This window comes from Dendrobium catenatum, unplaced genomic scaffold, assembly GCF_001605985.2.
Source record: "Dendrobium catenatum unplaced genomic scaffold, ASM160598v2 fragScaff_scaffold_475, whole genome shotgun sequence".
NCBI classification, from domain to species: Eukaryota; Viridiplantae; Streptophyta; class Magnoliopsida; order Asparagales; family Orchidaceae; genus Dendrobium; species Dendrobium catenatum.
This window is the reverse complement of record NW_021318937.1, coordinates 49,320-121,408: the sequence shown is the minus strand read 5'-3', so window position 1 is coordinate 121,408 and position 72,089 is coordinate 49,320. Positions and strand designations below refer to the sequence as shown.

The 72,089-nt window shown below is 34.8% G+C and overlaps 2 protein-coding genes across 4 annotated transcripts; both read right to left on the bottom strand.

Annotated features, from left to right (window-relative positions):
• Positions 1-40,384: 40,384 nt before the first annotated feature.
• On the bottom strand, positions 40,385-41,203 carry LOC110112807. The gene has a single exon (XM_020845143.1). The coding sequence runs from the start codon at positions 41,201-41,203 to the stop codon at positions 40,385-40,387; it is 819 nt and encodes a 272-aa protein (XP_020700802.1).
• Positions 41,204-48,149: 6,946 nt separating this feature from the next.
• LOC110112805 (bZIP transcription factor TGA10) lies at positions 48,150-55,161 on the bottom strand. Of its 3 annotated transcripts, XM_020845140.2 has the most exons (12): positions 55,061-55,161; positions 54,835-54,983; positions 54,563-54,663; positions 53,961-54,013; positions 53,690-53,830; positions 53,531-53,599; positions 53,349-53,408; positions 52,937-53,014; positions 52,632-52,701; positions 52,266-52,537; positions 49,329-49,568; positions 48,302-48,451 (listed from the first exon to the last, which is right to left on the bottom strand). In XM_020845140.2, exons 2-12 carry the CDS (start codon positions 54,900-54,902, stop codon positions 48,302-48,304), a joined length of 1,302 nt encoding a protein of 433 aa, XP_020700799.1. In that variant the 5' UTR covers positions 54,903-54,983; positions 55,061-55,161. The 3 variants fall into 3 exon arrangements, with proteins under 3 accessions (XP_020700798.1, XP_020700799.1, XP_020700800.1); XM_020845139.2 differs by having other exon boundaries at positions 48,150-48,451; positions 54,835-55,159; XM_020845141.2 differs by having other exon boundaries at positions 53,961-54,029; positions 54,835-55,159.
• Positions 55,162-72,089: the final 16,928 nt, after the last annotated feature.

Here is a 72,089-nt window from a genome sequence, read left to right as displayed (position 1 = left end):
TCCTAAAGCTTATTAGGAGCAACCCCATATCGAAACTATTCTCTCTATAACCCTTCATGAGCATTCTTAATTATAGTTGTCAAAGAAACTTTAACTTGTTATATCAAATGTGCCCTCCATAAGATGCTCCTTATTTCGAACATTCTCCTCAAAGATCACTCTCAGCGTTTTTCAAAACTCCCTTCAAAGTTGAGATATTATATGTCATGCATAGGATAAACATTTAAATTTATGGTCCATATGATCATTCAAGTCAATTAAAGATGATTATTAATAATAAAAAAAATATTGTATACAAATCATACATTGAAGTACAAATTATCAATAGGTTTGAGGTATGCAAGTAGTAAATAGTGTTGAGATAGTTGCAATTTAGTTTTTCGATTGTTAATATTCTTGCAACATGTATGTTTTTTATGATTCCAAATATTATTATTTTAATTACAATTTCTCCCAAATATTTTGGATGTATTGTTTTCTTATTTTTTTGTACTAACATTTCAGAGAAATCATACTCCAGATTGTTGAAGACTTCAAATCAGTTAACATTATGGTTCATTGTAAATGAAGTTTGTATTTATTATTTTATTGAGTCTGAGAGAGTGTGATTGTAATTGAGTAACTGTGCATACACACACTGGGGGAGTGGTTAAAATTGTAAATTTTAAAACTAATTTTACTATACAAAGTCATTTCGTACGGGATAATTTGTTTAGTTATTTTCCCCTTCGAGCAGTCAAACGAACTGCAGGTAAAAAAATTTATAAGTATGGATTGTACTGTAGGATATCATGTTCGTACGTAATCCATCTAGAGTATGAATTGGACGGGTCCCTTTTCGTCCCGACGAACTTAAAAATTTTCTGAATGGATCATACTGTATGATGCGTCTTCGTTTATAGGCTGTCCATAGTACGAATTGGACGGGTCCCTTTTATCCCGATGAATTCAAAGTTTTTCTGAATAGATCATATTGTACGATGTCATCTTTATATATACGCCGTCCAAAGTACGAATTGGACGGGTCCCTTTTTGTCCCGATGAACTTGAAAATTTTCTGAACTGATCGTACTGTACGATATCCCATTCATATAGATGTCATCCAGAGTATGAAATGGAGAGGTCCCTTTTCATCCCGACGAATTCAAAGTTTTTTTTTAACGGATCATACTGTACGATGTCATCTTCGTACATACACCGTCCAGAGTACGAATTGGACGGGTCCCTTTTTGTCCTGACGAACTTGAAATTTTTTTGAACTAATCGTACTGTATGATATCCCATTCGTACAGACGTCGTCTAGAGTACAAAAATGTGAGGTCCCTTTTCATCCTGACGAAGATGAAAAAATTTCTAACTATTTATATATTACGAACTGGATTCGTACTGGACAATAATAGTATACGAAATCATTTCGTACAGATTCACAAATGGTTCGTACGCAATAGTTTTTGAACTGTTCGTATGCACGAACATACGATCGTACTGTACGATCGTTCACGCTCAAAATGGAAAATTTCTATTTTCTAGATAATTTTTCGTATCTTCATATAAAATGTCCTTTAAAACTGACAAAATAAGTGCTATTCTTTGTTATTTTTCAAGGGAAAGTGAAAAAATGATTATGAGAGAGTGTTTGAGAGAGATTTCTTGTAAGTGGAGTATGAAGGATTTACAAGGTTACTCAAAGGTAAGGATCTCTTTGTGTATTTGGTTACAACTCTTCTTTTCTTCTTTCTAGTTGCTCGTGAGAAGATCTTTGAAGAAGATCGGACACTCTGCCGACACTTGGAGAGTGTGAACATACGACGGTTCTCTGGCGACACTTATAGAGTGTGAACAGATGACGTTCTTTGCCGACATTTGGAGGTTGTAAAATGTCGATGGTTCTTTGCCGACACATGGAGAGTGTGAACAGATGACAATTCTCTACCAACAATTGCAGGGTGTTAAAGGATGATGGTTCTCTACCGCACAGGGGATTGGTGGAAGAGAGAAATTTAAAGGATTCTCTGCCTTGTTGTGGGGATAAAAGGATAGTCACTTTGGTAATTGTGCAATACCTGAAGAGGTAGTTTTCAAGGAATGGATGTAGGTCGTGTTTGACCGAATCACTATAAACCTTTGTGTCTTTTTTATTTTTCGCATTTTTTTTTTGCAATTTTATTATTGTGGTTGAAAATCTCATTTCAAAAGATAATCATTTTTGGAAATTTATTAAAACGATTTTCTATAAAAAAATCTAAGAGAATCTTTTTTACCCCAAGGTAGAAGACAAACCCTAATAAGCAGCCATAATATGGAGTAGAATCCACCTACAAAACTGTGGTTGGTGTTTGGTTGCCTAGGTGGTTTGCTGGGTCTTCCTCTATTGGCCCTTGATTTTTCTGTATTATTATCTCATTTCTTTCCTAGTTATTCTACAGGTTGGGTTGTTCATGGCTTTGTGGGTGATTTTTGTCGGCTAGAGGCATTTTTGGTTCGCTCGTTGCTGTGGCTTTTCTGGCTGCTCTCTTTCGGCCCTCTCGGTGGTTTGTCTTGTTCCTTTTCTTGATGTTTATCTCATATATTAGATTGAATCATTGACTCGTAGGTTTTACTTTAAATGCTGTATTTTTTAGAGCTGGTGTTTCTTTAAAGACTTGTAACACCCCGTTTTTATTAATGCGTAGGCCTTTTTGTAGGTTTAAAAAAAAAATGAATCCAACTACGAAAGAGATAGAAAACCAAAATAACCACTGACCTAAACCAGCAAACCGAAGAGGACCACAAGAATGCCTCGAGCACATACATACAACAAGTATAAAACTATATAAACATTGAGTTATAAACTAAATAAAAAAAATAATCAAACCACCATATTTATCCTGCTTCAACTTCGTATACATGGAATGCAATTATCAGATGAAGCAGAAGCTCATCAATTAGACGTACAAGCGAATACTCAGAAGCAAAAAAATTATATTAAACTGGCTTGCAGTAACAATCTTTAGGGTCCCAATGACACAGAGCTAATTATAGCGTGACATGGATCCTTTTGTCTTTGTCAAAGAAAGCTTGTAATACCTGTATTGAAAATGCTCTCATGTGCGCTTGTTCCATCTTTTTGTTATTCTCTTCTGGCATGAACTGAAGCTTGTCTCTTTGCTCTTGTCCGTGCTGATGAAATCTCTCTGGAGTTCTGGGACGACAACCATTATTGTTGTGCAAATAAAATTTTTGTTTGATGAAGAAGATGTTAGGACCTGGTGATTAATGCTTTAGGCCCATCATGGGTTTCTGAATAAACATGCGAGTGTGTTCTTCAGCACGCAACGTGAAGAAAGACAAACAAAAGTTTGTGGGACCTTCTTTGTGGTGAACAATTTGTTCTACATCATCAAATGGTTTTCTCATCCAATGATGCTTAGTTTGGTTGGTGGGTGAATACGGTTGGGAACCCCCCAACCAGCGTTCGATTTCCCTCAAGCGACTACCCCTCTTAAGTGGGGTCCCAATAAGTGCGGGCCAAGAGGTTATGTAGGAGTGAGTGACTCTTCTAGGTTAGCCAATGAATTAATTACGCTGTCAAACGCCTCACAAGTTGAGGTGGTTGCAGGTAGATACCCCCGTTCCAAAAAAATGATTTTCTTAGTTTTGTTGAATCTAGAATCTTTTTTGTAATTATAACCAACTATACCGAGAATTTTGGGCGATATCGTAGCAGAGAAACATAGAAAAAGAAAAAAAAATCTTGGGTGACTTATGCTTCGTTTGGGGTGGCTTTCTTAATGTTTTCTAAAGCGGCTTTTTAGTAAAAAAATTATTGTTCAAAATTTTTTTTGCTAGAAAGCTACATTAGAAAACAATAAAAAAGAAAAACCAATGATGTTCAGACCAATCACCAGAACCATCATGGCAGCCAAACAAATGACGACTCATTCAACCAATAAAAAGAAAAACCCAATAAAATTTTACAAAGAAAGATCCATAAAAGCGCCCTCTAAGGTGACATTTATAATCCTTGTAATAATAGGAATTACCAACCAATCAATCCTAACGCTCAATAAAGGTGTAGCAACCAAACCAAAAATATGCAGATATAACAATCTAAGTGATCATAATTGATGTTCATACCAATCACCAGAACCATCAGCCAACCAAAGAATACAAAGTAGCAAAACATCTTCCAATAAAGAAAAATACCATAACCAACTAGAAAATGTAAAATAGTTCCAAAGGTAAAGCCATAGCTGTGAGATGGCTCAGTCGATACCATAGGTAATTCAACAAATAAACATAAATAGAGTTCCCCAAGAAGAACCATCCTGATGCACCTTAGTCTGAAGATGTACAAGAGACCCTCAATTCAATAGAAACTTATAGCTAATAAAAAAGATATTCAAGATGAATTGATAAATCATGAATAGGAAACCATTTCTTATGTTGCAATCCAGGATCCATAGTCTGTGATTTTTTATAGTGACAAACAAAATTGTTTGAATTGTATCTTTTCTCAGTGAATATTTTAGATATTTCTTTTCTTTGTGAATAGAGGCGGATTTAGGTTGGGGGCCCTGGGGGCACGGGCCCCCACTGGCCGTAGTTAATATATAATTAAAGCAATTAATGACTCTTTGATTACTGCCTAATGTAAAATATTAATGTTAAAATTTTCTTTTCTTCATCGTCAATCCCGCCCAACTTTTTCACGCACACATAGATACGGACCGAAGGCGGAAGGGTTTTTCTTTGACGAGCTCACGGATTGATGGCAAAATGCCCATCTTCTTTCTTCTTTCAAAGCCCACACAACCACACTTCACCTTCTCATGCCGGTGGTTGGCCACGACAGGTCTCTCTCTCTCTCTCTCTCTCTCTCTCTCTCTCTCTCTATCTCTCTCTCTCTCTCTCTCCAAGACTACAAGCTACAGTAGGTGCTGCATATTTGAAAGTAAGAAAAATGGTTTGTTATGACCTACAATGTTTCTTCTTATTTCCCTAATATGCAAGTACTCTATGCAGTTAAGTGCCTATTAGCATACCGTGTCGTTTTAGTAAATGTGTTATAAAGTTTGAATATGAGGTTAATTTTTAATGGAATCACTATGTTCGATACTTGAAATTTATTCGAATGCACCCAATGTAATTGCCTTAGGATGATTTCCATTTATGCAATAGTTTGTTCATGCATGTTATTGTTAAAATAGTATAAAACAAATTGCTCAATCATTTCTAAAAAATAATCAATTGATTTTTTCTGAATGTCTATTGTTTGATGTATAAATTTTGGTACATTCGAAGATTTTTATAAATTAACAGATTGGATTCCTGAATACTTTCTTAGGGGGAGATGAGTTAAAAGAAATCGGACGCTAGAAAAGTGAATGTGCAACTATGCAATTGTTTGAGAGACTACTTAATGTTTAAAAAGAAAAAGTTATATTTAATATTATTGATAATGAAATGATTATACAATGATTTAAAAAAAAAATGAAAGCTCGATAAGTGAAATAATAGATAAGATGTAATAAGAATATCAAGATTTAATGTTCACAACTATAAATTTTTTATTTATTATATATTTTATCTTTTTATAATGAGTCTAACAATTTAAAAAAAAATTAATTGTCTATACCAGTCCCAAGCCCGGATAAAAGAGGTTGAGAATTTTTTTCTTAAACTTAATAATTTGTGCCCCCACATGAAAATATTTCTGGCTCCGCCTCTGTTTGTGAGAATGAACATTTCAGCTAAGATATATAAAGCTCAAGACTACTTAAGACTTAAGATTGAATAGATGAAGATATAAAGAGGCTGTAATTTAATTTTCTTTATTTTTCACTTCTTAAGTCTAGCCACATAAGAGTGTATCCAAAATGTGTGACCATGCACACACAGACAGGGGGGAGAAAAAGATTTTAAAGTTTACATTTTTTTGATCTAATCGTACTGTATAATTTACTATCGTAATGTACAATTTGATTATCTGAGAAAGGGTTAAAAGACTAATTGAAAGATTAATTCCTATGAATTAATTATATTATACGATTGTGATTGTACTGTATGATTTGTTTAAATCTGAAAACATTTGCCGCCAGATTAATTTAAGTAAGATTTTAAATGTTATTTTTTTAACTAATCATACTGCAAGATCAATTAAAATCTTGCTAAAATGAACCCCCATAATTAGTCATTCAAATAGTGATTTAATTAATACTAGATGATCATATTGTATGATCGTGTTCATACCAAATAATTAGTATATAAGAAATATGGTCATCCTAGAGATCGTACCAAATGAAATCATGATTTTTAAATTAATCTTGATGTATGATATTTATATCGTATTAGACAATCTACTTGAAATAAATTGACTGTATTGTACGAAGAGAACATTATTAGATGATTAACAAAGAGAAATTTCGATCATCCCAGGAATCATCCCATATGAATAGAGGAAACAAAACAAATAGTACAGTATGATATGTTCATAAATTGTGAACTGTTCGTTTGAATAACTATTTATATTCTATTGGACGGGACTAATTTTGAACTAATAGTTTTGTACGAACTAGGTATGTACTGTACGAATTAGGTTCGTACTGTACAAATAAAGATAACTAACTACATTTTTTAGAGTTTCTTGAAGCACAAAACTTAAGCTATGTTTTTAGTTTATGTTAATAACAACAAAAGAGAGGATTGTGTGACTAAAGAAGGAACTCTGTTGGAGAAGAATTTAAGAAGAAAATCATGGTTTGTAAGAGGATGGTGAAAGTGAGCTTGAGCGTGAGGGAGAAGTAGTGGGGATAACATGGTGGCTCTGAGCTAGCTGCACCATTTCTCCTCATCTTGCCTTGGTGAGTCTTGCGGAAGTTCTCTAGGGAAAGAAGCTAATTAGTCTAGTCTTCTAGGTTCTCTGCCTTCTCTATGAGCAAGAAATAAGAGCTGAGGTTCTCTGCCTTCTCTAGAAGGGAGAAAAAAGAACTGAGGTACCTTGCCTTCTCCACTAGGGAGAAAAAGAGCTTTAGGTTCTCTTCCTTGTCCAAGAGGGAGCAAAATGAGTCAAGTTCTGTTGCTGTCATCGGGAAGGTGTCATAACATCCGACACTTTGCAACATCAAAGGTTTGGTGAAAGTGAGTCTATAAGGGCTTCTCTGCCATGTTGAAGGAGCAAAAAGAGAGTTACTTAGTGTTAGTACAATACTCGGAGTGGAGAACTCCGGGGAGTGGACGTTAGTTAAGATTAACTAAACCATTATAAAAATCTCTGGTGTTCTTTTTAATTTTCTGCAATTTACTATTTTGCATTTAATTTTTGTAATAACTGCTTAGTGAATTCAAAAATAGTATTCTTGCTTAGGATTTAATTAAAAGTATCATTTTACACCCCTCATGGTGAATCTCAAACTTTCAAGTAGTATCAAAGCAGTGTCTCAAAAATATTATTTTAGAAAACCTTGAGAAAAATGATCAATGACACATTTTGGTAAACGTAACACTATGGATGGTTATTCAATAACCCGTCCACCTTAATTTGGAAACATCCTGTTCAATTTATAGAAAATTTACATGTCTAAATTTTTGCAATCCATTGATTATAGAATTTTGTATATGATTCAAACTAGTTATTCACTTCCATCCCATATAGTTAATAGTTGTGAAATCAAAATTTCCTTTACTAAATGGAGCAAAGAGGATAGAGAACTCACACAATTAAATGCTAAGTGCTTAAATTATTTTTTCTTTGCTTTAAAATACAATCATTATATGTGAGTTTTCGCATGTATTATGGGGAAGGAATTTTGGATAAGTTATGTATCACTTATGAGGGAAGCATCGAAGTTAAATTATCTACGATAAATATTTTACTACATGAAACCTAGTGAGAACATATCTGAAATATACAATAGGTTCACCGAGATAGTGACATCCTTGCATACACTAGGTAAAGAATTATCTAATTCTAAAAAGTTCATTAAGATTCTGTGAAGCTTACCTAATTCTTACAATAAAAAATAAATGTAATTAATGAATAGAAAGATTTAAATATTTACTCTATTGATAATTTGCTTGGATCACTCATTGCCTATGAGCAAGGAGTGAGTCAAAGGCAAAATGATACAATAGAAAGAAGAATGAGAGAACTGTAGCATTAAAAGTAAATGACTCTAACATTGAAATTTCTACAGTGGATGAGGGTGATGACATTGCCATAATGGCATGATAGTTCAAGAACTTTTTGAAAAGAAAATAGAAGTGTCATCAATAGAATTGAAGCAAAGATAAGAATAACAAAAATGTTAAAGTTTCTACTAACATAGTTTGCTTTGAATATAGAAAACAAGGCCACCTCAAAGTTGACTGACCCAATCTGAAGACTCACCTGATCAAGGAGAATGGTGAAGAGAAGTCAAAGATTAGGAGGGTCAAGCAAAAGACATAAAAAATATTTTGGGTTGACTCTGCTTCAGAATCTTTAGAAGAATAAGCAGATGAGGTAACAAGTTTATGTCTTATGGCTAATAATAATCTTCATCAATCAGATCAAGATGAGGGGTGCTCTCATAAAAGGCATAGTGAGAGCATGTGGTACTTGGACATTGACTACTCAAGATATATGGCTGGTCATATGAAGTAGTTTATCACACTAGAGGCCAAGTCAGGAAGCAAGGTGGTATTAAGAGATAATACCACTAGGAAAGTAGCACGCTCATGTACAATTGAAAACTATAAACACCTTATGATAAAAAATATTTTGTTAGCTCATGGTTTAAAGCACAACTTGTCAAGTATTAGTCAATTGAGTAATAAAGGCTTTAATATAAAATTTGTATCTATAAAATCCATTATTATTTAAAATGAAAAACTTATGTTAGAAGAAAAACACATAATAATATTTACCTAATAGACTTAAATTGTATTGAATATTCAGATTCCTTGTGTTTAAAAATATGATTGATGAATCTTGGATATGGCATAGGAGATTATATCATGCGAGCATCAAAACACTTAGGAATATCACTTAAAAAGATCTAGTTAGAAACATATCTACGTTAGACTTCACTAAGGACCATTTATGTGATGCCTACAAACTAGGTAAATAAGTCAAATCTTCATTTCATTTTATTAAGGACATCAACATCTCTAGGCCATTAGAAATCCTTCATATGGACCTATTTTGACTAGTTAATACAGCCAGCCTTTGAGGGAAGACTTATAAATTTGTGATAGTAAATTACTTCTCTAGATTCACTTGGGTATGATTTCTAGGACATATAGTGAGTTATTTAAAGAATTTAGAACTTTCTCCACTTGGATTCAAATAAGACCTCTAAATTTAAACCAGAATTAGAAGAAGAAGTGGAGGATATGCAGGGGCTAGAAATCTTTGTAATAGAAAATCGATTAGAGCCTCATAAGTATTTTCCTAAAGATTGGAGATATTCTTCTAGTCATCCTAAAGAATGATCTTAGGAGACCCATCTAAAGGTGTTAAAACTCGGCATAAACTTAGGAAAGAGGTTAGTCATTCTACATTTATCTCCATGATAAAACCCACAAATATAGATCAAGCCTTAGGTGATGAATTTTGGATTCTAACAGTACAAAAAGAGCTAAACCAATTTGTTATGAATGATGTATGGGAACAAATCAAGAGACCTAAGGACCAGAGTGTGGTAGGAATAAAGTGGGTTTTCAAAAAAAGATGAATGACTATGGGATAGTAGTGATAAATAAGGTCAGACTAGTAGCTAAGGGGTATAACCAAATTGACGGAATAAATTTTGAGGAAACCTTTACCTTTATTACTAGACTAAAAGCTATTAGGGTGTTCTTAGCCTTTACTTGTTTTAAGGGTTTTAAGTTATACCAACTGAAAATTAAAAGTGCTTTCTTAAATGGGGTGATTAAAGAGGATGTTTATGTTGAGCAATCCCCCGAATTTAAAAATTCATAATTCCCAAATCATCTGTTCAAACTAAAGAAGGACTTGTATGGGTTAAAGCAAGCACCTAAAACCTGGTATGAAAGACTGAGCACATTCCTTCTAGATAAAGGCTTTGTTAAGGGTAGCATAGACACCATCATCTTCCTAAAGAAAGAAGGAGATTACCTACTCATAGTTCAAATCTATATCGATGATATATTATTTAGATGCATAAATAAAAATCTTTGTGATATATTCTACAAAACTATGAGTGATGAATTTAATATGAGCATGATGAGAGAGCTAAATTACTTGTTTTGATTTAGTATAAAGCGGATAGATGATGTAACCTTCCTTAGCCAATCAAAGTATATCAAGGATATCCTTAAAAAATATAAAATGGACAATACTAAGGCCATGAACACTCCCATGAGCTCTACAGTTCAATTAGACAAGAACCCAAATGAAAAGTCAGTAGATCAAAAAAAAAGTTTAGGGGAATAGTTGGATAAATAATGATAGTGTAGCATGTGATTATTGATATGTCATATGTGAGTACTCCTTCTTCCTATAATAACTTGAGGTATTCAATTAATGGTTACAAAAATATGTCAATTTTTTCTTTCGGATTATGTGGTCCAGGTATTATAAGAGTTAAGAATATGTTTGGAGTAGTCATACACATCTCTGGTGGAAGGTTGTATGGTGTTAATATAATTGGCCAACAATAGTACGATATAGCTGTTTGACTATATGGGGTAAAAACATAGGCACATAATCCCAATCTTATGTTGCGGGGTTCAGCAGTAAATGAAGCATGCACTCGATCAAAATATTTCATCGCTTCAGCATCTGATAGATGAGAAAGAACACCACTTTTTGCTATTTTATCTTTATGCCATCTCATATGACCTGCTGAACTCATTGATACATAGAGTCACTGAAGTCTTGGAGGGAATGATAAATACAATAAATGGGAATATGAAAAATCTTTCTTTTGACGATGTTATTTTCTCGAGTTTAGCTTAAACCGAGGAGCATTGTAGGTGTGACAATAAACTTCTGCTGCATAATCCTTATAGTATACCATACATTCATTGATAAAACAATTAATTTTTGTATCAATGAGACCTAACTTAGATACTAATTTCTTCGTTCGGTACAAGTTTGAGGGAATTAAATTGTCCGTTGGATTAGTTTCCTTGATAAGACCAATAAAGTCATTGAAACAATCACGGGGAATATTATACTCAACTTTAATACTTAGCATCCTCACTGTAATGGATAATTTTTAATGGGTATTACAACCATCCCAAATTGGTTTTTGAGCTGTATGTAATAACTCAAAGAATTTTTGGGTTTCTGCATTTGGTGGCTCTTCCACACTAGCCCTTAAATTAGGACCTGCTACATCAAAAATAAGTTCTTCATAGGGTCTACTCATTTGATCTTCATCAAATGTTTCATAAGTTGTAGATGAACCGGCATGAACATCTCTGTGTGGCTCGTACTCGCCATGTGATGTCCAAATCTAGTAGTTTGGAAGAAATCCCCTACGCTATAAATCAAGCTTCACATCATTGGCTTGAGGAATGCTAGATTTTTATGCTTCGAACATAGACATCTAAATATTTTATCAAATTGAAAGGAAGGCAGTTAAGATGCAACTTTAATGAAAGTTTCAACTCCCTATATAAATTCATTTGTCAATCCTTTTCGATCAGGAAACAATCTATTATACATCCAATATCTCTCTTCTTGGATAGTCATTTAGACGTTGAAGCAAACGTCCCCCTACATAGTTATGAAAACATTTATTAGAACACATGTGTAAACCTTAACAAGTGTATGTACTATACTTTAAAATAAGTATACTTTACTTGAATAGGAATGCATTGTCGACCTCTACCTTTATTAATATAAGTCAAATCTAATACCTCAACTTTCCTTATCGGGTCATCAGAAGGCCTCCGTTTAATGTGACAAAATCATGTAAAGTGACTCTATCTAATCTTATCTTCCAATGGACCTACTCCAACCTTATCACGTATATGCTTACTTTGTATCCTATCTCTAAGGGTCAAGCCACTCATCCTTCTCTTTAATTTATTGACCATGATTTGGCACCATAAAGCATTGCAGATCTCGCCACCATCTTATAGAATTTTTGCTAAAGTTTGAGGGGGATTATTCTGTCACACAATAACAAGACCAAATCATTCCTCCATTTCAATCATCAAACTTGAAATATGCTAATAATATCCCCTTCTATTTCACCATCACTTTGAACAAAAGATCCAAGATATCTAAAACGTGTATCTTATTAAAGACTTGATCGCCCAAAGTCATAATCCCCTCACTATGTCTATTTCCACTAAAATTATACTCTATATATTCAGTTTTAGATCTACTCAAGCGAAAACCTTTAGACTCTAAAGTTGACCTTCATAATTCAAGTCTAAGGAAAGTACTTGGTACATCCTCTTGCAAATGTCTAGTGAGAACATCCATGACTAAAGCAAAAAATATATGGACTTTAGGTTGATCACTAATGTAATCCAACCGAATAAGGAAAGTACTTGGTCAAACCACCTTCTGTCATGTTAAAAGTTAAATTCTCATCTAAATCTAATAAAGAAAGATCATTTCTGATATTTTCTAACCAAGTCTTTTAAGTTCTACCTCTATCATGCTCTCTCTCTCTCTCTCTTACTTTTTCTCTCTCTCACTCTCTCTATCCCTCTCTCTTTGCCTCTCTCTCTCTCTCTCCCTCTCTCTTGCTCTCTCTTACACTTGCTTGCTCTGTTTCTGTCTCTCTATATCTCTCCCTCTCCCTCTCTGTAGCTCTCTTTCTTGCCCTCTCTCTTCCTCTCTCTCTCTCTATCTATCTATCTCTCTTGCTCTCTCTCTCTCTCTCCCTCTCTCTCTCTCTTTTCTCTCTCTCTCTCTCTCTCTCTCTCTCTCCTCTCTCTCTCTCTCTCTCTCTCTCTCTCTCTCTCTCTCTCTCTCTCTCTCTTGCTATCTTGCTCTCACCCAAAGTCACAATCCACCCATTAGATCTATCATTACTAAAATTACACTTAATATATTCAATTTTAGATCTACTCAAATGAAAGCCTTTAGACTCTAAGGTTGACCTCCATAATTTAAGTTTACCTTCAACTCCCTCTCTAGTCTTTTCAACAAGAAGAATATAATCACCAAAAAGCATACACTAGATTACAACCTGTTGCAAATGTCTAGTGAGAACAAATAATCACTAAAAAGAATTCAAGTTTACCTTCAACTCCCGATTTACGTTCAACTCCCACGAACACTAGGGCAGCCGATGTGAGATCGATGGCAGCAAGGCAGTGAGGGTTTGAGGGTAGCCATTATGGGGTCGGTGGCCGGAGATAGGTGTTGCCGGTTGTCAAGCCGCTCGGTTGCACGAGAGGCGGTGGAGGCGATGGGGGAGCATGGTCGAAGAGAGAGAAAGGAAGAAGAAAATGAAATGGGAGGCTCGAGCTGGTTAATTTTAGGGCTTTTATCGGCGGCGTTCCGACAGCTTACGTCATCGGTAATAAAATTACTTAACACCAATGGTTGTAGCCGCCGGTATACCGCTGGTAATATTTAGGTCCGGCGGTTATAAGACCATCGCTAGTTCCGGTGGCCTATACTTAAATAACCACCGGTTAGGCCGTCGGAATTAACCGGAAGCCAAACCGCCAGCTAAATCGCTGTTATTATCGATGGCTATACAACCGCCGGTCGAGGCCGCCTGTAACAACTGAATTTCATGTAGTGTTTATTGGAGGAGATTTCAAAGGTTTAGGGAGGTCAGTTCACTCAAAATGACTATTTAAACCCTAAAAGGTCTATTTGGTCAACTTAGATTAACTTGATCAATCAAGTAGACCCAGGGTCTAGGATTGGGTCTAGCAGGTTTGATTTCATATTTTAAAGTTACTAGAAGTGGCTCCAAGCAATTTGGAGTTCATTTGATTTAAAATAGGTATTCAAACCCTTAAGGGATATTTTAGTCAAAATATGATGGCCTAGTCAACAAGGCTTGACCAGAGTCTGGGCTTAAGTCCGTTGCAATCCTAATGATGATTAGGATGCATTTGAAGAGGTTTTGAGGTTTTATTTGAAAAGGTCAAGCTAAAGTTTAGAGAAAACTTCAAAATTGCCCTTTAGGGGCATTTTGGTTATTTTGACCACTCGTTAATTGGGGGTAAAAGTGGGTCCACCAAAATGCAGTTTAATGATCAACAAGTCAATATTAATGGTTTGAGGTGATTAGAAGGTTTGGAGAAGGCTCCAATGTTAGGATCCCCTAAGTGGCAGATCCAGCGGCACAGGCTATAAATATTTGAAGGTCTTATAGCTTTTGGATTTCTATTCAATTTAGGGGGTTAGAGACCTCAGAATGAGCTCCAATTTAAAGGGATTTCACTAGAGACATGTCCTATTAATATGCAATTAAGATACTTTGAATCAAAGGCAGTTTGACTAGGGTTTGATGTCTTTAAAAAATCTCTAGAAAAGGGTTTTAGAATAGGGCCCCTTAGCCTTGGATTAGGCCTCAAATTTCTATATTTGATCTAAAATTTTAATTTGATTACTTCAATTTGAATTAACCTCATCATTTATAATAATATAAGTTATTATGAATGATTGGATAGGGTTGAAGTTTGATCATAGGCTAGATTAACTGGAGTTTGAACTAGAGATTGAATTGCCTAAGAGTCTAGATAGGTTTGAAGCTTGAGTGGGTTTGAAGTCTGGGTTTGATTTGAATCTGAATTGATCAAGATTCTAGATTGATATGGTATATAGGTTGATCTAAGATCATACTTGATCTTGGGGTCTGGACTAACCTGGAGTCTGGAATGATAAGATCTAAATTAATCCTAAGGTCTATAGTCTAGAAGAATCCTAGGATCTTGAATCTAGGAGAACTCTATATTCTAAGAAGTCTTAGGGTATGGGGTCTAGAAGATCCTAGGACTTAGACAGACCTAAAGGTCTAAATTGGTATGGAAGAATTATGGGGTCTAGATTCTAAGAGGATCCTAGAGTCTAGATTGGTCTGGAAGTTAAATTGATTTTGGGTCTGGATTGGTTCAAGTGACCTCATACAAAAATGAGGTCAAAAAATAGACCCCCAATATATGTAATAGAATGGAGTCCAAGTGCCAAGGAGGGTGTACTCTTCCACTAACAGGTGTAATCCTAAGGAAAGGAAAAATCTACCACTAGTGGAAAAGAAAGCCTAAGTGATCGTATAGGAGGGAAGAATTCCTAACTATTGAGGATTGAGTCTAGATTTGATTCTAAGGGAAAGGAAAGCCTAACCTTAGAGGATTGAGTTTGAATAAATATCAAGGTAGTGTCAAGAAGGGCGTACTCTACCACTAGCAGGTCTAATCCTAATGGAAGGCAAAGTCTTGTTGCAACTTAGTTTTCATAACTATATTTTTCATATCATGTGTGTTTTTTATGATTCCAAATATTATTATTTTGATTACAGTTCTCCTAACATATATTAGATATATAGCTTTTGTTGTTTGTGTGTACTAACATTTTACGGAAATTATACTCCAGACTGTTGAAGACTTCAAATCAGATTAGAATAGGGTTCATTGTAAATGGAGTCTTAATTTTTCAAATTTATTAAATCTAGGAGAATATGATTGTAATTGGGTAGCCACACACACACTGGGAGTGTTAAAAATTTGTAATTTTTTTAAAAAACTAATCGTGCTGTATGATTTTAATTCATACGGGATGATCTGTTTAGTTATTTCCTCAAACGAGCAGTTGAACTAACCATGGGGAAGAAAATTTCCTAAGTAAGGTACGTACTGTACGAAGAGTCCTTTGTACATACAACATCCATAGTATGAAATAGATACACACAAGTTCATCTTGATGATCATCAAAATCTTTATTAATTGATCGTACTATAGCAAGTGACCTTCATATAGACGACATCAATAATAAAAAAAAGAACGAGTCTATTTTCGTCATGACGATCTTTAAATTTTTCTGAACTGTTTGTACTATATGAAGTGACCTTCGTACATATGACATCTAGAGTATGAAAAGAATGGGACCCTTTTCATCCAGACGATATCTATTTTTTTTTGAACTGATTATAATGTATTAAGTGACCTTCATATAGATGACGTCCAAATTATAAAAAGAACGGATCCCTTTTTTGTCCCGATGAACAAAACACTTTTGTGAATTATTCATACTATAAGATCCCTTGTTTGTACAAATGTTCTCCAGAGTACGAAAAATATGGGGTATCTTTTCATCCCGACTAATAAGAAAATTTTTTAACTGTTTGTACAGTACGAATATGGTTCATACTGGACAATTCTCATGTATGAAAATGGTTATACATGTTTGTAAAATGCAATTTTTGAAATGTTCGTACATATAAATGTCGATCATATTGTACAATCATATACTCTCAAAATTGTAATTTTTAATTTTTTGGATGATTTTGAAATGTTCGTACATATAAACTGATTTGGATGAATATGGTCTTAGTGATTTCTTAGAGAGCAAGTGAAAGGGTGATTTGGGAGAGTGTTTAAGAGAGATTTATTGTAAGTGAAGCATGAAGGATTCACTAGGTTACTCAAAGGTGAGAATATCTTTTATGTTTGTGTCACTTTCTTCCTTTCTTCTTTCTAGTTTCTTGAGAGAAGATCTTTGAATAAGATCTGGTACTCTACCAATACTTGGAGGGTATGAAAGGATGATGGTACTTTGCCAACACTTGGAGGGTGTGAAAGGATGACAGTACTCTGTCGACACTTAGAGAGTGTGAAAGGATGATGGTACTCTGCTGAAACTTGGAGGGTGTGAAAGGATGATGACACTCTATCGAAACTTAAAAGGTGTGAAAGGATGACGGTACTCTGCCAACACTTGGAGGGTGTGAAAGGATGATGGTTCTCTATCACACCGGGGATTGGTGGAAGAGAGGAAAATTATTAATGCCTCTTCGCTTTGCTGTGGGGGAAAAAGGAGAGTCACTTTGGTAATAGTGCAATACCTAAGAGGTAGTCTTCAATTAGTGGACATAGGTCTTGTCGGACCGAACCACTATAAATCTTTGTGTATTTTTTATTTTTAAGCATTTTAATTTTATGGTAGAAAATTTTTCTTCGCAAGAAAATCTAAAATGGTTTTCTTAAAATTTACTAAGAGTTTTTTTTAATAACCATTTCACACCCCCACTTGATTAGTCTTGGGACAATTGCATTGGTTTAACAACCTATTCGGACTTTCAAGTCTATTTCTATAGGAAAAGAATGCCTGAGTGATCATATAGGAAGGAAGAATTCCTTACTACGGAGGATCGAGTCTAGATTTGATTCTAAGGGAAAGGAAAGCCTAAACTTAAAGGATTCAGTTTGAATAAATACCAGGGTAGTGCCACGAAAGGTGTACTCAACCACTACTAGGTCTAATCCTAAGAGAAGGAAAAGTCCATCCTTAGAGGAAAATAAAGCCTGAGTAATCATATAGGAAGGATGCATTCCTAACTGTAGAGGATTGAGTATGTATTTGATTCTAAGGGAAATGAAAGCCTAACCTTAGAGGATTGAGTTTGAAGAATTAACAAAGTAGTGCCATGAAAGGTATACTATACCACATTTAGATTGTGTCCTAAGGGAAGGAGATATCTAACACTAAGGAAAGGAGATTGATTATGGAATTTAAATTGACACTTGGGCAGTGTCACGAGGGTCATACTCTACCACTAGTACCTCTGTTCCTAATGGAATGGAGTACCTAAACCCTAAGGAAGAGAAGAATGGATGATCATAGTGGAAGGAAGAACTCCTAACTTTAGATAATCAAATTTGGAATTTAATGCTATGGTAGTTCCATGAGGGGCGTACTCTACCACTAGTAGATCTAATCCTAAGGGAGGAAAAAACCTAACCAAAAGGAAAAGAATATTAAATAATCGTATATGAAGGAAGAACTCCTAACTATAGAGGATCGAATTTGAATTAATACTAGGGTAGTGCCACTAGGGCGTACTCTATCACTAATAGATCTAATCCTAAGGAAGGAAAGAACCTAACCATAAGGAGAAGAAGGCTTGAATGATTATATAGGATGGAAGAATTCCTAACTATAGAGTATCAAAATTAAATTTGATACTAGGGTAGTTCCATGAGGGGCGTACTCAACCACTAGTAGATCTAATCCTAAGGAAAGGAGAAAACCTATACTTAAGTAAAAGAAGAGTGAATTCAAGAATTTGAAGTTGAAATTGAAACTTGGATGGTTCCATGAGGGCATACACCATCACTAGGGAGTCTAATCCTAAGGGAAAGAGAACACCTAACCTTAAGGAGAAGAAAACTATATGATCTCATGGGGAGGCATTGCTTCCATTAGAATATCAAGATTTAATTTTTAATTTTAAAAATATAATGGTGCCGTATAAGATGTTATCCACCACCAGAAGATCTAATCCTAAGGAGACAAAGCATGATGACTCACATTTGCCCTTAAGGAGAAGGAATTGGAGGACCTAATTAAAAGGAAGATTCGCTTCCCATTGGAGATTTGATATGGATTTTGAAACTAGGATGGTGGAATAGAGGGTGTGCTCCATTACTAATGGATCTAATCCTTAGGAGAAAAAACATGATAACTCATATATATCCTTAAGGAAAATAAAACTGGAATATCTTTTGGGAATGAAGCATTCCTTCCTACAAAAGATCAAATCTGGATTTTGAATTTATGACGGGGCCACAAAGGGCATGCTTCATCATTAAAGGATGATTTTATAGAGAGGAAACTTACTCTATATGAAGGATCAAATCTGGATGATCATGTGGAGAGGAAACTTGCTCCACACAGAGGGTTGGATTTGGATGAACATATGTGGAGGAAACTTGCTCCACATACAGGAATGGGCTAGAATGATTGTATGTGAAGAAAACTTGCACCACATAGAGGATTAAGTTTTGAATAATCATATGTGGAGGAAACTTTCTCCACACATAGGATTAGTTTTGGAATGATCATATATGGAGGAAACTTGCTCCACACAGAGGATCTGGTCTGGAATGATCGTATGTGGAGGAAACTTGCTCCACATAGAGGATGGAGTCTGGAATGATTATATGTGAAGGAAACTTGCTCCACATAGAGGATCAGATCTGGAATGATCATATGTGGAGGAAACTTATTCCACACACAGGATTGGGTCTGAAATGATCGTATATAGAGGAATCTTTCTCCACATAGAGGATCAAGTATGGATGATTATTACAATAGGAAAATTGTGTGTTAGTGGTGGACAAAATTTATCAAAAAATACTGAAAATTCGACGTAAATTAGTATTTATGGCGGATTTTCATCGATTTTTTTACGGTAAAATGCTCGTCGAAAAATTTATACAGTCACAAAATTTTCTGCCATAAACATTTCTAGCAAATTTTCGGTGGAATTATTTCATCGATAAAATTTTCGTCGAACTATTTTGCACCAAAATATAAAAAAGAAAAAAAAAACTATAAAAATAGAGTTAAAATTTGGCCAAGCTACGCAGCAGTAGCAGCCCGCCCACTCAAACCTGCGACCAGCCCACCCCAGCTAAACCTTAATAAGTTATTAAATTATTTAACTTAATTTAATGAAATAATTAATTATAAAAATTTATTATAGTCATTTTTTAAAAACAAATTAGTTTTGGTCGAAAACCGTCTGAAATAAATTTGCCAGAAAATTTCTCTTTATAAAAGATCAAATCTGGATGATCATGTGGAGAGGAAACTTGCTCCACATAAAGGATTGGATTTGGATTATCATATGTGGAGGAAACTTGCTCCACATAAGAGAACGGGCTGGATTCTTAAAGCACTTAAAATTAGAACCCAATTATCATTAAATTATATTAAATTAAATTAAAAATCATGACTCAAGTACCACCTGTAAGGTTATCCAAAGTAATTTGAATTCAAATAATCCCAAGTAATTATATATCAAAAATATAATACTCAAATCATAGCCACACTTGGCCATACTCTTTTAATTTTAAAGGGGGACTTAAGCATTCTAAAGCACCTACATAAAATATTGTTAATTTTAAATCTTAATTTTATTTTTCCCCCTTTTTAATTTTCATGACATGTATGAGCCTGACCACATGCATAAGATTGAATTAGTACAAATCGTTCCTAACCTAAGGATAGATCTAATACACAATCAATTACATTACATAGTGCAGAATTAAATAAACTAGTATATCAATCTGAACTAGCAACCAACATACAGTGAAAACTCGATGGTACATAATAGATAAGTAAACACCAGTCTAGCTTAGATCTAAAAGTGGTGCCCTAGTAAACCATGTAAGGTGTGTGAGAAAGGTTGTAATTTGGATATGGCCTATGTAGCGTAATTGGTTAAAGTTGTTTGAAGTTCTAATTGGTTGATAGGCTTAAAGGAATATTTAATTAAAGCTTAAATCTTAAAAACTTAAGATTAATTTTAAGATGTGTTTTAAAGATTGGTTGATTAGTACCTTTATTAAACCAGGGACATAAAGTTTATTTCACCTTCCTTGGGGCTAAGTTAATAGCCTCATAGGCCCGGGTTACTCAATAGTAATTAGTATGTTTAAATAGTTTAAATTGATAAAGGTTTGAAGGAAGTTGAATTTTAATAAACTTTGATTGGTTGTTGGTTTTAAAGTTAAATTTAGGTTTCCTATATTTTTAAGTGATTTTTGAATTTTAGAAAATTTCTAGATTATTTTAATCATTTAATTAAATGGTCTAATGTTAACTTTTTTACTAAGCCTAAATTCTAAAAAGTTAGTATTTGTATAAAATATCAAACCATAAGATGATCAGTTAGACTGTAAGCTTTCTTGATTTGGTTTTTTAATATTTAATTATGTAGGTTTGAAGTTTTGACTTGAATTTTGACTTATGTTTGACCGGATTGTTGACTTTTTGACTTTGACTGATTTTTGAAGGTTTGAAAATTTTGATAAATACTATATTTTTTTTTAGTTGAATGCATTTAAGTTTGATTAATTTATAAGTTTTTAGAATTAGTTATAATTTTTTTAAAGTTTGGGTATTTATTGGAATTATTTAATTGAATTAATTACATAACTTTCTATGATTTTAATCCAAATGAACTCCAAACTTCTTAAAATCACCTTGAAAGATTAGAAATGATCTAAGAAGGGATTATTAAGTTTTTTGGATTTTTAATTATTTTTATTAATTAAATTAATTAAATATTAATTTTTAATAAATTTAAATTAATTTTAAATTTGATGTCAAATTAAAAGGATTTTTTCTTGAGTTAAGGTTTGATTTCTGGTCAATTTGAGGTATTATCTATATTTTTTTGGATTTAAATATGATTTATTATAATTTTTGAAAGTTTTTAGAGTTAATTAAGTGTTTAATATTAAATTAATTCATTAAGGGGCTTAATGACTTTTAAAGTTGCTGGAATTTTTTCTTTGGGTAGATAATATCACTAAGTTTAAGTGTTCAAATTTTCATGTCAAAAGGATGTGTATCCTAATTTTTAAAATTACTCTAAGTTTTCTAGCCAAATGTCCTTAATTATTGTCATTAATGGTGTCTTTAGGTTATGTAGGGTGAAATCAATATTTTGCTAACCCTCGACATATATACACATCATAGAAATCATGTGTCCTATAGCTAAGTATGTAAAGAATTATGAATTTTTAAATTTATGGGTCAAAAATGAACCCATACATTTGAAATTTCAATTCATAGAAATTAAGGTCTGAACATGACCCAAGAAAATCTGGGTAGGTCAAGGATTCCCTCTAATATAAGCCATCCAAATTTTAGGTCAATTTGACCATTGGATTTTGAGAAATTTGAGAAAAATGGAAAATCATCATCTCTATTTGTATCAATATGCAATGGTTAAAATTATTTGAAATTATTTTTAAAAAAAAGTAGAGGTTAAGAGCTTTCTAACAAGCCCAAGAACACTCAATTTGGATTAAAAATGAATTTCCTATGAAGTTTTGATGTTTTGATCATTTAAAATGAATTTTAAATTCATTTTTAATTAATTGAATAGCCAGCCAATCATTGGAATGATGGCGACAGCGGCTTTCCTCGTACATGACATGTGGCTCAATATGAATGAGCCACTTGCTACGTTAGCAGGAATATCATGCCATCAGATACGTTCCAGCTCGGATGGATGAACCAGACTTTGCCTCATCGACATGCTATTTTGCCAAATGGTGTAGGTTTGAAACCCATCGGCTACAGCAAGTGGTCTAACTTCATCTGCATCATCCGATCACAATACACACCTGATAAAATGGTCCATATCACTACATAAATTTTACTTCATACATGCTCAAACTTTCAATCCAGCTGTTCAAATTTTATAAATTTGAGGCATAGGATCTAGATATCCTAATCTTGCAATTCATGGAGTTTCAAGGCTCTATGCATTGAGATTTCGGAGATATTAATGTTTGATCACAGAAATTAAAACACAAATAACTTTCTAACCTGTGGACAGATTTTGACAATCTTGGGCTTGTTAGAAAGATACAGAGATCATCTTAAACTTTGTAGAAGACTACAAGATATAGTTCTAGCTTGATTGGAAGTTATTTTTGAATCTCCTAATTCTTTCACTATACACTCTCTCTCCACCAATAAGAATTTGGAGGCTAGGATCTGGTGGGGGGAGGCTTGGAAGAGCTAGGAAAGTATCAAGAGAAGCTCGAGGGAGAGTTTTTTGGGGCTGGAGTAGCTCTGGAGAAATGAAAATGAAGTGAGAGAATGAATATGTTAGAATGAGAGAGAATGAATATGTTAGAATGAATGTTCATTTTAAGGTTTTTCCCTATTTAAGTCTCTCCAGCTTGAATGGAGGGCTGAGATCTGTTTGGAAGCTTTCCCTAATTTTTTTTCCACATGCCCTGGAGTTGTTAGGAGCAGCGATAAAGAGTTCCAAAGTACATCCCATGTGTAAAGGGGTTTTGTGTCTTTTCAAGCACATGGGTTCAACTAGAGTCGTTTAATCCTATATAAAAGGCTAGGAAATGTCTTAAGAACATTCTAGAAGTTGATTAGGACTAATGGAGTGGTTTAAGAATGGATGGGATTAGTCTTAGATGGGTTTTAACCACCTTTGACCCATCCCAAACCTTAATTTGACTGTTTGATCAATCCAGTTTCTATTTGTATTGGTGATGTGCCTTGAGATCTAATTGGAGGAGTTAAGGAATGCTCAATTCTTGGAATTTTAATGGATTAAAAAGGATTCAATGTGGTTTGACCAAGTCCTTATGGGTTGAATTGGTCAATTTGGGTTTGGTTTTATTAATCAATGATTAAAGCATGTTTAGGGTATGATTGAAAGGTTATTTAAAACTTGATAAAGGTTGAGTGGCTTAAAATAGGTAAGGCCTTCCTATAGGTATGGGTTTGATTATGATTGTTGGTTTGACCAAGTCAAACCTATATGATTTGGCTTGAAATGAATTTGAGTGTACTTGAACTTTGAGATAGAGTGTGATCAAGGGCTTGATACGCTTTGAATAAGTTGATCCACTATGAGTGATTGATTTGACTCAAATGGTTCAATGGACCCAATAAAATATAAATCACTAGGGGAACTAAAAAGTGGAGTTTGAATGGATTTGAAGTTGATTAAAGCTTAAAAGGGGTTTGATAAGTTAAATGGGTTGGAATAACCCATTTAAAGCCTTAAGGGGTGCTTTGGTCAACATAGGTTGACTTGGCCAACTAGGTTGACCCAAGGGGTGGTACTAAACTTAATAGGTTTGAGATGATATTTTGAGTTTGTTGGAGGTGATTTCAAAGGTCTATGGAGGTCAATTCAGTCAAAATGATTATTTGAACCGTAAAAGGCCTATTTGGTTAACCTAGCTTGACTTAGTCATCCAGGTTGACCCAAGGTCTGGGATTGGATCCAATAAGTTTGGTTTGACATTTTAAAATTAATATAAGTTGTTCCAAGATATTTGGAGGTCATAATATTTGAAATAGGTATTCAAACCCTTAAGGGGTGTTTTGGTAAAAATAGGATGACCTGGTCAATAAGGCTTTACCAGAGTCTGGACTTGAGTCCATTGAAATCCTAATGATGATTAGGATGCATTGTAAGAGGTTTTGAGATTTTATTTGAAATGGCCAAGCTAAAGTTTGGAGAATACTTCAAAATTGCCCTTAAGGGGCATTTTGGTTATTTTGACCCTTGGTCAAATGGTGTCAAAGTGGGTCCACCAAAATACAGTTTATTGCTAAAAATTTTAGGATTAGGGGTTTCGAAGTGATTATATGGTTTTTTTAAGGCTCCAAGGTTAGGATCCACTAGGTGGTAGGTCCAGCGGCATAGGTCGTAAATATTTGAATTTCTTATAGCCTTTGAATTTCAATTTTGTTACTGGGGTTATATACCTCAAAATTAGCTCACATTTTGAGTGTTTCATCAAAAAACATGTCCTATCAATATGTAATTGATAGACTTAGAATCAGAGATCATTTGATTTGGTTTTGATGTGTTTGGAAAATCTCTAAAAAAGGGTTTAAGGATAGGGCCCCTTAGCTTTGGATTTGGCCTGGAATTTCTATATTTGATTTGGAATTTTGATTTCATTGCTTTGATTTGAATTAACCTCATAACTCCTAATCATATAGGTGATTATGAATGATTTGATAGGATTGAAGTTTGATCATAGGCTGGATTAATTAAAGTTGGAGATAGAGATTGAATTGCCTAAGAGCCTAGACAGGTTTGAAGCTTGAATGGGTTTGAAGACTGGGTTTGTTTTAGGTTTGAATAGACTTAAAATCTAGACAAGTTTGAAGACTAGGTTAGATTATAATCTGGATTGATCAGGATTCTAGATTGATCTGGGATGTAGGTTGATCTAAGATCAGATTGTATCCTAGGGTCTTGACTAACTTGGAGTCTGAAATGATCTAAGATCTACATTAATCCTAGGGGTTGGTGGCTAGAAGAATCCTCTGATTTATAATCTAAAAGAACTCTAGAGTATATGAAATCCTAGGGTCTGGGGTTTAGAAGAATTCTAGGAGCAAGATAAATCCTAAGGTCTAGATTGGTCTGGAGAATCCTAGGGTCTAGATAGATCCTATGGTATGGATTCTAAGAGGATCCTAGAGTCTAGATTAGTCTGGAGGTTAAATTAATCTAGGGTCAGGATTAGTCTACGTGACCTCATACAAAAATGAGGTCAACAATACCTTAGTTAGGTAATCTTATAATCCCTAATTAGTTGTAGGTGGCTTTCTTATTTTCTAAAATTGAAGTTCATTAATGTGTTGGAATCAAATTTTAGTTGCTCTCTTCCTCCACAACCAATGAAATTCAAGATCATTCTCTAGATGGTTCCATATTTCTAAAGAGGAAAATGATGGAAAGTCATTAGGTCTCAACTCTAGACTCATTATCTACATTTCCTAGTTTCAATGTTAGTGGTGTAAGTGAGTTAAGCTGGCTTGAACATGACATGTTAATGAGCTCACGAGCAGATCTTATCAAGCCATGTGTTTGAACTCACACTTAGAAAATGATTATATGGAGCCATGAGCTCATGCTCGAGCTCACTTAGAGTTAAACAAGCTTAGCTCGATTAGATAGATACTCGACTCGACTCTACACATTTACACCTCTAATCAATGTCATTAAAACCATTAAGTCCTCAAGTAACTTAAGGAAAGATCTATTAATCAGAGTTATTTGATTTCATATCGAATGTCATTTATTAATCCTTATAATATGAGGGGATCACCACTGAGGCTTCATTTGGGACGGCTTTATTATTGCTTCTTAAAAATACTTTCTAGTTTTGAAATTAAAATTTTTGAACTAAAAAATAGCTTTAAGAAGCAGTAAGAAAGCCGTAAAAAAAATCCTAAATTGAACTACTAGTTCATGCCAACCACTTGGAAAGCATAGCACGGTCACTGATGTTGATTGTGTAAATTTTTTAAACTTATTTAAAATGGAAACATAAAATTTAAAAATTCATATTGATTTCTTGGAAATAATGAAAAACATAAAGTAAATTTCTACATATTCTAGGATTAATTTATAAGTAATTTGAATTATTCAAGTATATGTTTATTAAGTTTAATAATATTTTAATATTTAAGAAATTGTGTTAAACTCCTATAAAAATATCAAAATCTCATAGAATGTTCTATAGGATCTCAAAGGCCTATCGATTAAATTTCATAATTTTTTTATTTCATTAGCTCTTTTTATTAAATTTCCAAATCCTAGGATTAATTAAATGTATTAATTAATTTCCTAAGAATTCAAAAATACATATAAAATTCATCTAAAATGCATTGCAGAACAAAGTTACAAAATAGCTATTGTTTGCTAATTTTTGAAATCTTTTAAGAATAAGGTTAATTTCTAAAAAAATATTCCAAAATTGCTAAGTATTATTTTTTTTAGTCCACCCTTGACTTCGTCCAAAATTTCTAAGCATTTGGTAGATCTAGTTCAATTCTATATGGGTCTATAAACCATAGGCTATATATATATATATATATATTGGTTAAAACTCACTGACGGGCTTACGAGTTAATATAAGAAATAGGTACAAGGTCCTTAAAGGGACCTCCAACTCACTACTGCTCTAAAGAGCTACAAGCAAATTCAAAAAGAAAATTGAGAGCCGGAGTTCCCTTCTAATCCACAAAACATAATACCCTAATAAAATTCTACGAACAAAAAAAGAAAGGGGAATATAAAGCACCTTCAGCACAGCCCTTCCAATCGCTATCGTACACTGCACAAAATGAGCGCGAAGCTCCAAAAACCTGTAAAAAAGGCCTGCAAGAATACTAAACAAAAAATTAAAGAACCCAAAGTAGATTAAAGTAGAATTGAGAAAGTTTGGAATATTGATATTAAACTCCCTGGATGAATAAACTTCGGCTTGTTACTATGCAAGTTGTTAAGTTAGCCTTTGTTAATCCCATAAATACCAGCCATGTTGTAAAATAAACAATTGATACTCCAATAATGGGCCCACCAACCCATCCAAGGAGTAAACAAATTCTAAAAATAATAGTTAAAACAGTCACACAAAACATCGTTCCAGCTAATCCAAAGCCAATGTTGCTTAACCTCTTTAAGAATGTGCAAATAAAGCAAAGAGGTATTTATAATCTCCAGATTCATCCCCATATACCAATCAGAATTCTCAATGCAGGGGATCGAACCATAAAAGCCCCAAATAAAGATGCAGTCATGAGTAATTAACCCACTGCACCCGCAGAAATGAGAAAGGTCGTCCAGACCAAACAGAAATGAGCAGCAATATAAGCCGAGACAGATTATTTCCCATAGCATATATGAAAGAACCAGACCCTAGACGGTAGACAACATCAATAAGCTGAAGCCAAAATCTCCAAGCGAGTAACATGAACAAACCAGACATACCAGACACAAACCAAAGTAGAATAAGATTAGCTAAGATAACACAAATAAACCAAATAAAAATATCCCCAATAACTGTGGAAAAAGTCCTGTCCAAACCACAAGCACAACCCATTAAACTTTGATTATGCAGGCTAGCAAAAACTGAAACCTGAAAAGAAACAACCCCGTTGTCCATGTGCAGCAAACCACAAGGATGAACACCAGAAAAGCAGAACACCCCAAACCTGCTATTCTGAATAGTGGAGGTAATGAATCTAGTCAAGCAAACAGCCAACATTAAGAATAAGAGCAAAATGCTGCTCAACAACAAACCAAAACAGAAACAAATCCCTCCAGAACAGGTAATCAACAACCAGCCAATACAAAACACCATAACTCTAACCCGTAAATAGGAAACTCCAGAAAAAAAATAGCAATATTAATAAAAACCCAATCGACCAAAGACTGAGTAATAATCAACACCATACCAATTAAATAACAGGAGCCAAAGAGAACAGCCCAAGCAAATTAAAAGGGAAGCAGGCTAGATGAGAAAAAATAGCAGAAAGCCAAACCAAACTAATGCAGATGAATGTAAGGAAAGCATAGACGGTCTAATCTAGCAAGACCTTTAGCTTCTTTAGAAAGATTATGTTCGCCATACTCCACAAAATTAACTAATTTACAACCCCGTTTAGCAAGAAAATCGGCAACAGCATTCCCTTCTCTTAAAATATGTGAAATTTTAGAGGAAGTAAGAGAGGCAATGTTTAGTATCTCTAAGCCTATAAAAGTTATCCAAATTGGCAGAAGATTGACCATTAATGTAATGAGTAATGAGCATAGCATCCACTTCCACTCAAAGGTTATTAATACCAAGAGAATTATATAATTGAATGCCATACAAAAGACTGTCCAACTTGGCTTGAATAGCATTAATAGCATTAGAGGGGCCCGCATAGGCTTTAATGAAAAAACCCTTATTATCCCTAATAATGCCACCACACCTCACTTTAGTCATATTTCTAGCACCATCCGTATTGAGTTTGAAACACCCCACCATAGGTTTAGTCCAATAAATAATTCTATTGGTCGAGACAGCAATAGTAGTAGGGAAGTTCAGACCAAATTCCTCATAAAGATGATAGTAACCTTTGAACGAGTCAGGCTTTAAAACCTTCACAACAAATAATTGATAAATTTTATGCTTAATTTTAGTAATAATAGTGCTCGCATCCATTTTGACGTTCTCATGTTTAGAAGCATTTCTACTGTTCCAAATATACCAACAAATCAAGACCGGAAGAATATTACGAATGTGGCCTTTAGGTTTAGTAAACCATTCACTAAACACCTCAGTAATAGAATTAATTTGAAAGGTGGATAAAACTTTGAACAAGTCGTCAAAGTGAATCCAAACTTTCATCGCAATGGGACCTTGAAAAAAAACATGGAGCAAATTTTTGGTATGATAGCAGCATTGACACTTGGAAACAATATAGAGATCTTTCTTAATAAGCATCGAGTCCACAGGAACATAGTTATGTAAAATCCTCCAAATCAGAAAAGAATAAGTAGGGGAATACTAGCATGCCTGAAAGCCACATTAATAAAAATTTTTGGCAAAGAATGCTTAATAAATTTCCAAACATGTATAGTGCTGAAGTTACCATCATTATAACAATTAGATTGGATACAATCAATCATCTCCGAATGAATAGTAATCTTCAAAATTAACTTGATAATGAAATCAGGCACCATAGTAGAAAGTAAATCAAGGTTCCAACTCTCATTAGTATAAAACTCCTTAACTTTACAATATGAAATGGAACGAGTATATAAGAGATTATCAATAGAAAAATTACCTAACCATTTATCTTGCCAAAAATGAATATTACCAATACCTAAGCCCCATTGAATTAACTCCTCAGCTTCCCATTTGATGTTGCATAATCTTTTCCAATTAGGGGAATCACCAAGTTTAAAAGAACAATTTTAAGGATGCTTCATGCCACAATATTTAGTAACCATAAATTTAGCCCAAAGACTCTTTTTGTCTCTAAAATTATACCAAAATTTATGATTAAAAGTAATATCCATATCTTTTATAGTTTTAAACCCAAGTTTTCCCTCTTCCAAAGATCCATAACAGTTTTTCCAAGAACCCCAAATAATAGAATTAGAACCTTCCTTGGAACCCCAAAGGAATTTATTGAAAAGAACCTCCAACCTCCTTGAAACATTCACAGTCGGGACCAAAGTGTGGAGCAAATAAATAGGAATAAAACAAAGAACATGCTTAATGAGAACAAGTATCCCACCATAAGATAAAATATTGAAAGCCCAAGAGGTTAATTTCTTCTAAATGGTAGATAAAATATCATCAAATATGAACGAGCGTTTCCTATCTTTAAACATAGGAGTACCCAAATATTTTAGAGGAAGGAACTTATTAATTAAACCAGTTTTCCTTTCAATGTTATGGATCCGAGAAGCAGAAAGAGATTTAGCAGTACAAAAAGAACTTTTAGATTTGATAAAAGTTAAACCACTAGTGTTATGAAAATTTTCAAGAAAATCGAAAAGCATTTAAGTCATTTTAATAAAACCATTGGAAAAGATAATGAAATCATCCGCAAAACACAAATGGGTACGAGGCAAAACACCACCCGTATGAAAATGTAACTCGAGATTCATTCTGAAAAGTTGATTGAGACCATGAGAAAGAAATTCCATAGCAATTATAAAAAGAGGAGATAAAGGTTCACCCTTTCTAAGCCCATAAGAGGAACGAAAAAAGCCATGAGGTTTTCCATTAATAATAATCGAAAAGTAACAAAATTCAATGCTATTTTTTATCAAGCTAATAAATTGAGAATTAAACCCAAATAACTTAAGAATAACATAAAAAAATTCCCAATTAAGGTTGTCATAAGCTTTGGTTATGTCCATTTTAAAAATAATATTCCCACCAACAACCTTCTTATCCAAATCATGAATTAATTCCCGTGCAAGTAAAACGTTATCAAATATAGATCTGCCTTTAACAAAGCCAGATTGCTCCAAAGAAATAATTTTGGGAAAAATTAAAGCAATTCTCCCCATTAAGATTTTAGAAATCAGTTTATTGAAAAAGGAACACAAACTAATAGGCCAATAATCATTCCAATAATTAATATTTTGAGCTTTAGGAATGAGAGCAATAGAAGTGGTGGTGAAAAATTTAGGATACTGAGAACCACTAACAGCATTAATAAGATACTCTTTAATAATATCCCAAGATTTTTGGAAATATTTATTAGTAAAACCATCGGGGCCAGCAATAGAATAAGAGTTCAAACTATTTAAGTTATCCCAAATCTCCTAAACATAAGGAGTCTTAGTGAGCAAAAGATTATCCTCCTTAGAAACAAGAGAAGGAATAAAAGAGAAATAAGTATGAAGTTTGGGAGTAAAGTTAGAATTAAACAGTTTGAAGAAAAATTTAGCTCCCGAGGAAGCAATTAAATTGGGGTCCTCAATGTCATCCCCATCAGGCAAAGTGATCTTAAGAATATGTCTACTGATTTTATTATGATTAGCAATATTGTGAAAATAAGAGGTATTACGATCACCTTCAACAAGGAACTTCGAAGAAGCCTTTTGCCTCTAGAAAGCTTCTTCCTTTTTCTGCACTTTTAGCATTGTTAAGAAGAGTCAAATTATCAGAGGAGGAATCATGCATAAAGATCATATCAGCTTTGTCCACATCTTCTTCCACCTTCAATATATTAGAAAAAATATTTTTAAAGATACATTTATTCCACCACGTAAGCTTTTATTTAAGTCTCTTAAGTATAAACCAAAATCTAACCATCCCATGCACATTATTTGAGGGGGCAAGAGGCACCTCCCAAATCTCTTTCACATTTTGAAAAAAGGAATCATCAAGAAGCCACATACTTTTAAATCTAAAAGGCAAAAAACTATTTGTATTGGTGTTACAAATACTTAAAAGAAAAGGAGAGTGATCAGATAAGGTACGAGTAAGATGAGTAATGTGAGTGTTGGGGAAATTACTAATCCAATGATTATTGAAAAAAATATGATCAAGTCTTTGCCACATCGTCTCTTTGTTCCAAGTAAAAAATTAATGTTACCAGAAAAACCAATATCATGTAAATTACAATTCCTTATCATGTCATTAAAATCGTCCATATTGTAAAATTTTGGAGGTTTGCTCCAATCCGCTCATCAGCATTGGTAATACAATTAAAGTCACCCCCCTAAAAGGTTCAGTTAAAACAAGTAATTGAATATCATGAATTCTACACAGATTCTTGACTCTATCCTTAGATAGAGAACCAGCCACACCCCTAATATTCCATAAGAGGGCTTTAACCATTGGCGGATTGGGTAGAAGATCTAGTGATTCTTGGGGTAATATTAGAAATACCTTTAGTATTCTTGCCATCCTTTTTGGAGTAAGGATTGTTCCCTTCTTCAATGAATTTATTCTTCCCCTTGGATGGTGACAAAGAATTGGTCGGATCCTTAAATTCTTCCATAAGAATCCATATTTCAATGTTACCCACTTCCCCTTCCTCCAACTCATCGGTACTACACCTATTGCCATGCTTATGATTCGAAGTGGTGCTTTCACTCCCACTAGCAAAGTTACTCTTCTTATGTTTAATATTGTCTTCCTCAATCTCCAAGTTTTCCACACCAATTTCCCCAATATTGATTAGGGCCCTTTCTAAATTAACAGCCATGTTCAACGTGTCTAAAACTTCCTCCATTTTATCTTCAACATTCAATTTACTATGTTCCATACCATCACTTTGCTCTCCTATAGTCTCATTCTTCTGCACTTCACCACAAATTCTTATGGAAGAATCTAAAGAAAGACCATCTATGTCATCTTTACCAAGTATGGGATCCTCAACATGTTTAAAGGAACCATTCTCTTTCGAAGAGTTAGAGCTAGGATTCATATTTTGCTTGGGCATGACAAGTTCCACCAAATTTTTTGAGACCTTAATGTTATTTCTAAGTTGGGGATGCACTACAAAGCAATCAGCATCCGCATGACCATGAATTTTACAGTGTAAGCAGAAATCAGGAATGTTCTCAAAATCAACTTTTTGTAAATAACCCGCATTTTCAAAACCAATCCAAACCTACTCTCGGATGTTTTTTGGTTATGTCAAGTTCAACCAAAATCCTAGCTACAGAAAATCAGGATCGAGACGCTGTAGCTTGATCGATTTGGAGTGGCCTACCAAAGATCGAGCCAAGAGCATGTAAAACATGAGCATTAAAAAAATGTAGTCGCAAATTCGAAAAGGAGATCCATATGGGTAAAATCGGAGACTCTTCCTTAACATCAAAGAAAGGAGTCCATTTAAGAAGTCTCATTTGGCAGTTAAGAATATAATAAGAGCGTCTAGCAAAAACCCTACTGTAGTCAAGATCGTTAGATAGCTGAATGGAAACATGCCGCGCATCTAACATACCAATAGAGAAATTACCATAAAGTTTAATTTTACCCAAAAAATTCCGAATAGCATCTAGATTAGGTCTGCGAATAGTGAACTTCCCAATAAGAGTGAACTAGTAAGGTAAAGCAAGTTTAAGGATATCATCATCGGACATTAGTATAGCTGGAATACCTTTAACCGTAGATTTAGTAAACGACAAGGTAGGGTTTTGTGGAGAAGCCGATCCCACTAAAACATCACGAAAAGAATAAGAAGAAGATACAGATTTACCATCAACTAACTTTTCGATGTAGCAATGGATCCAGAGGGAGAAGCACCCCAAACGTCTAGGATAGTAGAGGGCAAACCGATCTCATCGTGGAGAAGAGAGCGGCCAAAGGCTGAATCCCCCCAGAGAAAGTCGAAACGGGAACCAAACCAGTGATCTAAAAATTAGGGCAAAACTGAAGAAGAACCACGGAAGAACCAAGGAAGCTCGAATCACACAAATATCTCCAGAGATAGAGGGAGACGGCTAGGGCAAAAGAAGCCTTAGCGTTCTTGACTTTTGATAGTGAAGCTATATCTACATATATTAGTCACAATCCTTGGATTTAATACCCTTATCTTAGAACTGTAAGCCTCAAAACACATCTAAAGTATTATTAAACCTAAAGCTATAGGTTAAGTATTAAGCAATTTAAGTTTAAACTATTGGATTCAAATTATTTTAACCTTAAATAATCCTTAAGTTTAACTCACCTAAATCATACAAATACTAACTAGGCCTAATGAATTAAGTGTTCTTCTATTCACGAACTTAAGAGCTTTGACCAACTTGCTTGAATCAAACTCATATTTCAAGCCCATATACATAGCATAATTAAGTAGTTGATTATAAATATAGAGCCAAATCCTTGAATAGTTCACTTATCCAAATTAAATGTAATCTCTCGCTCTAAAAATTACTTAAATTAAAATATGTTGGTCTCTTTATGAACCTTGGACCTACGCTAGCCTAGCTAAATTTGATAAATTTTACTTAGTTATAAGTGAAACACTTAAAAAAAATATGATTGGCCTAGTTAAGCAAATTTCTCCCTTTAGCTAAATACAAAGTAGTTCAACCTATTCTAACTCAAATAAAAGCTATAAAGGATAGCTTACTCTTTTATGATGCAGTGAAGTGGATACATCATTGTGACATATGACATCGAGAGTGGCATGCTGACCTCAAAGTGGATAGTAAGTTTTCGTTGGGCTCTTTTAATATGAAAATTTAGTGTAACTTAATTATTCTTTATTATCATGTTCTATTATCTATAACTATCTTTAAAATTTTAGGAAGACATAAATTTGGAGGGGTTAGTTAAAATCCAAGTAGTTTTATACATACCCCGGTATATTTTTCACAATAAATAAAAAAGATTGTTAACTCCAAGGATCCAGAGCATTATTATAATATTTTGATGATAAAAATATAATTTGATTGACCTATTTATATTGGCATGTCTAAGTGTAAGTTTTGAGTGTTAACCTTGATGAGACATTAAAAGAGGAATTTTAATCTTATGTACACTCTAAGGAAAGCATATAAGAACAAGAAAAAGTTTACAGCTCAAGAGGGCAAAATAAGCCAATGAAGAATATTGAAATTTAATAAATCATTAAGTCAAGAAAATCAAGCTATATAGAGTAAATCAAATGTAGAATTAGCTATATATATATATTATGTCCTATTTATATATGTTCAAATATAGAGCCTAAAAGACAACATGCACATACATAAATACATACGAGAGGTTTATGTCAAAAATAAATATTTAACAAAATTTTATATAAAATAATCATAATAGGGCATATTATACGATACAAGTTACATTATATGATAGGCTTTAATTTGTGATTCATGATAAGGGGAATTTGTATTCATTATTGTTGACATCATTTCTGTCTAAGGTAAACTAAACAACAAAATCATAAATCATAATCAACAAGCTTAGTTCACTGCACTATGTAATTTAACTTCAATCATTATTTAAATCATACCATTTAGAGCTTTACATATAAAAAATATTAACACTGGTAACTCATGCTAATGCCTTAACTAGTCTTTGACCCCAATGGCGGAGCCAGGAATTTTTTTATGTGGGGGCGCAAATTATCAACACTAAAAAGAACCCTCAACCTTTTTCATACTACATGTACTTGGAATCTATCCTCTTTTTTTTTTTCAATTTCGAAATCCTTTTGTGTCAAAGCTATCACCACTTTCTTGCTCTCCTATTATGGTCTATAAAGATAAAAAAATAAGCAATAAGCTGCATCTTTGATGAGACTGTATTCTAACCAAGCTTTATAATCATTAAACCATATAGGATTAAACCTTCATAATTTATTTTAAATATGTGTTTATGGGAATTCATAATCTCGAGGCCGACAAGGACCTCTTAATAAGTTTGTTCTTCTCACTGTATCCCTATAATTAAGATGATAATATGAACTTTTTTCTTAATCCAGCATCAACCGATAAATCATCAAAATTTTCTACACTAAGAAATTTAAAATGTGTATTAGTATGAACACAATAGACATTTTTCTCAAGAACTTAACCTTTGTTTTAAAGTATCTCTTCATATCTATTTCAAAAAACATGTTGATACATTATTAATTAAAAGTGAATAAACATATTTGAACAACATAACAAAATATTTTTAATAAATATATTGTAATTTATGTGCAAATATTTTACATTCTCTGAATCGAAAATTTTGATCGTCCTCTCGAAAATATACAAAATTTTAATTTTTAAAACCCTCTTCTCTAAAAAATTTCAAATAGATTAGAGATTAAATAAATATAATATGCTCATCGGAGAATGATCAGATAAATTAAAAAACTAGTTCATATAAAAAATTAAAATTTACTCGAGTGAAAATAAATAAACACAAAATATATGAATTTTTTTTTTAAATATCAAAATTATTTAAAATCAAACAAAATCGTATTACTTAGTTCTAAAAAAAATTAATTTAATTTACCATTTTTTTTAAAACATCGAACTAATCAATTTTTTGAAAAAAAAATGATATAAAAATAAAAATAGGAGATAGAAAGAGCAAATATTATTTTCTTAACATTTTTTTTAGCTTTTTGCGCATCACAGCAAAGAGATGCTAGAGAGAGATGGCTTTTTAAACATACCGAGAGTCAGAGAGAACAAAATAATTTTTTGAAAGCAAAAGCTATAATCCAAAATCTCAAACAACAAAATGAGATCATGGATTCTAAAAAAGGAAAATACAAATCAAAAGGATCAAAAAAGTAAGCCAAAAGGCAAGGACTCAGAATAAGCTCAATGCTCGAAGGGTCAAAAACGAATTGGTCTGTACGTGAGCATTGCCCCTGGTTGCCGCAGGGACCATCGAAGGTGCGGCTGAAAAAATTCAGCAGTCATCCAGTCATGTGTTTTAAACATAACAGCTTTCCGCATTTTAGCAGAAATCGTGACATTGCAATCCACATTACCACCAAATAACCTATCATTTCTCGCTCTCCAAATAAAGTAGATCATAGTAGAAGCAGTGAGGAGATAGTAATTTCTGGTATTAGACTTAAAACCTTGCTCCAAAATACTATCATATAACTGGTAAATGTTAGGTCTCATAAAAAGATTATGCAGCCAAGGAAGCAGAGATTTAGCAATATTAAAGGTATAGCTGCATTCAAAAAATAGATGAGTAATAGTTTCGAGGTCTACATTGCAGAAACAACATCTATTAGGTACAATGATACCACGGGCAGCAAGCATATCAGCAGTTTTTAACCCGCCCCTAAAGGCCAGCCAAGCGTAAGCAGAGTAACGAATAGCTGCCTTTTTATGCCAGATGAAATTGAACCAAGGAACTTTATGCTTGCCAATAAATAACTGCATGTTAAAATCAACAAATTTTGGGTATTGAGTATCCTTCCAGAAATGATTTTCCTGCGTAGAGTCGATGCTAACCAAATTAATAATGGTGGCAATATGGCGGTCAATATAGTTGGGAATGTGCCAATTGCCATTCTGAATAAGTTGCGAGACTTTCCAGTGAAACAGATGAGAATAGTAGGAAATGGGGTTGAAATTTTCAAGATATTCAGCAATGGAATGACCCCCGCACCAGGGATCCCAAATGGCAGATAAGTTACTGCTAGCATTTACAGAGAAAATGATACAGTCTTTAATCTCAATAGCTTTCTTGCACATTAGCTCCCAGTAAAGAGATTTTTTGATCGACAAATGATTCCACAAAGATCTATATTTAGCTCTCCACCAAGAAAAAAGAAGAGAATTAGAGTTTAAGAACCTCCAAATAGTAGTGCAGGCATAGCTGTGGTAGAGAGAGTCAATCGAGGGAATACCCAGACCCCCATAAATCTTAGGATAGCAAGTAACTTTCCAGGAAACAGTAGCCAGCTTTCTCTGATTTATGTTTCCAAAGAAGGTGAATCTAGCACAAAGCCTAGCAAGCAGTTTACGGCAACCCTTGGGTATAATGGAGCCAGGAATCCAGTAGGCAAGGGTGTTGCTAATAGTATATTTTATAAATTGTATTCTCCCAGGAAAAGAAAGAGTTTTGGCTTTCCAACCCTCTAATAGAGATGTAATTTTTTGGATCAAGGGCTGAAAGTCAATCGTTTTCAGCTTTTTATAAAAAATAGGCAAGCCCAAGTATTTAATAGGGGATTGTGACTCTTAAATTTTCAAGATATTACAAATCTCCCCAGCAACATGAGAATTTTTTGAAATTAGGATAGAGCTTTTTAGTGGATTCACACTCAGACCAGAGACTGCCGCAAACTCCATAAGAGTAGTGTTAAGAGTGACAGCATTTGAAATGGAAGCAGATCCAAAGATCAGTAAGTCATCAGCAAACATGAGGTGGGAGACCTCACAATCCCCAGCAGAAATACCTTTGTAAAGTTTGTTGGAAGAGGCCAAATCCAATTTAGCAGATAAACCATCCATGATAATACTAAAGAGGTAAGGGGATAGGGGGCATCCTTGCCTAATGCCATTGGTAGAGTTGAAATAACCTTCGAGCACCCCATTAATACAAATAGAGAAGTGAACATCAGTGGTACACGCCTTGATCCAAGAAATGAATAAGTTAGGAAAACCTTTAGCTTCCAGCCTACTATAGAGGAAATCTCTCGAAACCATGTCAAAGGCTTTAGTAATGTCATATTAAGCACAAAAGTAATTGTTCTTAGCACTGAGATTAAAAGAGCCAAGAATATCAGAAGCTAAGAGAATGTTATCGAAGATAATTCTCTTGTGAATAAATCCACTTTGGCTAGGATGAATAATAAATGGCAAGACCTCTTTCATTCTATTAGCTAAAATTTTGGCAATGATCTTGTAGATGACATTGCAGAGAGCAATAGGTCTGAAATCTTTAACATTGCTAGCATGGGGGTGCTTAGGGATAAGAGCAATGGCAGTGGCTTTGATTTGATTCGGCATAAACCCAGTGTTAAAGAAGGAAGTCACTGCTCTGCAAAGTTGATTTTGAATGACCACCCAAGTGGCTCTATAAAAGTCAAAAGTAAATCCATCAGGTCCTGGTGCAGAAATGGAGTTTCCAGCAAACACAATACTCTTGATTTCATCATTAGAAATCGGAACAATCAGAGAAGAAATCAGATGATTGGGGATGATGTTCCCAGGAGGGAAATCAAAGGTAGAGTGATCCAAGTCACTAACACTGGGAGAATTGAAAAGATTTTTGTAGTGATTGATGAAGACATTGGCAATCTCAGGTTGAGTATAGAAGGTCCCATGCTCGTTGGTGATTTGCTTGATCTGATTGTAGTTTTTGGAGATATTAATTTTCGAGTAAAGGAACTTCAGATCGTCTTCCCCATGAGTGAGCCATTTCACCTTAGCACGTTGGGTGATCCAAGAGGTTAAATTTGCATGGGAAATAGCTAGCTTGTTGTTGATAAAGTTAAGACTGCCATTGAGCTGAAGATTTAAAGGGTCAAGTTGAAGCTGAGTATTCACAGAGTGTTGAAGAGCTTTAAGAGAATCGATCTCATCTTGGTAATGATTGGCATTAGACCAATGCTTTTGCTTCATGATATTTTTGAGAGTCTTAAGCTTGAAATTGAAGGAACTTAATGGGATGCTCATATTGGGGAGAGAAAAGGCTTCCACAAGACAACTCCAAAATTCTGGGATCCTGGCATAGTAATTTTTGTAAAGGAAGCGGTGCCCACGACTGTAATCATTGGAGTTAACCAGAATAAGAGGGGTATGGTCAGAGCAATCCGGATCGGCAACTCTATAGAAAGAGTTAGGAAAAGAGGCAAGCCATTGGTCATTAACAAGGACCCGGTCGAGTTTAATGTGTATGGGATTGAAGTGTTGTTGGTTGTAACAAGTGTAGAAGTGACCACCAGATGAAAGTTCTTGGGTCCCGGTATTGAAAACCATACTATTGAAATCACCCAGTTTGGAGGCAGAAAGAGCCACACCTCCAGCTTTATCACCCAAGTTACGGCAACAGTTAAAGTCACCAATAACATCCCAAGGGGTGTTAATGGTACCAGCAATGTCTTGCAAGTTTCTCCATAAAGTTTGTCTCTCAGAGTGAGAGTTGCTCGCATAAATAGCAGTAATGGCACAAACAGTATTAGCAGAAGTACTAATAAAACCATGAATGAGTTGATTAGTCATACGAAGAGGAGTAAAGTTAACGGCATTCTTATTCCATTTTACCCAGATACGACCTGGGTTGGAATACAAAAAATTATCACAGGTTCCTTCCAAAGGAAAATTTTGGTGCTGAGCTAGAAACCAGGGGTTAGAGAGATTGGGGGCAGAGATTTTGGCTTCCAAAATAAAGAGGAGGTAAAGATTGTGAGTACGGGCAAGGAGTTTGCAGTTGTTCACTTTGTCCGGGTTGTTGAACCCACGTATATTCCAAGCTGCAATGTTGGGTAAGGACATTATTATTTGTGGTTGGGTGTAGAGGCCTTTTTGGATTGCTTGCCTCTAGTTTGCTTTTGGTTTTGATTGATAGTGTTTCGGGCTTTTGGAGTGTTTGAGGTGGATCTGGAAGTCTCAGTTGAGATTGAGGGAATATTTGGTTGATGATTACGGGGTGAAGTCTGGGGTGGGCTGTTTTGGTTTTGGGTAGTATTGACTAGGGGATTGTTTTTAGGTGGAGTTAGGGAATGAGTATGTGTTGAAGCATGATGAAGCATTTCATCGGATTTATCTTGGTCAAATTAAGTTTGAAACTTGTTTGAAGTGTTTATTGGTGGGGGTCCTTGTAATGAGGGAAGCAAGACGGTGGGGTCCTGAACCTCTCTAGAATGAGAGTTGAGATTTGGTATCGAAGGGCCAGCAGAAGGAGTTTGGGTTAGAGTAAGATTTGGTGTTTGGGTGTTAAGGGCACTGTTAGGAAGAATTTTGGCAATGGGGGGATGCTTGGGAATTGTCAGCCTAGGAGGAGGAGAGGGTCGCAGCTTTCAACTTGAACTCCTACCCCTGGGATTAAGGATGGCAGTTGGTTTTATGATAGGATCTTTGGGGCAAAGAGTGGGAGGGTGCATGATTGAGCCGCACTGAGAACAACGCTCAGGCTTCCAGTCGTATTGGACACGTAAAGGAGAAGATTTTCCATCAACACAATAGAAGATTTTCTCATGGAACGGAGAGTTGCTAGTAACTTGAGCACACACTCTTGCAAAAGTCAGACGGGTTTTAGCCGTCCTTAGAGCATCAACTGCGATAGGAATTCCGACACAACTAGCAAGTTTAGAAATACCTTCCGGAGTCCAGAGTGATAGAGGCAAGTTTATAATTTTAATCCACAGTGGAATAGAAGGAAATTCCTCACGCTTGGGAACAAAATCCGGACTCCATTTCTGCAAAATGAATGGCTTGCCGAAAAAGAACCACGGGCCGCCAGTCCATGCATGTTCATAGTCTTCGATGGCAGTAAATTTGAGCAAGAAGAAGCCTTCATCCATGGTGAGCAGAGAGATATCACCTTTGAGCTGCCAGGTCTTCGTGATGGTCGTAAGAAGGGATTCGTAGAACGGCCGCTTCCCGATGGAGTAGCCAACCAACGAGAGAGACCATTCTGGGGCTCCAGCAACGAACTGATCAGCCGTACAGTTGGCCGTGAAATTTTGGGTTGGGACAAAGGAGAGGGAGTGAGAAAAATCAGAGGAGATTTTAGGCGTAGTGGTTATGAGATTCTTCCAGAGGGGAAGAACAGTGGGTAAAGGCGGAGGGGAGGAAGTGGATGTAGAGGGGAGAGGTGGAAAACTGGGGTCAGCCATGGTGGAGGCCTCCGGCCGAGGAGGCGGCGGTGGAAGCAACGTAGGAAAAGGGAAAACCCTAGCGGAGCTCACGAAACACTAGTGCTTTTTAGAATTCACTTTCGCTCCAAAATTTCTTTTAGCATTGGAATGGGCTTAGGCCCCAAAATTTCCAAAAAAAAAATAATAATTTTTTGATCAAGTTGAATCGGTCAACCTAGTTAAAATAGGATAAATTCATGAAAAATAAATTTCCAAATTTAAGCTCTAAGCCTAATGCATTAAACCCAAATAGCCACTAAGGAGTCCATCTAGTAATCTTTGATTGGTTAACTGGTCAACAAAGCCTAGAAACTTATATTCTTCAAATAGGTCAAATCCACATGAAAAATCACATAAGCTTACTTTGCCAGCTAGTTTTGATCAAACAAATTTTTTCCATTAAATGCCTAAACAATCTTAAACTACCTCAACCCTTAGTTTATCCTAAATCAAGCTAGTAGTCCCCTCCATGTAAAAAGATAACCCATCACTTTTAAGATTTATAGGCAATTCTTTTGCTCCCTAACTATCTAAGACACTTAGCATTCATCCAAGCAAAAGCTCTAAGCATCACAGCCCTTGGATTAGCCTATATGGCTTGGAAGAGGGTAAACCTAGAAACTTCATTAAAGAAATAATCCATGTATGGAGCCTCCCAAGATCTACCTTGTTTCTTTCATTTCACTTCTAAAGAATCCCTTCCTTTCCCACTCTTTTTTAGGGCTTAGAAGCTCGCTAGTGAGGAGATCTATGGGGGACCTAAAGCTTCATCGTTTAAGAATTTTTAACTCCTAATCCAAACATCCTCCAGATATGGTTTCTTCAAAGAAGTTTTTCCCAAGGAGCTAAAGACACAAAACAAGCTCAAGAAATCCCTTTGAGACTTCTATAAAGGTAAATATCATTCTCTAATCTTAAAATTAGGATTTCAAATAACTTCTATGATCTTCTATATAAACCTCTCAAACTTTATATAATGAAAGGTTAAATTATTAAATTAATCTCACAAGATTTGTGATGTTTGGTTCATTAAATACTCAATAATAGACAAAAGAAAGTTCCTTGAGAAAATATGTCCTATGGAAGATGATTAAATTTGGAACATCTATTTTGTGCTCATGGCAAAGTTTTTTTCAGACAGAACATCATATCTATCTATTTTGAACCGCAGGATAGACCATTACTCATATGACCAAATCTTAGCAATCAAATTAAAACCATGCATGATTGGCATTGTGGAACTATGCATACCTATTTAACTACTAATTACCACTATTTCAATAGGCCAACACATAAGCGATACATGGTAACGCCACAACCAATCTTTATGCCGCCACTGATCATTACTTAGTTGGATGTTTAAATGCATTAAATAGACAAAAAACAATGAAAATTCATAGTAAATCTATTTTTTAGTTACATATAAGGGCTCTATGGAATGATAGAGCATAACCCTAAATATTAAAAATAAAATGAATATGTTTTTCAATTTTTTTTCTTTCTACGAACCTTGGTAAAACCCTCGTCGTCCATCATATTGTCCCCATTATTATCAGGCGTACAGACATTAGTTAAAAATCATTCACCTGAGTTCTATAAATAATACCATTAAGATCATGAATAGTAACAACATTAGAAGAATCAAGAAGTATTTCACCATCTTCACTAGTATTAATTCTCATAATATTAGAAGGTCTAGCAATTTTAGTATTCAAAAAGATATTTTGATCCATACTTGCAAAAAAATTAGATAATTGAGAAAGCTCCTTATTCATATTGCATATTATCTAAGATAATTTTTGTTCCTGTAAATTATCTAAATTACCAAACTCATCAACCTGAAATCCAGTAGGATCTCCCATTTTTTATGCAAGATAATCAATATGTTGTAGTTAGATGTTAGATCCCATGAGTTCAAGTTCAGCTCAATCTTCATATAACAAATCAATATTATGAGTAAAATTCAAATCATTGTTAACATTAATAGGCAAAATAGCAATGTATGTTTCCTTTAACACATCAGCTGGAAGAGGGGTCAGATTCAAGTTGGTAGTGGCATTAACATTTTTTCCCCATGATAAACATCAGATTGGAAGTCTGTCCTACCTTAAATCTCTTCCACCTCAATAGCTTGAGGATAATTTTTTTTAAAGTACGATGCAAAAAAAAAAAAAAATCATATGGTGACCATGAATTTTGCAATGCATATAGAAATCATAAACATTTTAAAATTCAACTTGTTGCATATACCCAAGAGATTTAGATCCCAACAAGACTTCTCTTAGATGTTTCTTAGATATATCCACTTCTACTAAAATACGAGCCATTGAAGGTCCAGTTTTGGATGCAATAGATTGGTTAATTTGAAGTAGATGATCAAACAATGAAGAACAATATTATTAAATAAATGTAAATGAAGAAGAGGAAAGGAAATCCAAATAGGTACGATAAGGGACTCCTCTTTAATATAAAAGAAAGGAGTTCATTTAAGCAAATGTGTTTGACAATTACTTATGTTATAAGAGCATCTAGCAAAAACTTGACTATAATCCAGATCATTCGAAAACTGAATCGAAACATGATGAGGGTCTAGTAAATCAATGGAGAATAATCTAGATAGGTTCAAATTAGCAAAAAAATATATAGATTGCATCCAAGTTCGATCACCTTAGAGAAAATTTACCAATTAAATTGAATTGGAAAGGAGAAGCAAGCTTCACCACATCCTTATAAGGAATAAAAAATCGCAGGAGCCGCATTAAAGGATGACTGCTTAACAGAGATAACTAGGGAATTCAAGGTTGAATTCCCTGAGATAACATCCTTAAGAGATCAAGAAACAAAATTAGGAACAATTCCAAAAAAAATTAAGAAACCTTTTTTTTTTTTTGATAAAATAATTAGTGATCATTTTACCCGATGGGTTAGGTGGGGGCTCCATTATTAAAAAGGTAAAAATGAATATAAAAATAAGGGGAAAGAAGCCCTAAAGTAAAGAAAATGGGAAAAGAAGATTCAAACTCTAAAAAATATAGATAAAACTAAGAAAGATCACCAACTATCAACTAAAGAGGAAGGACAAAGAAGAAACCTAAAATCTCCATTCATGTTTTTATTTAGAAGATGATTTAAGAATTTTTATTTGGATTACCAAATGACCTCTAAAAGTTTGTTAGGATTGTTAAGCCTTTTTGAACTAGCTCTAGGCTAACCAAGAGGATGGGCGGGGATGCATTGGTAGTTTTATTATTATTTTTTTTTTGAATAATTTAAAACAAACACAATAAACCACAATAATTAAAATGATAAAAATAAAGTGCAAGAATAAAATAGAAAGAATGCACCAGATTTTATAGTAGTTCGGTCAACTTAACCTACATCCACTACCCAGAGCCTTTCCTCAAAATATTGCATTAAAACACAATTACTCTCCTTTTGCGCCCATATCAAGGTAGAGAAGGCTTTATAAACTCCTTTTCACCAACCCCAGTGAGGCAAAGAACTTGGACTCATTTTGCTTCCTCCTAAAGTAGGCAGAGAAACTTGATCTAATACTTACGAAGAACTCCCTAGAGCTACTAAGGAGCCAAGGATTATGAATGGAGAAGATGGCTCAAATCCTTGCTTGGAGAAACCTTTATGAACACCTCACAAACTCCCCCTCACAATATTCTCTTTCTTTATCCCAAGCTCTCCCTCTCCTTCTCTAAGATCTCTTAGGTCAGGACAATAGCAAAAGATACTCTCATTAACAAATAAGAGATCTTATAAATAAGTCCTTAAAAATGGCCTTAATTTGTAACATGCCTTTAAAGATCATCCAGGACGATTAGTATATTTTAGTCCTTCTAACTAGGATGATATGGGTGTGATGTATAATTAGAAGACATAATTTATTCTGATCATCCAAGACTATATAGACATCATCTTATACGAATAGTTCAAAATCATATATATAGTCTAGTAGATAGTTCAGGACATCTAGGAGATACATATTAGATGATGAAGAAACATAACTGATCGTCCAGAATGATGTTTGGATCTGCTTATATGATTAGTTTAAAACCAATTATTATCATGCAATAGATAGATTGAGTCATCCAGGAAAATTATCTAGACGATGAAGAAGTATAACTGATTATCCAGTAGATAGTTCGGCACGTTCAGGTGATTCAGGAGAAGACTAAGGTTTCTCTTATAGATCATCCAAGATGGTCTTGTAATTGTCCTGGATGATATGATCTATCAATCTAACCTTAATTAATTTTCTTAATCAACTGACTAATTTAGGCATGATTGTAATGAATCGTCTTGGACGATATGGGATCATCCTATATAATTTCCATGATGATGGGAGTATCATTCAGGATGATTTGCTTAAGCAAGTTAACATGACCCAAATGCTCTAATTAGGGTTTCTATTTTTGAGGGATCATCCAGGATGATTTTCAAATTGTACCGTATGATATGATCAAAAATTAAAAAAAAAAAAAACCTAACTCACTAAATTTTTTCCCATAAGTGTGTGTGTAAGGTTACTTAGCTTTAAGATCCCCTAAAATACATTTGACTCAAGAAAAGGTAAAAGATACATTGAAATAGAAATTGTAGACTAACTCAATCCTAGTCTACCTGATCTTGAGCTGATTGATGTTCAAAGAAAACTTGTGGACCTAAAAGGCTAGTGATCTAGGCACATAAAATAGATATGCATTAATAGTAATAGTCAAGGAAAAATAATATTTGTTATCCTCAAAATATTAGCGCTTGGGTTAAGATTTGCAACAATCGATCTCCTGATTTTTTATGATGGCAAACATTATTGTGAAACAATTCAAATAAGCCATTTTTTCTTTTTAATTTATTAAAAAAAATGAAACATAAAACAAAGGATAACATTGTAAGTAAAGAAAACCAAATTTTACTAATGCAAGTGAATGATACAAACAATTCAACACTAACACTACTCTACAAGTAAAAAGATATGGGCTTAGACTGGTACATCCTCTAACAAATGTCTACTGAGAACATCCATGACTAAAGCAAAAAGATATGGGCTTAGACTGGTTCCTTGATGTAAACCAACTGTAATAACAAAAAACTTTTAAAAAAATTAAAAACACTCACCTTGGAGGCGGCGTCGCGCATGGGAGTTGGGAGAGAACTTCGACCTTGTAGTGGGGAGTTCGTCGACGGCCAGAGGGACCTCGTCGGTGGCCGGAAACAGCTCATCGGTGGCCTAAATTTTCTCGGTTGCGGGAGAGGGCGGGCAGAGGAGAGGGGGCGAGCGCAGCCAAAGAGAGAGAGAGAGCACGAGATGAAATGAAATGGGAGGCTCGGGCTGATTCATTTTAGAGCTTTTACCGACGGTTCAAACCGCCGGTATTAAAATTACTTAACACCGGCGGTTTTTTGCCGCCGGTATAGCGCCGGTAAGTTTAAGGGCCGGCGGTTTTGTGACCGCTCCTATTTCCGGCGACAAAAACTTGCCAAACGGCCGGTTTTATCGCCGGTATTAACCGACGGCCTAACCGCTGGGTAAACCGCCGTTAGTACCGGCGGCTAAACAATTGCTGGTACAGGCCTCCAGTATTTGAAGAATTTCCTGTAGTGAAAGCCCCAATTAGTTTCTTAGAAGGGCAAAAGTTCTAAAACAATCACATTTTTTTTAATTTAAAATATAATAAGGAAAAGCAACCCGGAAGGCCGCTAGAAATTTTGCCAAAAAATTTCCAAAAAAAAAAAAAATTTCCAAAAAAAAAAAAAAATCGGGCATATTTCATCATAAGCAGCCGAAAATTTGTCGGAAAGCCGCCGGAAAAATTCGTCGGTAATGTGCCATTTTCTTGTAGTGTAAATTAATAATAGCAAGGAGGGTTGTTTGTGGCATAGTTAAAATTAATCTATTGGTACAAGAAAATGAATGAGTTTTTAAATTAGTCGAACCTTAATATCAAGTGCTGAAACTTGTGATCTCATGACCTAATATTTAAGAAATTTTTTCAAAAAGTTATATTTAATTGCATACAAGTCTTAAATTTTACAATTGAACTGCACTTTATTTAATTGCTGTTGTATAATCTCTCTTAAATTACATTTTACTGTGTTATGAATATTGTCATATATTTCTTATAGTTTATTTTTGTAATTGTACTCACTATGTTATATCAATCTTATAACCTATTGTGTTATTCCCTTTATTTGATTATTGTTTAAACCGTATTAATTCTTCCTTGTCAAAATCATATTCAAACCTTCAAGGAATTTGGTTTGAACGCAATTCGAACAAGGTTTCAATATTCACCCAGACCTTCTTAGAATACATTTTGATCTTTGTTTAAATATTATTCAAATCAATATTGATTGTAATGGACTTTCTGTCATTAAAAAATAGCCGTATTACACTTTATTGGAAAATAAGGACTAAATATATTAGTACAGTACTGTTAAAAATATACAAAAGGTTATGGTAGGGGCAAATTAATGCATCCGGTCACCGGACACGGAAAATAGGTTCGGACATCCAATAAAAATTCGTCACGTCATCTACGCTTTTGACTTACGCTTTAATTGCGCTTTGACTGCGTTTTTGACTGTGCTTTGACCTGCGTTTTACATGTGTTTTACCTGCACTTTACCTGCTCTTTACCTACGCTTTACCTTCGCTTAATTTAAAATAATATTTTATTAATATCCGGACCTATCTCCGAGTCTGGTGACCGGATGCAATAATTTGCCTAGGGTAGGAGCCATTATGTACTCCTTTCAGAAGCTATGAAAAAGAAGGTCTTTTAAAAATAATATCATTAACTTCTTTATAATAAATCGATCTGAATTAATGTAATCTATATTTTTTATTGATAAAATGTTTGTATATTTGTGCATCTTTAACCCTTAATTTTTGCATCATGAACTTTGAGGAGAAGCTGATAACTTTAAGTATTATTAAAGATTTTATTAGCATTTATGCATCTAAGTAAAATACAAGCAAAGCTATACCAATCAGATAAAAAAGAAGCCACTTTATATGGTGATAACTCTCCTTAAATTCTGTTTCTTTCATATTTCATATAAGCATTACTCATGCCTTGGGCGAGAAAGCCAAAGGGAACTTAGAGCTCGGAGACGATGAAAGTATTCAGAAATGGCCAATAAGCACTTTGCACTCTGGCGTACCGTTAATATTTCATAGAGCCGATGAAGTGTTTCCAGCCTTAAGTTGTCAGCCTGTAATCACACATTGAACTTATGATATCTAAGCACATATATATTCTACTAAATACCATACTTAGTTATAAAACAATACATAGACTAAAAAAATAAAATCTTCTGCCCCATCAAAATATTTAAATTAATATAAGTGAATCAAAATTTTATTTTCAAATTATGGAGTTATGATTAAGCATACAGCCTTCTTCAGGAGAAATTATTCTGTGTAGACACCGGACAGTTCGGAGACGAAGTCATCCGGTACACAACAGGTATACAGCCGTGGTACATAGCAAAAAGGGTAACTTGGCGTGGTATGATTTTTCTCCGAACGGCATCCAATATCCGCACAGAATAATTTTTCAATCTTCAGAATGTTAATCAAAACTTTTTACCTTTTTTTTAATTTTTTTATCCAATATAAGTTGACTTGTTCTCTATTGCTAAACAATTTACATTTTATCCAAAGTCAAACAAAATTTATGAAAATTAATATGAGTTGTTCACCTAATAAAGCTATAAAATTTCAATCTTTTACTATCTTGCAGCCTTATTCAACAAATGCCCAATGTAAGACTGATGCACATTGATTAGTATTAAATTAGAATAGGCATATTAGCTGAATGTGAGGACATGGAAAGCACAAATATGCGCTGTTAGTATATTGCGAAGTTGGTATTTAGTAACTAATATACAAAGGGCTGGCCAACTTTGGTGTGGTAGATAATTACTAATCTATTACAGTTTTTTATTTTTAGCGATAACTATTTTAATAGTTATAGTCAACTATTCTATCATAGTTATCTGTATGTTTTAGGAGAATATAAAATAAGCAAGTCGTTTTTCTCTGTAAACTCTTATTTTATTGAGAGATTATTGAAAGATTAGAACTTACTTGTCTAACGAAGCTCTCAAGTGTGGAGAGCTTGTTCATAGCTATGGCCATCTGACCCATGTAATTGGCCATATTCGACGTGAAGATAAAATTATTGGAGACGATGGTGTCGGCCAGAGATTGATAGAGGGCTTCAAGTCCTTGGCTGAGGGCCTCTTCAGTCTCTTGTGCAGAATGTTGCAATTTGCTTATTCCCAGTAGCTGTAGCTCTGTTAAGGGATCAATGTGGCTCAAGATAACCTAATAATAAGAGCAAAATAATACACACGAAGTCATTTAGTAATGTTTTAATAACAAATTATTAAAATAAATTAGAAGTTTATACAAGTTCATCAAATTGATGATAATGTCATGTTGATTGTCATGGCCGATTTCAATATAGTTTCATTGAGAAGAATTGCATGTAATCGTAATTTCATGAATATAAATATAAGATGATCGGCCCTCTTTATAAAAAGAAAATTTCGGATAGTAGAAATACAATTAAAAACTCCAAAAATATCTTTAATAAAAAACTTGTAAATAACGATCAACTTACAATGAAATTAACCTGGAATTAATTTAGGACGACTTTTTCACTACTTTTTAAAGCTGCTTTAAGAAGCAATAAGATAGCTGTCCCAAATAAAGACTAAGGCTTCGTTTGGGATGGCTTTTTTATTGCTTTCTAAAATGGAGTTTTAGTACAAAAATAAAAAAGTTTGTACTAAAACTCCGTTTTAGAAAGCAATTAAAAAGTCGTCCCAAGGCTTCGTTTGGAACGGCTTTTTTAAAACATCTTTTTAGTACAAAAAAATTAATTTTTGTACTAGAAAGACAATTTAAGGAGGAGGAAGAAAGCCGTCACAAACGAAGCCTTCATTTGAGACGGCTTTTTTCTTGCTTCTTAAAGCAGATTTTTAGTACAAAAAATTTAATTTTTGTACTAAAAAACCGCTTTAAGAAGCAAGAAAAAAACCGTCCCAAACAAATCCTAAATCTTGATAACTTTTTGTTGTAGTACAAAATCAAACTCTATCGTAACAAACACTAATCATTTTTTTGTTCAAATAGTAATTAGGTTTTAAAAAACCATAAAAAACCATAAATAATTGTACCAGCATTAAAATTTAAAATTCTTTAATGTTTCCACTAATTAGATGCTTGGACTGCTTAACAGTGCAGATTTATGGTAAATATTCAGCTTTCCTATTGCATGCACAAGCAAAGCTACTTTATTAAAAAAGAAAGAAAGTTATGGCCTCTCCTATCATATTTTAGCTATCAAAACCTCTGCCCATACGTGCACTAAATTCTCTTGTATTGTTTTGGCTTGCTACTTCTGTAGAAAGTGGGGATGAACTAAGTCAAATCTTTCTAGTTGCTAAAACGACAGGTGATTAATCAAGCAATGTACTAATCAAGATATTAATGCATAAAACCACTCCATAGGTCCTCTCTAGAATTGACAATAAAAAAGCTAATTAACAACTCTTGTTATCTTTCAACTTGTTGATTTCTCTCTAGACACAAGTTTTTTGTCCATTATGCGATCATTTCAATTCAAAATCTTATTTTGTATACGTATATAGCTTGAAATAAATTGAAAGTAATCTTTTAAATCTACCACCACCACAACAACAACAACATCAAGCCTTTATCCCACTACGTGGGGGTTGGCTATATGAATTATTTTTCTCTATTACGGCCAGTTAAGAGTCAAATTCTAATTTAGATCTAGTAAAGAAAGGTCATTTTTAATAGTTCTTAACCACAAGTCGTTTTAGGTCTACTTCTATCTTTCTTAACATAGGTTAAATCTAATAAATCTAATCTCCTAACCGGGTTATCAGAAGGCCGTCGTTTTATGTGACCAAACCATCTGAGATGACTTTCTCTAATCTTATAAGCCCTGGAGCTACTCCAACCTTTTCACGTTTATGCTCATTTCGTAGCCTGTCTCTAAGAGTAAAGCCACTCATCCACCTGAGCATCCTCATCTCTGCAACACTACTTAATTTAATATTATACTTCTCATTTAATGGCCAAAATTCTACGCCGTAAAGTATTGCATGTCTAACCACCATCATATAGAATTTTCCCATAAGTTTAAGTGGTACTTTTCTATCACATAAAAAGCCCGATGCACTACTCCACTTCATCCAACCAACTTGAATTCTATTAATATTAACATCTCCATCTCTTTCACCATCACTTTGAACAATAGTCCCAATCTTTTTTCAAATCTAAAGAGATAAAAATTGAAGTTAAAAAATTGTCCACATTTTGATGTAGAATTTTTTTTTTAAAAAAAAGGATAAATTATTGGCCTAAATGGAGTAGAATATTTTATGCATAATATTGAATCAACATGTGCTCATAATTTGCGAAGAGGCACTTGATAAATATTATTAAAAAATTATTTATGTAAATGAAAAATAAGGCAAATTAACAACATGCATTTTTCTTAATAAAAGACATGCTAAATTTATGGTGTGAGAGTTCATGAAAGTGGCATGAATGATGTGAGGGGAGATCAAGAGAAATGGTGCCTAAATTGAACGTATGACTAAATATATATCTAAAATATAATCGAGAAATATATAATATTATTATTCTTCTTAAAAAGGATTAAAAAGTGAGACATGCCTAATCACTAATTAGTCTAATAATATAAAATGAAAATTAAGATTTATTATATCCGTATGAACTCATTTGATATGATTATTTATGGATTGAAAATTTATTATCATAGAAATTATTTTATTTTCGCTTATTCCGAGTGTAAAAATAAAATTATTATTTTCAAGAAAAATTTAAATTTTTTTTATCAAATTTAAAGTAATATATTATTCTTTAATTGCATCTAATTTAATCAATTAAATAAATTTCATCACAACATAATATTGATATAATCACCCCGCAATATCAAACCAATGAGGGTTCAATGGTACAAACCTTAATGATCTCAGAAGGGCAGAATCCTCCCATCCAAAGAAAACAGCGCTCCGCAGGCGTCTTCCACATTCCCGAGATGATATGAAAGACATCGGCCTTGATAGCCATACTCTTCAAATTCATCAAAGTGTTATAATGGGCGAGAGAGCTGCCGACGAATATATGAAGATCGTTTTCCGGCAGCCGTTCCTGCATCGCCGCCCGCAATTCCATCATGAGGCGGTGGTGCTCTTCCAGCCACCTTGCGTACTCAAGGTCGAACACAGCAGCACCTATATTAATTTACGTGAAGTATTGCAAGACAGTTATAAGTAACTGTATCAAAGTGGACAGCGAGGAGGAGGAAGAGGAAGTATAGTTAAGTGCCTGAGCTGAGGCCATCGGAGCTTGAGGGTAAGCCTTGTTCTCCTAATATGCCACCCCCAAGAAGGACGCCCTAGTTAAGAACAAAACCAACAAGAGAATTGATTATTTGATCCTTTTGAGATTGTCTAAAACTCTAGAATTGAATACAGAGAAGAGATAGAGATACTTTGATGATGCCCAGATTATTATACAAAGAGAGATGGAGCAGCAAAAGTTTTATCATTTTATGATAATGTGCGAAGAAGATGTGAAAAATCTAAAGACTTGATGGATGAGAAGGCTATTTTTCTGCTTCAAAAAATTACCTGTGTTCTTGCCCTTTGAATCTCCTGTTCTAGCTGATTAAGCTTCATCTTACACGACTCTAGTTGTTGAACATACGCCTATTGTCAAAAATGGTTATCAGAATTCAAAGCATAAGAAAATTGAAGCTCAAAATGATTTTTTTAATATATAAAAGTTAGGATACATAGAATAATACAGGAAAAAGATCAAATAAGTTTTAGCTTAGGATTTAAGAAAATTTTTCATGAATTAGAAGATATTTCATAAGTCATCCCTATTTAATCTGCAAGGCAACACATCAAAAAAAAAATATTTACAAGTTAAAATATTATATTTTACAAAATAAATATAGTATCGTATTTAGAAATATTTCAGAGCTCCAGATTTATATAATGAACCTAGTTTTTTTTTTTTTTTTGCTAGAACATATACCTTCTTTCTAAGTCTGCTCTTCCTTGCTGCCTCTCTATTTTGAGCAAGCCTTCGTAATGTCTGGTCAGAATGATAAGGGGGAGGAGCTTCAGGTTTCTTAAATGAATGAATAAGTAAATACTTGGAGGTTTCATGAAATGTATCCATTTTCATTCAAATTAAATGAACTTAATTATATAAACCTTTGCATCTGGTGTTTTGGGTCCTTCATGATCTGAGCTTGATGTTGTAGCCTTTCTGCTTCCTTCTTTCTGTCAAAGAAGAACATATTAAAAAAAAACAGATTAAATTAGGAGAAAAAAAAAATAGAATTAATTATAAATTGTCAATTAACTTCTCACCTTCACTGGTAATTTATCACTCTTGGTTGTATTTTGAGGATGAACAGCAGAGGTATTTTTACCGTTGCTTGTAGCTATGGGTTGTTCTATTGATTTCTTTGAAGCACTTTTTACTGTTGAAGCGCCTAAGCTCATACCAAACTGCATAAATATGTTTTTGAATAAAAAGAAAAAGGAAAAATTATTGAAAGACTAGAGCAAACAGAGGCTTAAGATTTAAAGGGAAAGAGGAAGATAAAGAAAGTTTTTTCTCGTTATTTATTTATATTACCTTGGTAGATGGCTCTACGTGCATTGGCTCTGATGGGAAAATATTTAGAGTTTCTGCATACATGAATTCCTGCAAACATTAAATCTCCTAAAGGTGCCACTCATTCATGAATAACATCACACAGAAAAGTTATATGATCAAAGCTAGAGAGAGAGAGAGAGAGAGAGAGAGAGAGAGAGAGAGAGAGAGAGAGAGCTTGTCATGCATTTGTTATAAATAATAAGGTAATCTGGAAAGGGAAAGAAGATAGAGAAAGAAAACCTGCTCAAGGAAAAGGTGGAAAAAAGGTGAGGGGTTGTACTAAATAATTCATAATTATTAAATCATTAGGGTACAAGAACTTGCAAGAAAATCATGAGTAGGCTGCTACAGATCTTAAACTTCAAAAAAAAGCTAAATTGTAGAAAAAAAAAATCTGTTTTCTGAAAATAAAACTTGAAACCCAAGTTGCAAAATAAGTGGTTAAACTCTGAGCACAAAAAAAAAGGTCAGAGAATGGAATTGATATCTTACCATAAAAAGTGTCCTATATACTTTTGAAAGATAATCTTTTATTTTTCTTCAACTAGATTAAATCATGTAAGTTATTGATAAAATCTCACCTCTTTGTTCTTGAGCTGATATGTGCTCCTGCCCATCTAGGTACATAAAAAAAGCTTGATCAAAATCCCCTAACTCATAGGCACCACCGGATTCCTTGCTTCTGCGTGCATGCAATATAATATCATTCACATCAAATAAGCTATCTCTCCTACCTTTTAATCTAATCAAGAAAGAAATAAGCACAGACACCAAACAATTCAAAAAAAAAATGAAACAGAAGCATATGGTATTTGATCTATCTTTGAATTTGATTAATCACTCGAAGAATTACATGTAGTTTTCATGCATGGAAGCTGAAGACTGGCTGGTGCCAAATGATATCTGCTGCTCTTTCGCCATGTAGAACTCTCGATTTTCTTCTTCCCTTTCTTAAACAAACTTGCTTTTAAGCAGGCTTGGAATTTCCTCCATTAATACTTTCTGCAACAAAAAGAAAGCGATGAAGAAATTTTTAAGCTTTTCTCCTTGTTAACTGTTCGTTTCCTTCTTCTGCTCACCGAAAGCTGGGAGAGGAAGACCTGGGAATGGAAACGGTTCCAAGATAAGGTGGAAAAGGGATAGAAATCCCATATGAATTGCTCTTAGAAATAGGAATACTTTATTATTACGTCCCTTTATTTCATCTAGAGACTTGTGTTATATAGTTTTTATTACTGATTTAGATTATGAACAGATATCTTAATTAATCTTTGGTCAGATTTTTCATAATTTTTTACTTTCTAACAAGTTGTTACATTATTTGATTATAAATTTATACTATTTTTACATTTTTTGTGATAAAAAGTAGTTTTTTAACACTAAATATGCTATAATATTCATAATAATTCTTTTAAAAAATCATTTTTCTTTCTAATTTCTCTAAAACTAAGCTTAGTGAAAAATATAGCTGCACCAAAAAAAAAAATTTAATGGACATTTGGGTCATCAAGATAAATTCACATACACATCACATATATAAGCTTTGAATCCAAAAACTCAAAATAGTTAATGCTCCCAACTAAGAGACTAAGGCTTCATTTTGGATGGCTTTTTTACTGCTTCTTAGAGCAGCTTTCTAATACAAAAATTAAAAAAACAATTATTAAGAACGTGCCCCTCTAAAAAAACAATTATTACATGTACTCTATCATGACCCTATCTTACAATGCAAATTTTTTATAAGAAAAATAAGAGAATGAGGTATAATTATTCAATCACCATTTTTATTACATGTATTATATTCATAAAAAATGGTTATAGAATTTATTGATCAATTATTTTTTGGTCAAAATAGATCTTAAAAGTATTGTATTTATTTTGATATATGTGTAATATATATTTTAATTAATTTTTTTATGTTTTGCACTCATTTTAAAACAAATTTAAGTATGGAGGATCAGTTTACATAAAAAAATTACAATTATTTTTATAAAAAATAAAACCTAACAATTCCATGATTTAACATGCAAGAACATGTTTTAGGCTTTCTTCAGAATAGTTTTCTTACTAATTTTCATAATAATTTTCTTATAAAAATTTTTAATCTGGCAATAATATCATATCACATGGCCAAACAGAGACCGCTCCCAAATGCTTTCTTTCCCTCAACCCAAACTGCCTGTTTCATTTTCCCTTTTGCTCCTCTCTTACAACTCGCAATCTCGAGCACAGCTTTCATTTTCTCTTTCACTCTTCTCTCGCCATGTTATTTGCATCCTTAATTTTGAATATACAGATCCTCTTGGCTCCAGTAATTTGATCGTTAGAAAATCGCCGGAAAATTAACCGCAAAAAATTTTTCCTGTAATGGATCTGATTTTCCTATAGTGGTTAATTAAGGAGCCCCCCGAATAAAATTTCTGACTCTGCCACTGTTTGTGCTAGAAAGATGCTTTAGAAAGCAATAAAAAACCGTTCCAAACAAATCCTACGACTTCATTTGAGACGGCTTTCTTATTGCTTCTTAAATTTTTTTTGTACAAATAAACTAATGTAAGAAGCAGTAAGAAAGCCGTCCCAAACAAAACCCAAAATGAGCTACACCAAATATATCTAAAATATGATAAGCAAAATTTACAGAAATGTTTAATTGGAGTTTTGTTTGTGGAGAAGGAGAGATTCTTCAACCATAACTCAAAAGTTTGTTGCACATTTGAGCTGCATTTAATTCTCGCTATTTTTTGAGTTTTGATGAAATATTTTATCAATAAGCAACATTAAGTAAAACTAATCCTCTAATTTAAGAGAAAGTGGTTTATCTTAAAATCCACATTGGTAAGGTGGGAGTGGTGATGTTACCCCTCGGGATGTGGACTTGGACAAGAACGTATGGAGCTATGGACTATTTGAAAGCTGCTGGTCGAGGATGTAGGCACCGCAGCTGGGAAGGCTGGAGCGGTTACCAGACTTCCTTTTAGTTGATTTGACTTAATTGCCCTTGCTTTAAAGAACAGATTAATTATAATTCTGGGTTGAGTGTTTGACTTGCGTGCCTTGCTAATAATAAAACTGCCTCTGACTTTTGCATCCGTAACGCAATTATTTAAAGATTGTTTGTCATGCTCAGTACTTCAGCCTGAAAAATCAAGTCCAACAAATTCTAAACTTATCTTTTGGTATATTTAAGATAAAAACTTTCTCTGGATTAAATTTGAGTTCATCTTAATTTTAATTTCAGTAAATTTATGATCAAATTAAACATCTTGACGATACGAACTCAACTACACCAATTTTATCTAATCTGAGCTAAAATGGGCCCAAAACAATTACCTGAAGCATTTTTTAAAAACATCAAGACAATAATTGGACGATCTAATGATCTCTTATAAATATGACATGCTTATAGTTAAAATCAAGCGACTCGACGAGACAAATCCAACGAAGGCAAGATCATCTAATTCTGATATCATTAAGTTACTTATGTTGAATGAATACTCTATGATCAAGAAATTAATATAGGTCGTCTTATGAAGCACTCCAAATTCATCCCAAATCGTCTTAGTATTGTACGAAGATCAAACACATATACAGATAAAGAGAGAGGGTGCATCATCCACTATAGACACCAAGAATTTTATGTGGAAAACCCCTAAAAAGGGAAAAAATCATGGGGCCTAGCCCAGTTTGAATGAATCCACTAGTATTTGCAGTTGATTACAAATGAGACCCTTCCTATGGGGGAAGGCTTTGGCTTGATGTATATCATATAGAGTGCATTACATGGTGTGATTACAAAGAATCACTGGTGATGTGTTTGTTTGATTTGAAGGACCGTAGTCGGTGGGGGACGTAAGTCAGAAGAAATGTAGTCGGCGGGCGACAGAGGTCGGAAGGCGACAAAGGTCGGAAGGACTGTAGTCAGCGGGCGACAGAGGTCGAATGGACTGTAGTCTAACGACGAAGATCAGTAGGATGGCGTCAAGTAGACATCTAACAATGGACAGAAATCCAACATTGGATAGATGTCCGGTGAAAGTCTGACAACAGGCAGAAGTTCAGCGTCGGGTAGAAATTTGGCGACGAGTAGAGGTCCAGCATCTGGTAGGAGTCCGACGTCAGTTGGCGGCCGAGGAGAACTCCAGCGTTAGATGGTATTTGGGCAGAACTCTGGTGTCAATTGAAGTTCAGGTGAAACTCCGGCGTCACCTGGAGGTCGGGCAGAATTCCATCATCCCTTGGAGGTCGGGCGGAATTTCGGCGTCACTTGGAAAGTTAGGCAGAATTCCAGCATCATTTGGAATTGTCGGGCAGAATTCCAGCGTCACTTGAAAGTTAGGTGGAATTCTGTCATCACTTGGAAGTCGGGTAGAATTCCGGCGTCCCGTGGAAGTCGGGCAGAATCCCGACGGTGGTCGAGGAGTTTCTTCCTTCCTAATCTTTTCTTCTTCTTTCTTCTCCTTGCTCCCCCCCAAGAGAAATGAGATACCTATTTATAGATTTATGGAGCAGCATTGCCTGTAAATAGGTGAGAGATCAGGGGCAAATCAGGAGTGGTTTGAACGGACGGCCGATATTGAATCCCTTGATTGTGGACCATTTGTCAGATATTTGAAGGTCTTAATGATGTTGGAATTTAGTGATCTTTGGCTTGTTGCATTCTTTACGTCGAGCCACTCATTTTGACTATAAGCACGTTATGTTTGGTAAACCGTTTGGTAAACCAAATTGTGGTTTGAACCTTCTAACAGCGCTTCGGATCCTTGATTTGGACTCTTTTGGGCTCGGATTGAGTCGAATTTAGTGTCGTTGGGTTTGTATTTCCGAGACGCTTTGTTTGACTATAAGTTTGCTAAAATCAGAGTTTAGGTGATCCCAGATTTAATTTTTGAAATTCCCAGCTTGATTTTGCCTTGAGATTCGTGCCCGATCAAGATAATTTTGTATATATATATATATATATATATATATATATATTACTATTATTATAAAATATTAAAATTTCATAATTTTAAAGATATTAGTTTTAAATTTTTGCTAAGTTTGACTTACAAATCAAATCAATAAATTGATTAATGAACCTCACTTAGGTTTCGTTTGGGACGGTTTTTCTTACTGCTTCTTAAAGCAATTTTTTAGTATAAAATTTTTAATTTTTTGTAATAAAAAGCTGCTTTACGAAGCAGTAAGAAAGCCACCCCAATTGCAGTCTTAAGTTTCATTTTGGACAGCTTTCATACTACTTTTTTAAAATGAATTTTTAGGCCAAAAAATTTAAATTCAAAAAAAAAAAAAAATTACAAGAAAGCTTCTTCAGAAAGCAAGAAGAAAGTTATCCGAAACGAAGTCGTAGTCTCCATTTGAGACAGCTTTTATACTGCTTCCTAAAATATTTTTTTGATATAAAATTCTACATTTAATAAATTTTGTACTAAAAATTTATTTTAAAATACAACAAAAAAAACTATTTTAAAATGCATTAAAAAAATTATTCCAAACAAAATCTTAAATATAAAAAGACAGTTAGATCAAAATATCATGTGATGGATGAGATGTACATATTTATTCTATCCAAAATGCAGACTTCTCAACGGTACATAACGAGCTCTTAAACTTTAGAAATTTTATTTTATGATTCAAATTAATAAATCTCTTCACTTATTCTTGTTTTTATTTTTCAATATGCCCCATCTTCTAAAATTTATATATGATGGTACAAAACATTCAGTATTATATAAGTTTTTTTTTTTTTTTAATATTATACAATAATTATTAAATGTTACATTTTAAATGCAAATGAGAGTAACATTTAAATTATGTTATTTCGTTTAATAATTTTTAAGAGACGTCTAAAATTAAATTATTTTAGATATACCGTTAGTCGGAACATAAGAAATGAAAAAAAAAAAAAGTGTAAAAAGAATAAATTTGGAGTTGTTTAGATGAGCGTAAAAGAAATGTTTGAGCTTAAGTTACTTCAAAAGTAATAGTGTAAAAAGAATAAATTTGGAGTTGTTTAGATGAGCGTAAAAGAAATGTTTGAGCTTAAGTTATTTCTTTAGCTAGAAATAAAATGTATGTAGTGTTAACGTTTGAAGAGGGAGGTGGTCGATAGTTGATATTGTCGATGGTAGCCAGTTGGGGTTCCCTGATAATGGCGAGAGGTGGCGGGTCACCGACAAAGGCAGTGGGATGGTGGGGTGGTTTGTGAAAGCATTGGTAGAAGGAAGAGCCGAAATAAAAAGAAAACATAACAAGAAATGAAAGACAGAAGAAAATGTTTTCTATCTTGTTGGGAAAGTATAGACTCTATATATAGGCATAGTAGGTAGTCGACCATATGAGAGCCAATGTAACTATTACACGTGTAATCTTGAAATGTAAAATAATATAAATAACTTGTCTAACAGCCCCCCTCAAGTTGGTGGATCCGGAGGTTGTACCAGCTTGTTGGCAAGGAACTTGAAGCGGGGTGAGGGAAGCGGTTTGGTAAGCAGATCAGTTAGTTGGTCCTTGGTTGAGATGTGATGAATTTGAATAGTTTTGTCCTTTATACAGTTGCAAATGTAGTGACAATCGACCTCAATGTGCTTTGTTCTAGCGTGAAAGACGGGGTTGTTGGCCAACACTATAGCAGAGGTGTTCTCGCAGAATAGAGATGTGACGTTGGGTTATATGCAATTGCGTTCATGGAGCAAGCGACGAATCCTAGTTATTTCAGCTGCCGCGGAGGCAAGTGCTCGATACTCTGCTTCAGTGGATGACCGGGCAACTGCGTTTTGTTTCTTAACGCTCCAAGATATGAGTGAGGATCCGATGAAATTGCAGAAGCATGATATGGACTTCCGGTCATTGGTGTCGCCGACCCAGTTGGAGTCGGCGTAGGAGTGGAGGATGGGCTTGTCATGAAATAGCGGGAGACCGATATGTATGGTACCCTGAATGTACCGTAACAGACGTTTGAGTGCTTCGAAGTGGGAGTTGGTTGGATTTTGCATGTGTTGGCAGATCTTGTTGACGGTTTAGGTGATGTCCGACCATGTGAGAGTAAGGTATTGTTGACATACGGTGAGTTGGCGATAAAAAGTTGGGTTCGAGTATGCAGCTGTCGAACAATTAGTAGTAGAAATTTTTAATTGGGAAGGAATGGATACGGGTTTGCAATTTGACATACCTATGCGGGATAGGATGGCTTGTGCGAATCTGCTTTGATTTAGGTGAAGGCCGTAGGATGTTTGAGTGGCCTGTATACCCAAGAATTGCGAGAGGGAGCCAAGGTCCCGCTTTGTAAAAGTTGATTTTAAGTTGTCGAGCAGATTCTTGATGACTTTGGAGAAGTTTTCGGTGAGTAGGTTGTCGTCGACGTAGACTAAGAAGTACATTTGGATGCCATTGTTGTTGTAGAGGAGGAGTGATGGATCAGATGAGCTGAGTTTGAAGCCAAGAGTTTGAAGGTGTCCGGATAAGGTTGCGAACCATTCGCGTGGAGATTGTTTGAGGTCGTACAATGCCTTTTTAAGGTATCAAACATAGTCAGGATGAGTGTTGTCGATGAACCCAATTGGTTGTTTCATGTGGACTGTATGGCTAAGAGTCCCATGGAGGAAGGCGTTGGAGACGTCTAGTTGATGGAGCGGCCATTGGTGGTGTAAGGCAATTGCGATGAGGATCCAAACAGTTGGCATTTTGGCGACGGGGATGAAGGTTTTAGCGTAGTCAAGACCATGTTCTTGGTTGAAGCTTTGTGCGATGAGTCTGGCCTTGTATCGTGTGATGGATTCGTCGACAAGGTACTTAGTGCGGTAGGTCCATTTGCACCCTAGGATGTTTTGTGAAGGCTTAGGAGGAACGAGGTCCGACGTGTTTTGCGACTGAAGGGCTTGGAATTCTTGATGCATTGCATGGCGCCAGTTTTGGGAGCGCATGACTTCTTTGTAAGTGGTGGGATCGGGTTCAGTGGTGGCGTGAACAAGACTGAAAATTTTCTTTGGTTTGGAATGCCTAGTTTTAGACCTTGTTTGCATGGTGTGGGTAGGTTGAGTAGTGGTTGACGGATTGGGCATAGCAGAGATATTATCGGATTGAGTAGTGTTATAGTGAGTAGAATTGTTGGAGGGCAATGTCGGAGAGTTGCTAAACATTGGCATAGCTGGGACAGATGGAGGAGCCGGAGGAGAAATGTGATTGGAGTGAGTGGGAACAAGAAGTAATGGTGGGATATAAGTTTGGAGCAGATGGATTGCAGATAGATTGTGTGGGAGGATTGTAGGGAAAAATTGCTTCATTGAAGACGACGTGCCGGGAGACATAGACGTGGCCGGTTTTGAGATCTAGGCCGATAACCTTTTTGTGCTGAGGCATAACCGATGAAGATGCACATATTGAGAGCGGGGAGAGTTTGGACATATTGTATGGACGAAGCCACGGGTAACATAAGCAACCGAAAATTTTGAGGTGATTATATGTGGGAGGTTTTTGGTATAGAATTTGATAGGGGCTTTTGGTTTTAAGAGATAGGGAGGGCAACCGTTTTATAAGATAAACTGAGGTGTTCAGTGCTTCAACCCAGAAAGAGTTGGGCAGGTGTGCTTCGATTAGGAGGCTGCGTATTATTTCTAAGATGTGCCGGTGTTTCCGTTCGGCGACGCCGTTTTGAGCCGGCGTGTGAGGGAAGGTAAAATGATGAAGTATTCCCAAGTTCTTGAAGAGGGACTAAAATTTGTTGTTTATGAATTCTCCTCCGCCATCGGAGCGAAAGATTTTGATGTGTTTGTTGAATTGGTTATTGATCATATTATCGAATTCTAGAAATTTAACAAACACTTCGAATTTTTTTGTAAGAGGAAAAGTCCAACAGAATTTTTAGTAGTGGATAATAAACAAAACGTAGTATCTGTAACCTTGAGCGGATGTCGTAGGGGAGGGGCCCTAAACGTCGGAGTGAACCAATTCAAAAATTTGAGAAGTAGAAGAATTAGAAATCTTGAATGGTAAACGACAGCTCTTGGCCAGATTACAAGCGTGGCAATGATTTTTATTTAGGTTATTACATATTGCTGGAATGTATTTCCTAATAGCTTGAAGAGTTTGCCGTGCAGGATGACCGAGGCATCTATGCCACAGGTTTGGCACTTCTTGAGTTGAGAAGAGAGCGAGATTGGAGGTAGTGGTAGACGAACGGATGGGGTAAAGCCCGTTAAGGCATGGTCCCTTGAGTAGAATGTGACCCGTCTTCAAGTCCTTAATTTGAAAATCATGAGCATAAAACTTGACAGTGCAATGGTTATCTTTAGTTAGCCGGTAAATAGAAATAAGATTGAAGGAGAGATTAGGTACAGGGAGGAGATTTTGAAGGTAAAGTTTACCTGTTGGCATTGGGAGAATACCTTTGTCGGAGTGCTGGAAGGGGAGTTGGTAGCCGTTCCCGAGTGTGATTTGTTGGTTTCTAGTGTAAGATCTACTGGATTGAAGGTTGTACGGCTCGGATGTTAGGTGGTTTGATGCTCCACTGTCAAGAAACCAGTCCGTGGTGTTATTGGAGTCGGACGGTGTGAATAAGGAGGTCTTTACGGGTTCTTCCGTGTAAGAAGGGTCATTACGATACCAACATTTGATTGCGGAGTGTTCGGCATTTGATCAGATCTGACAAATGACTCTGCTGGAAGAGTTTTTCAGGACGACTGCGGCCGTGGTTTGAGGGTCGTCCACGGCTAGAATTGCTTTGTCCTCAGCTCCGTCCGCAATAAGCTGCAAGTGCGATTGCTGGATCAGTGAGGTGGAGATTCCGAAGCGCTGTAGTTGTTTCTTGCACGATGTTCAATTTTTCGCTGCAGAGAAGTGTGTATAAGTCGTCGAGACTAAGGGGCTGCAAATTTGTGCGGATAGCAGTCTTGAATGACTGGTATTATGCCGGAAGACAGTTGAGGGTATAAAAGATCACCTCCTCTGGATCTAAGGGAGACCCGGTTGCAGCTATGGAGTCAACTATGGATTTAATGGTGAGAAGGTATTGAGACATTGACGGATTTTTCATTGATAGATGATGGAGTTCGTTATGCAGTCGAATGGTGCTGGAGCGAGTGTTAGATTGGAGGAGGCGAGCGATGGTATCCCATATTTCTGCGTAGTGGCGAGAGATAGAACATAGGGGAGGATACTAGGTGATATGACAGAGTAAAGGACGGCGGCGAGGTTCTGATCAAGAAGGTTCCAAGTTTGGAAGGAGAGTTCGTTTTTAGATGGTGGGTTTAGCGGGGATGGGTAGATACAACTTCCATCAAGAAAGCCTTCAAACCCATTGGCTTCGAAGAGCTTGAAGACTTGAGACGTCAGATGGGGAAGTTTTCAACGGTGAGAGTGAGGGAGATGAAACCTTTTATGTGGCTCATCAAGAATTTGAGCTATTAAAGTATTAACTGTGTTTCAAGAGAGGTTCCATAGCTCCAACGAGGTTCGGACGTAACCGCGATGGAGGAGGTTGCCATGGCGAACCGAGAAAAAATAAGAACTGGAGGGGACGAAGAATGGATCACGAGATATCTTGCTCTGATACCATGAAAGCGTTGGTAGAAGGCAGATCCAAAATAGAAAGAAGATTGAACAAGAAATGAAAGATAGAAGAAAATGTTTTCTATTCATGTTGGGAAAGTACAAACTCTATATATAGGCATAATAGGTAGTCGGCCATATGAGAGCCAATGTAACTATTACACATGTAATCTTGAAATGTAAAATAATATAAATGACTTGTCTAACAGTTTGTAGCCACAGGAAGTCGACAGTGGTGGTAGTCGGCAGCGTTGGCCAGTTATTGTGGTGGCGGGGGTGGCTAGCAATAGCAACAGGTGGGGCTCCATGTGACGGTGGCTACTAGTGCATGGTAGCAGGGGGCATATTAGAGGGCAACGACAGTTATGAATTTATGGTGTATTTGAAAATCATCTAAATATGAGGAATTTCAAATACATTAAAAATAAAGTGGAAGACGAATTTCAAATGCAACAAAATTTTACTCTGCAATTGTTTTTGTTCAAACGAAGCATCAATATTCTCAAAACCCTTATATATTTGAAATACTTTACATTGATTTTACTTCATTTCAAATTGTCCCTTATTATTTATATGAATTGATATGCATTTAATTTTAAGCTTTATAAAATAATGATCATTATAATTGTGATCATGAACAATCAATGACACGGAAATAAAATAGAATGATTGAGTTAAATGTTTTTATTTTAGGATTCCAAGTTGTTGTACAATAAAAGAGTAAACATGCATCTTAATTCTAAATAAATTTTAACTCTTTCATAGAAAAGAGACTCAGGACATTGATCAATAGATAATGCTCTTTTAATTAATTACGAGAAAAGTCGATAATAAAATTATTATTTACTTTAAAAATAATTAAAACATGAATTTTCTTTTCATAGGATGAAATAAAAAAATCGGACTATTTTAAGATGTGCCCTCAAAAATTAAGTAAACTGAAAAATCTTTGAAATATGGCTTGAGATTTGATAGATCATTGGAAAATCTATCAATCAAGCACCGATCTTCATGCAAGTATGTAAATAACAAGCTAACCAACAAACGGTTAGTTAGATTAAGACCTTCATTAACACTACAAGCTAGAAAAACAAGGATTTCTGGGGGAATAATGTTCATAGGAAAGGCCGACGGAACTTGTGGCGGAAAATTCACATAAAACTTTGAAGAATTTTCTAGCATCTTTCCAATAGAATACTAGCTGGAAATTTGTGATAGAACTTTTCGTCGTAAATCCGTTAAAAGGTACTTATCTAACCATTTCATTTCTCCATCCATTTCATTTGCTTGGGTTTGGTTTCCCTCTTCTTCAACTGTTCTATGACTTCACCGTTCTCGTCAATTCTTTGCTTTTTGCCTTCGTCTGCTTCTCTCCACCGATTTGTTGCTCTTCGACTTCGCCTGCTTTTGACAAAGTCCCGTTCGTTGCTCTTCGAGTTTGTTTGCTTCATGTCTTCAACTATTTGTTAATTTTCAACTTTGCCTGATTGCACTCTCCTTCTGGCCATTATTTCTCTTTGATTTCCTAGTTCACTGATCCTCCTTCCTATCAGATCGGAGGTTTCAATGGAGTTTACTTGGATTATAGGGTTAATTAGGCCAAGCCAACTGTTAATTTTGCCTTAGTAAACTCAATTGAATGGTTTGGTCAAGACATTTTGATCAAATCTAGGATTTTAGCGCAAATAGGGTAAGTAGGCTCAATAAAATTTTTAAGTGGTTGGCTTGCTTTTAGCTTTATTCTAAATTAAATTTTAAATCTCTTGATCGAGGTAAGTATCTTCTTTAAGGACTCATGCTCATTAAGAGTAAATGAAGAAACATTGGTCCAAATTGAGCATATATTTCTTTCATTATGTGCAAACTTGAGAAGATATTCCCTCCAAAAATTTTAACTCTATAGAGCATCTGCTAATGCATTTACTATATGAGACTAGAGTTTGTAAAACTTATTTAATACCAATGGATATTTACTTTGGAGAGGTAACTTCCTGCAAACATAGCGACTCTTACATTATTAGCAAGTTATCATTTCATACCGATACATCATGCAGATATTAAAATAAAATTAAGAAGATAGTTAGGAAAAAAATAGATCCCAAAGGATCAATACATGAAGCATATCAGATGTATAAGACAACCCAATTTTGCTCATACTATTTTTGACCCATAGTTACAATCAACAAGGGCTACTTTAGATAGTTTGTGCAATTTGTTTTATTATTTTCAATCAATATGTTTGTGCAATGTTAAAAATATTATCATATTTAACTTGTACATAAAAGCTATTTGGATTGTGACTATTTTAAAGCTGTTTAATTGATAAGAGGTGCTATTTTTTAGTTTATGCTATAGGTTTTTGGTGAATTTCCAGCAAATTTTCCACCGAAAATGATGATATGATGAATTTTCATGATATTTTCGGTTGCAATGAAAATGTTCACCGCAATTTTTGATGGACATTACCATCACAAAAATACTATAAACTACAACGAAAATTTTGGCGAAATAACTCTGTAAAGGACATTGGTTTTTAAAGTTAAATTCTTTTAGCAATCAACTATAAATATTTCCGGCAGAATTATTACCACTGAAAGTACCTTTCCGATGCGGCTATGATCTTCAGATTAAATTCCACCAAAAATCCGTTGGTAAGCCTGTTTATTGGTGGATTTTTACCAATGAACATATAAAAATTCAAGGTAAGCATAAAAATAACTTATGTACATATATGAATAAAATTATTTTTCAAGAAAAAACTCTTGGTTGAAAATTTTACATTAATTTTTTAATAAAAGTAAACTTAATCGATTTTTGGAAAACATAATAAATAGTTTTATAAATTTTTGGGTTTGAAAATTAACTCAATTAATGGGCATTAATAAATCTTTATGGGTTCATAAAAATAGGTATCAAAATAATGTAAACTCTTGTATGTTCTTTGTTATAATCCAATATATTTGATTCAAAAACACAAAATAGATAATGAGCTACCAAAAACTATTGTGCATGGTTTATTATGACTAATATTTTTTGGCAAAAAAACCCAAGCACTGCCTGGCCTCCTAAAACGATTACAATTTTCATAAATCCCTTTTCAGATCCCTATAAATATTACTTGGTGTTTGCAATTAAAAAGCCAATCAATTAGAAGTATTTTTACTTAACATAAAATCACTAATTTTGATTGAATTAAACTAAATTTATTTGGCACTATTAAAAAATAATATTTAAAAAGTCTAAGTTTATCATTTAGAGTATATAATAGTAGATGATGTATACTTTTGGGATTGAAGTTAATACCCTTATAATTGACCCTATAGGTGAATTTATTCTAGAAAGGCCCCTAGGAATGCACTCCAAGCTCCTTAGATCATTCTCATAAATCTTCTCAAAATTTTTGCTAGCTAACTTATTGTATTTAAGTAGTAATAATCCATGTTGATTGACTCTTCTTGGAATTATTGTTCTACTTCTAATAGTGCTTGATTTTTGAAATTTTGTGCTCACAACTTCTTTTATGATGCTGGATCTAGAATTATCCGTAAGCAACACCAGAACCTTACAATATTTCATTAGGCTCATAAAACAAAAGAGTAGATAGATAGAGAAAGTAAGAAAACAAGAAAATCTAGAGAAAATCTAGAGAGAGAATCTAATATTTCATTATATTTTGACACTTTCGAGATTTGTGTACCAATGACTTTGTGTCCTTATCCTCCCTCTAACCCTATATTTATAAGCTCTTTTTTTTTTTTTTATGAAACCCCACGAAAGAGGCCTACGCGTTAATGAAGTGCAAAAAGAACAAGTCCATAATGACTATAATGCTCGCTAAAATACAACATATGAAAGATAAAAACCTAAGAGCCTTAGAATTCACCTAAAAACAAAAATCAAGACAATACAAAAAGAAGATCAGCTTAAGCATAAGCAAACAAAAAAGGAGTCAGAGGAAGTCATCAATTGACCAACAGTCAAACGTCTACAACCAAAGCTACAATGTCATCCAAAGCTGTAGCCCAAAGATCCAAAACCTGACACCACCAATAGAAACCCCACAGTTCCAAAGCAGCAGCCACCAAGCTAACCCCAAAAATAAATATTTTTTTATTTCCTCTTTCTTTGTTTGCCCATCTGAATGAAAGTATGACCATGACTTTCATTCGGATCAACTAAGTCATCATATTCAAACACTTCCTTTTCACCATCCTCAGAAGGAGAAGATAGAGAGCCTTCAAGCCAATCAATTTGCTCCAAAATATTTTCCCTCGAACTTGTTGAAACTCGTTCACTATGAATTAGGTTGTTAAATCTAAGCTTATGTCCCACGGCTAACCAAGAGGTGGGGTGAATTGGTAATTAAAAATTAATCCCTCTTTTTTATTCTTAAACCGAAAAATAAACTTTAGTGAGTTTTTAGAAATAGAATTTTCAACCACAGTTGTTTAAAATAAAAACACAAAAATAAAAAGACACGAGATTTATAGTGGTTCGGTAAAAACCAGACCTACATCCACTCCCCGGAGGCACCCTCCGAGTAGTGCACTAATACCAATAGTGACTCTCCTTTTGCACCCACAGCAAGGCGGAGAAGCCTTTACAAGCACTCTTTCCACCACTACCCAGTGTGGAAGAGAGCCGTCGTCCTTTTACTCTATCCCCAGTGATCGATGACAGAGAACCGTCGTCCCTTTACACTCTCGCGGTGTAGGCAGGAACCCTTCGGCTGTTCACACTCTCCAAGTGCGGGAAGAGAACCGTTCGGCTGTTCACACTCTCCAAGTATGGGCAGAGAACCCTTCCGCTGTTCACACTCTCCAAGTGTCGGCAGAGAACCGGATCTCCTTGACAGATCTTCTCACAAGAATTCTAGAAAGAAGAAAGAAAAGAGTGAAGTAAATCCAAACTAAGAGTAAAGACTACCTTTGAGTACCAAGTGAAATATTCATGCTCAATTGACAAGAAATCTCTTTTAAACACTCTGTTACACTCTCTCCTTGACTCTTCTTTCAATAGGCACGAAGATCAATGGGCAAAAAGATTATGTGGTAGTTTATTTTGGACTATATATAGGAAAGACAAAAAATCATCTAAAAACTGTAAATTTTCAAGTCAATATGAGTTGGATCGTTCTGTACGATCGTGGATTGTTCTGGATGATTTTACTTAAGTGTGTTGGAAACGAACCTAATGTATATGAGTATGAAATGACTTCGTACACACATATCGTCCCGTACGAACTAGGTTTGTCTAGTATGAACGGTTATTCCATAGGTCGGTTCCCAAAATCTGCATAATGACACTTAATTTTCAGAGTCGGTTCACTTCGTCCTGGTACGAAGTTGAGGTTAGTCCAGATGAAATTTTTACAGAGAGCAAATCATCTCGGGACGAATACACTTCATCATGGATGATATTAATCCAGAGATCAACTCATCCTGGAACGAATACACTTCCTTTTTGAATGAAAATTTTACAGAGAACATTTCATCATGAGACGAATACACTTCGTCCTGGACGATTAGGACTTAGAAAAATTTTCTTCGACCCCAGTTCGTTCCATTGCTTTTTAGAGGAGATAATTGATCTGATCGTCCCGTACGAACTATATTCAGCCCGTACGATTAGTACAAATTTCTTAAGATCTCCTTAAGTGTGTGTGTGTTCACTCAATTTAAATCACTCTCTCAAGAACTTAATTAAAACAAAAATTACAAGCTTTAAATTACAAGATATCTCATGCTGAATTTGATTTGAAGTCTTCATTAGTTTGTAGTTCGATTTTCCTGAAATGCTTGTACACACAAGAGCAAAAACAAATTTTTCAAAAAAGTGTTAGGATATAACTACACATAAAACAATAATATTTGGAATCAACAAAACTATACAAGTTGCAGGAATGTAAAACATGTAAATAGCAACTCTCTTAACAGAACTTACACCCAAATGAGCATACAAGGCTTTAGAAGAGAGTAAAGCAACTAAAACATCAACAAGCTGTTCATTCATGCCCAGTCCTACAGAGGAGACCGACTCAACCAGATCAGTAGTCTTCACAGGAGAAATAACAGAAGGATCTAACTCATTAGAATTAATGTCCACCAGCCCCATATTAACATCACAAATTTCTTTATCATCCACATTCAGCTGCTCATTACCAGCAACAAGGCCAATAATGTTAGGACTAATAATCTCAATCTCACCCTGAAGGGAAGCCACCAAGACATGGTCACCCACATCACCATCATCACAACACAAAATAACCCAATAATTCTCTGATGGAGGAGCATCAGTAACATGGATCATTGAATCATCCTCAACCGCCCTCCCCAAGGGAGTAACCGACTCAAACAAAGGCAAAATAGTATCATAAAAGGCACTATTAGACGGATCATCTTCCTTCTCATTGTGATTAACAACATCCCTATTTTCTACAATACTAGGATCATTAGCTAAATTATCCTTGGTTTTCAAACCCCACCAGCAATGTTTCCATTAGAGCTAACTTGATGAGGTTCAATAGATATGAGTTTTGATATGCCAACTTGAGGAATTAAAATATGACTGTCCTTTTTATCATGACCCAAAGCTTTATAATGATCATAGAAAAAAAGGAAAATCTTCCATAACAACAGATTAAACATACCTCAAGTTATCTGGACCGATCCAAACACAATCGAGATAGCATTTTGAGACATCCAGTTCAACTAAAACCCGTGCAACTGAGGGGCAAGTGCCCACAGCAATTACATGCATTGTCAATGCGTAGAGATGGACCAAAAATTGAACCCAAATCATTTAAAATATGAGGGGAGAATAGGTGGGGTCACAAATTAGGAAAGGAGACCCAAATAGGCATAATAGAAGATTCAACCAATAAATCCAAGTAAGGAGACCACTTAACCAACTTCATGAAGCAATTATAGACAAAATAAGAACGATGCGTAAAAATTCTATAGTAATCCAACTCATTTGCAAGTCTTATTAGCACATGCTTTGCATCCAAAATATTCATAGAAAATTAACCAGCAAGTTTAAGATTAAAGAAGAACTTTCTAATTTAATCCAAAGAAGGTCGGTTAACCAAAATTTTTTCGACAAATGAAAACTTAAAGGGAGCAACGAGAGTGAAAAACTCCTCCTCTGAAATCCATAATGATGGCCACACCGATAGGTCGAAGTTTTAAGAGGCAAGAAAGACACCGGAGAGACAACGACCAAAGCTTGAACAAATTACTTAGAACCATTTTTACCACAAAGCAAGCCATGATTGCTCAAACGAACCTGATTAGCCATCATCCGACAAAGTCGGAGGAGAAAACTCAGGCAGAGAAGAACCACATCCACATAATGACAAGAAAACTGCAAGGAAAGGAAAAAAAAACTTCCCAGAAATGCTCACCTCAAAGTGCCTAGGGTGATGCCTTAGCAGAGCGGGCAAGGACGAATCTTGGTCGGGGGTTACATGGGGATGGGACAATACCATGTTAGGGTTCGGCTAGGCACACCAACGAAGCCATTTCTTCTAGTTACCGACACTAGGAGTGATCTCACCGGTGT

Excerpts from the sequence above, each read along its gene's own strand:
- LOC110112807 (XM_020845143.1), bottom strand. The coding sequence starts at position 41,203 with ATGGCTGACCCCAGTTTTCCACCTCTCCCCTCTACATCCACTTCCTCC.
- LOC110112805 (XM_020845140.2), bottom strand. The coding sequence starts at position 54,902 with ATGGCGAAAGAGCAGCAGATATCATTTGGCACCAGCCAGTCTTCAGCT. Across the intron at positions 53,409-53,530 it reads CCAAAACACCAGATGCAAAG|ACATTACGAAGGCTTGCTCA; the intron begins GTTTATATAATT and ends CATTCTGACCAG. Across the intron at positions 53,015-53,348 it reads AGAGCAGACTTAGAAAGAAG|GCGTATGTTCAACAACTAGA; the intron begins GTATATGTTCTA and ends TTTTGACAATAG.